Genomic DNA, 72089 nt, shown 5'->3' with positions numbered 1-72089 from the left:
TTGATATGGATGAGATTTCACATGCCAAATGTTGTGTTTACATTGCTTTCCTGACATGCATGTGCTATATTGAGATTTGTGTATTCTATGTGTATTTATAAAGTACCGTATACGTATAAAATATGCACTTGTGTTTGCCATGATTATTTGTCATGTATGTATGCTAGATGCATGTATGACAACTCCTTGGTAAAAGGAATTGTCTAAGTGCATGTATTCCAACATACGTCATGTATGTTGTTCCATGTATGCTAAGTGTTTGTAGAAATGCATGAATGATCTAAGTGTAACTTATTACACTTGTTGCGGGCGTTGAGAAGTGATTCTCAATACTCCTATGGATGCGCATGTTTTCCTTTATGCAGTTACATTCCAAGTTATTTAAATTCAAGCATCTCCTATGCTTACATTTATGTTAAGTTGATATTCTTCAGATGTGTATGTACCATGATTTGAGTTGTTGATCCATTACTGCTTTACATTCCATATGAATATCTGTAGTTGTGTAAGGTGTTTGGGACTATGCCTTAGTCCAGGAAATCGGTAATTGACCCTTTGAATCGTGGTTGAGATTGCTTTCGCCACGTAAGACGTATTAGACGAACCCGAGTCGTATTAGAGTTGTCGGCAGTGGTTTGGCCACGCGGAGTGTTTGCGCACTCTATGTCGCTCAATTCAACGTGCGCTCGTGCTAGTCGAGTTCGTCAAGTAACCCGATTGTCCGATGTATGTTAACCATGTATGGACGCTACTGCTTGAATCTAGGGTACCAAACTTACCAGTGAAATCCTAATAACCATGGTACCTGATCCGCTAAGACTCATGAGCCGGACATGGTGGTATGGGACACCGTGGTCGAGCTGTCGGCCTACGCTGGGGTGACGAGCCTCCCCGTAGTGACCAGTGAGCAACTAAACTCGTGAGCCGATTATGGTGGTATGGGACACTATATTCGTGCTGTCGGCCTACATTGATTGGTGACGAGCCCTTTGTAGTGACCTCGAGCATACCTGGATACCGCAAGGAGGTGACGAGCCGATCTGTGGTAGTAAGGGCATGAAAGGCGTGCATTGATTGGTGACGAGCCCTTTGCTATGACCTCAACTATATGATCGTATGAGATATCTAGGATTGACGACCCTAGTATGGATCACTGTTTGGATGGTGATATGAGGAAGGTATCTTAGCTTCCCAATCCTGTTGTGTGAAATGGACTAATAACAACTTGGTAATCATATCCATGCACCGCATTTGCATGTGCTTTGTAGATGTGGCGCACTTTGAGGCGATGTCATGCGTAACGTAAGATGAAGACGCTGAGGGTGTACGCGTGAGGGCACGCATCATATTGCATTCATACTTGCATTAACAAGAGTACTTAGGATTTAATTACTTATCCTGCTTTATCATTCGTTTGATTGAACTCGATAACATGTTAACCAAAGGCCTTATTGTTCCACCGAGTTGATCACTCACTCCCACGTTTCGGGCGGTGTTACACACCCACCGGCTGTCTTAGGCCCCGATGTTGCTGATGTGGATGCGACGTCGAGGCAGAGCGGGAGCTGGATGACGACGTCCTATATGCAGTTTTCCGACGGGTTCTAGCGAGCCTCGATCTGATGTGCGAGATCTTTTGGGAACTGAAATGATGTAACTTGATACTTAAATTTTGATAAATAACATTTTCACATGATCTGGATTGTATATGTAATTCAGGGATTTACACTTGTACACATTTTACTATAAGTCTTCCGCTTGCTTTATTCACTTATCCCTGAATCATATCTGTGTTTTGGCTTAATCTATTCCATGTTTTATGCACTAATACAGTCAACATACATCCATCATTAAATATGTTGCATAAGTGATGTTTTGGAACTTGGGAGCTGAGTTATGCTCGACCCCCGAATTTCAGGGCGTTACAAGTTGGTATCAAAGCATGATCTGGATTAAACCGGACCTGGGTTATGGTCACATACCGCATGTTGTCGCCACTTTAGTGTATTTGGGTGCGGGTCTATCATCGCTTTGTGTTTGTGCTCCATAGCTTCTATTGGCGAAAGTTTCTTGAAAACCTTTGCCGAGATCGAGTCTGTACGCTTACCTAATCACACACAGCGACCCGAAACCTTTCCTAGACCCTCTATTAATGAGTGTAGACGGTCTATCTTCCCTTTTTCCATCTTTAAACCTTCTAGAAATCACTATTTGAATCAGATTTCTATCAGAATGACCGGATAGGCTTCAAACTACGCAAGGGGCCATTTGGGGCATTTCCAGTGGGGCCCAGGGGGGGAACCACTCATTTTGGACCAAGGGGGAACAGGAGGGCCTCGCCAAATCGGCGAGGCATTGCCGATATGTCCAGAGACCGGCGATGCCATCGCCGGTTCGGCGAGGGATCGCCGGTCAGCGGGCTTGGCGGGCCGGGCCGACGCGGGCCAATCGTCCATGGGGCTTGTGTGGCCCACCCCTCCACGGTTTTCATTTTAAAACCCTTTCTTTTACCTATTTCCTTCACAAAACCCACCTCCAAGCTTTCCTTTTCTTCCAAAACCTCTCCAAACTCTCTCAAATCTCTCCCAAATCTTCATCTTCCTCCCATTTTCGTGCAAACCCATCACCCCATTCTCAAATCTTCCATTCCATTGCTGATTTCTTCTTTTTCCCTTCTCATTTGAGCCCTTTCATCCCCTATTTGGCTAATAGTTGTGTGGAAGCTTCACTATCTTTCTATTTCTCTCTTTCTCTCATTTCTCATGGCCCTCTTTGAGATTGTGACGGCCATCTTTTCCATTTCTTCCCTTCTTTCCTTGATGGGGAAGAAGAGAGCGCCCGTGGATGAAGCCGGGCCGAGCCGCCCAACCCGTGCACGGAGGCCGAGAGGTGCCGCCGCTAGCACGTCCGCCACGCGCGAGTTCCAGACGAAGCGGGACCTCGATCCTCGAGCTCCTGTCAGTAGGACCTTGTTGGCGGAATTGTCGCATGGAGTCTATGAGGGGCGTAGAGTCCTTTTTGAGGCTCATGTTGATCCGCGGCTCTTTGGTGAGTTCTTCTTGTTGGAGCGCCTAGAAGGGGCTGGTTGGGGTCCCTTGTTCGAAGGCGAGTATCGCGCGAATGCTAGCACTGTTCGGGCCTTCTATGCCAACATTCTGGAGCCTTCGCTGGATCCTCTGCAGTTCAAGATTCCCTGTGGTAGCGGTCGAGTTGGAATTGTCAATGTTGCTTTGATATCCCGACTCTTGAAGGTGTCACTTGGGGAAGTGCATGCCAGCGAGAAGAATGTGGATAGTGTGCGCGAGAGGGATCGTCGCACCCGATTCTTGTGTGGTCGTCTGGTCGAATGGCAGCCGAATAGGAGTCTCTTGGCTTCCTTCATGACGGACGACTTCCGTTTGCTTCACCACATCTTTACGTTCAATGTGTATCCAAGGTGGAGCAACCACAGTGAGTGTACGCGCCTGATGGTGGATTTTCTGTATCAGGTGGGGCAGGATGCGAAGTTGTGTGTGCCGACGTACGTCCTGCGTCAGATTATTCTCATCGCTCGTTCGAGTAGAAGGACCGAGTCTCTTCCCTTTGGCCGCCTCATTTGCAAGATCGCACATGAGTTTGGCTATAGGCTTGGAGCTGAGAAGCCGGTCCCTGTTCGTTATATCAATTTGAGGACTCTCAAGCTGATGGAGGTTGGTTCTGGTCGGCTTGCCTCAGAGGGTGAGGCTGAGTCTGAGAGTGGTGATGATGAGAGTTATGCTGAAGGCGGTGCGGAGTCTGAGGAAGAAGCAGAGCAAGGCGAGGAAGAGAGTGAGGCACAGGATTCGAGTGATAGCTCTCCTCCTGTGGTGCCAGAGCAGGGCGCAGAGCAGACTGCCAGAGATGCCCGTCTTATACGGCTTGAAGAAGGGCAAGCTGCTTTACGCTAGGAGATGGTTGATCTTTGAGGCTTGGTTAAGCATAAGCTTAAGAAGATGTCTCAGACTTTAAAGTCTATCCTGTGTTGCTTGCAGGATAAGGGTGCTCCGCCTCCATCTCCTGATTCCGACGAGTAGCATCGTCGTGGCCGTCTTTGCTTTGTTGTGTTTTTCTTTTTGTGTGTAGCCGTTGTTGGCTTGTAGTTGGAGTTGTTGGAGTTGTTGTAGCTGTTAGTGGTTGTTGTTGTTGTAGTTGTTTGAAGTGTTAGGTGTTGTTGTTTCATGCTTTCCTAGTCGTGATTCATGTATTGCTGCACTACTTGTATTGCGATGATTTTGATTAATGGAATGCATGTTGTTTGTCTTTGGAGTTGTGCTGTGCTGTGTTGTTGTGTGGATGGATTGTGAGAATTAGAATCTGACAGGTTGCATCCTTTAATTGAATGTAGGGATGCCTCCTAAGGGTTCGAAGACTTCGTCCCGTCTTTCTCTGATTGAGTCGCTTGCTGGGGTTCCTCCCTTGAGCGATAGCCATTCAGATCCGAAGGCGGGTCCATCTCGGGCTGGTGTTGGGTCGACACCGATGGCTCCTCCAGTCACACCCTCGGTTCCTGAGCCGAGCCATGCACCTTCTTCTGCTTCGCCTGTTGATAGGTTTGAGCAGATGATGTTCTCCTCTCAAAGCAGCAGCAGCAGCAGCGGCAGCAGCAGCAGCAGGAGTTCCTCTCCTCCATGGCCGGCATCTTTACTCAGTCGATGGGGGCGACTCCAACTGTTTCACCTATGCCTCCATCTAGGGCGCCAGTGCCAGCGGCACATTCGAGCGATTCCAGGGCTTGCGACCTCCTACTTTTACGGGTTCTCATAGACCCGAGGAGGCCGAGTATTGGATTGACCGCATCTCTAAGATGCCGAGGCCGTTGCACTCTCTGAGGTCGAGCAGTTGAGCTTGCCACCTTCATGTTTGAGAAGGAGGCCGGTTTGTGGTGGGAAGTGTGCTTCGCACCGTCGAGGAGGACTTCGTGTGGTCGTGGCAGCGTTTGAGGCGCGCTTCCACGAGAAGTATTTCCTGATCAATATCGACATGAGAAGGAGAGTGAGTTCCTTCGCCTCCTTGAGGGTTGTCGGTTACGGAGTATGAGAACCGGTTTATCGAGTTGGGGCGGTATGTTCCTTTGATCCTGGGTGATCAGCCGATGAGGATGCGGCGTTTTTCTGAGGGGCTGCGACCTGAGATCCGATCGAAGATTTGCTGTGCTAGCATTTCTTCATATGCGGAGCTAGTGAGCATGTCCTTGCGAGCAGAGCAGGACGGAGATAGAGCGTCCCGCATGCGAGCACCGATGCCTCCTAGGCCGCGACCGGATTTCCAGGGTGCACCTTTCCTCGGCAAGAGGCCGCGTGTTGATTCTCCTCCTAGGCGTTCAGCGCCGCCCGCTCAGCAGATGAGAGCTGATCTGAGATGTTCTTATTGTGGGAAGGTGGGGCACTTGGACCGTTTCTGCTTTTCCCGTATGCGAGCAGGTGGTTTTACTCCACCGCAGAGGGTTAGCCGTCCGATGCCTCCGGTTATTTCTCCTCCTCCTCTTCGATCAGCGCCAGCTCATCCATCCTTCCGCATCCTGGTTTCAGGCCACCTCAGCCGCCCATGGTTCCTCCGCCGAATCGTCGGCAGCAGCTCGTGTTCATGCGCTTTCCGCTGAATATGTCTGACTTGGTGCCGAGGTCCTTTGAGGTGACAGCGCATATTGAAGGTAATCATAGTTTCCGTGTTAGTGGATACAGGGTCCACTACTTCTCTTATTTCTTATGCGGCAGGTTAGGCGTTTGGGTTTGAGATCCGTTCCTATGCCAGGAGTGACGCTTACTACCGCTACGGGGATGTCCTCCGCCTTGGGCAAGCGTTGTATGGATTGTTTGGTCGATCCGGGAAGTGGATCGATCCGTGTTGATTTGCTAGTCGCACCGCTTTATCACTACGATGTTATTATGGGTATGAATTGCCTCACGAGGATGCGAGCTGAGATTGATTGTGAAGCGAGATCAGTGACGATCCATGGACCTGAGGGCGAGATTGTTACTTTCCCAGTTCAGGTCAGTTACCCTATTCGTATTGATTTTTATTCTTCTCTGTTGGAGAGTTTGGCCGAGTCGGCGTTGGTTAGTACGCCGGTAGTTCAGGAGTTTGAAGATGTGTTTGAGTCGATTCCTGGATTACCTCCTCAGCGTGAGATTGATTTTGCTATCGATCTTATGCCTGGTGCGGCGCCCATTTCTTTACCCACCTATCGGATGCCTCCGAGTGAAATGGAGGAGTTGAGGAAGCAGATAGATGGTTTGCTGGAATTGGGTTTTATTCGGCCCAGTGTGTCTCCTTGGGGAGCACCTGTTTTGTTTGTGAAGAAGAAGGATGGTTCCTTGCGATTGTGTATTGATTATCGCAGTTGAACTTCTGGTAATCGTGAAGAATAAGTACCCTTTGCCCGGGATTTTTGGTCTGCTTGATCGATTGAAGGGGGCACGTACTTTTCGAAATATGATCTGCAATGTGGTATCATTAATTGCGCGTCAAGGATGGGGACGTGCAGAAGACCGCTTTCAGGACCAGTTTCGGTCATTATGAGTTCCTTGTGATGTCGTTCGGTCTGACGAACGCACCGGCCGTGTTCATGGATCTGATGAACAGGGTGTTTCGGCCTTTCCTGTTTCGATTCGTCATTGTCTTCATCGATGACATTTTGATTTATTCGACGAGCCGGGCAGAGCACGAGGAGCACTTAAGAGCGGTTTTGGGTACTCTTAGGGAGCATCAGCTTTTCGCACAGTTCAAGAAGTGTGATTTCTGGAAAGAGGAAGTCAAGTTCCTGGGACATGTGGTGTCCAAGGAAGGTATAGCCGTCGACCTTGCCAAGGTAGCTGCAGTGCAGGACTGGAAGCAGCCTGGGTGAGGAGTTTTCTTGGCCTTGCAAGATATTATCGACGCTTTATTCAGGACTTCTCGAAGATTGCCAGACCGTTGTCGCAGCTGACACGGAAAGATTTGAAGTTTACTTGGAATGAGCAGGCGGAGTTAGCTTTTCAGGAGCTGAAGGACAAGTTGACGTCCGCCCCTGTGCTAGTATTGCCAGAGCAAGGGGTTAAGTATATTATATATACTGACGCCTCTCGCGTTGGTCTGGGTTGTGTCCTTATGCAGAAGGACAGGGTGATTGCTTATGCTTCGCGTCAGTTAAGGAAACACGAAGAGAATTACCCTACGCACGACCTGGAATTGGCAGCTGTCATCTTCACATTAAAGCTTTGGAGACATTACCTCTATGGTGAGGAGTTCGAGCTCTTTTGCGACCACAAGAGCCTTAAGTATATTTTCACGCAGCGTGATTTGAATATGAGGCAGCGCAGATGGATGGAAACATTGAAGGACTTCAAGTTCGATGTTTCTTACCATCCTGGTAAGGCGAACCTTGTGGCAGATGCGTTGAGTCGCAAGAAGGCTTTGGAGTTTGCGGCTCCGCTGATGATAGCAGAGTGGGATATGTTGGAGTTCGTGCACGATTTTGAGCAGAAGCTTACGGTGGTTGAGCCGTATGAGGTTATCGCACACATTCGTGTACAGCCCGTTATCGACAAGAGGATCGTTGCAGCTCAGGCAGATGATGAGCTTTTGGTGAAGATGAGGCAGCGGGTTGGTACAGATGAGAACTCCGACTGGAGTGTTAGTTCTGATGGGGGCCTACGTTTTCGTGGCCGGTTATGTGTTCCTGACATCCCTGACTTGAGACGTGAGGTTCTCGAGTTAGCCCATAGTTCTAAGCTTGCGATGCATCCAGGTAGCACGAAGATGTATCAGGATATGAGGAGATCATATTGGTGGGATAATATGAAGGTCCAGATTGCTGAATTTGTTTCTCGTTGTCTCACGTGCCAGCAGGTCAAGGCAGAGCATCGCCGACCTCCTGGGTTGTTGCAGCCCATGCCCATAGCTGAATGGAAGTGGGATTTCATCTCTATGGATTTTATTTCTGGGTTGCCGAGGACGAGAAAGGGATTTGACTCTATTTGGGTGATCGTCGATCGATTAACGAAGTCGGCGCATTTCTTACCGATCGAGTCACTTACTCGCAGACGAGTTGGCTAGGTTGTATATCAAGGAGATAGTGCGTCCGCATGGAGTTCCCCGGAGATTGTGTCCGATAGAGACACGCGTTTTACATCTATCGTCGGGACTCGTATCCAGGAAGCAATGGGTGTGAAACTGAAGTTCAGCACCGCGTTTCATCAGCAAACAGATGGGCAGACGGAGCGCGTGAATCAAGTCCTGGAGGATATGTTGCGAGCTTGTGTTTTGGATTTTAAAGACAGTTGGGATGATTCTCTTGAGTATGCAGAGTTCGCGTATAATAATAGTTTCCAGGCGAGTATCGGCATGGCTCCCTATGAGGCGTTGTATGGTCGCCCGTGCAGAGCACCACATTGTTGGGCAGAAATTGGTGAGCGTAGTTTGCTTGGCCCAGAGTTGGTGCAGGTGACTTCAGAGAAGGTTGACATCATTCGACGTCAACTTCTGACAGCGCAGAGCAAGCAGAAGAGTTATGCTGATACGAGGCGTCGACTGCTTGAGTTTGAAGTTAGAGACCATGTTTTTCTCAAGGTCTCTCCTATGAAGGGAGTTCTGCGGTTCGGTAAGAAGAAGGAAGCCGACGCCGAGATTTATCGGTCCATTTCAAGTTCTGGATCGAGTGGGAGCGGTAGCATACCGCCTTGCTTTGCCCACACCTCTTGCGGGCGTGCATAACGTATTTCATGTTTCTATGCTGAAGAAGTACGTTCCTGATCCTTCGCATATTATCAGTTGGGAGCAAGTGCAGTTGAGTGAGGATGCCACTTATGTACTGCGACCGATGCGTATTCTGGATAGAAAGGAGCAGGTATTGCGTAGCAAGGTTATCCCTCTTGTGAAGGTGTTATGGACGCATCATGGTGTGGAAGAGGCTACTTGGGAATCTGAAGCTGAGGTCAGGAAGACCTACCCTCTGATCCTCGAGGATTATATGAAGGTATGAATTTCGAGGACGAAATTTTCTTTAAGGGGGGTAGATTGTAACGACCTTGGAATTTTTTGTGCTAATCTTTCCTTAAGTAGTTGTTTTGGGGTAATTAGCGCTTTACTCGATTGCTTGTGAAATTCGCATCAATCACTTTAAATTGTATCTGCATGGCTCTAAACGTGTAGATTAGTGAGCGCTACGTTACTCTAAAATCTGGGATCCATCGCTAAATCCAGTTGTTCTGGGGAATTTTTGGAAGATCTGGATCGGACCTAGACCGCGCGTCGAAAGTCCGATGGCGATGATCTTAGGCTGTTGCGGTCACCGAGTTGGGCTTGATCTTCACCTCGAAAATCAAGTCGATCTGATGTTCTGGGTCGATTTGGTTGAGCTCAGAGTGAAGAGTGTGAGAACGGTTGGAATTTAATAAGCTTTTTATGAAATCTGAGTCGTGTCGCTTGCGCGACGATTTTAAGCATTCTGACCGTTGGATTCTGACCCAATTTTACCCTCTGATCAGGATGGTTGGCCCAGGCATATCCTAGTGCTTGTGGACTCGATCGAGTTTCCGTGACCGCTGAATTGAGTGTGGTCCGCCACGGTGATCCGAAGAGCCGGTCGGTATGAAAACTCGGCTGACCTAGATCCATGGTCAAGTGAGCTTAAGTCCGACCTTTCGTGGTTATAGGCCCACCGAAGTGCTTCGTTGATCGAGAAAGGTGTGCTTTGGTTATAACCTAAGTATACCTTGACCCTGGGGTTATTTCCATCATTTTAAGGCCTATATATAGTCCTTAAACCCTAGCTCTCATTTCCATACGAATTTTCTCTAACCCTAGCTTGGAAAGAGAGTGGAAAAGAGAGAGAAAGTGAGAGAGATAAGTTGGTGAATCATCTTGATTCTTCCTTGTTCTTCTTCATCTTCGAACCTTCACTTTGAATCGTTCTTCTGACGATTCTGAGTTCCTTTGGGGTAAGTTAACCTAACCCTAACCTGTGTTAGAGCTTAGATTAGACTTGGTGTTGTTGTATCTCATTTCTATCCTTATTTTAGGGTATTCTAGCACCGTTGACGAAGACAACTCGTCTAAAACCGCCGGTTCTTTCTTCGCTTAAGGTGCGGACTTTAAGTGTATAGGTTATGGTTTTCAAGGCTTTCAATCCCAGTTAGTGATTTATTCTTGCTATGGATGAGATTTCACATGCCAAATGTTATGCTTACATTGCTTTCCTGATATGCATGTGCTATATTGAGATTTGTGTATTCTAAGTGTATTTATAAAGTACCGTATACGTATAAAATACACACTTGTGTTTGCCATGATTATTTGTCATGTATGTATGCTAGATGCATGTACGATAACTCCTTGGAAAAAGGAATTGTCTAAGTGCATGTATTTCAACATGCGTCATGTATGTTGTTCCATGTATGCTAAGTGTTTGTAGAAATGCATGAATGATCTAAGTGTAACTTATTACACTAAATGCGGGCGTTGAGAAGTGATTCTCAACACTCCTATGGATGCGCATGATTTCCTTTATGCAGTTACATTCCAAGTTATTTAAATTCAAGCATCTCCTATGCTTACATTTATGTTAAGTTGATATTCTTCGGATGTGCATGTACCATGATTTGAGTTGTTGATCCATTACTGTTTTACTTTCCATATGATTATCTGTGTAGTAGTGTAGGATGTTTGGGACTATGCCTTAGTCCAGGAAATCGGTAATTGACCCTTTGGTCGTGGTTGAGATTGCTTTCGCCACGTGAGACGTATTAGACGAACCCGAGCCGTATTAGAGTTGGCGGCAGTGGTTTGGCCACGCGGAGTGTTTGCGCACTCTATGTCGTTCAATTCAACGTGCGCTCGTGCTAGTCGAGTTCATCAAGTAACCCGATTGTCCGATGTATGTTAACCATGTATGGACGCTACTGCTTGAATCTAGGGTACCGAACTTACCAGTGAAATCCTAATAACCATGGTACCTGATCCGCTAAGACTCATGAGCCGGACATGGTGGTATGGGACACCGTGGTCGAGCTGTCGGCCTACGCTGGGGTGACGAGCCTCCCGTAGTGACTAGTGAGCAACTTAACTCATGAGCCGATTATGGTGGTATGGGACACTATATTCGTGCTGTCGGCCTACATTGATTGGTGACGAGCCCTTTGTAGTGACCTCGAGCATACCTGGATACCGCAAGGAGGTGACGAGCCGATCTGTGGTAGTAAGGGCATGAAAGGCGTGCATTGATTGGTGACGAGCCCTTTGCTATGACCTCAACTATATGATCGTATGAGATATCTAGGATTGACGACCCTAGTATGGATCACTGTTTGGATGGTGATATGAGGAAGGTATCTTAGCTTCCCAATCCTGTTGTGTGAAATGGACTAATAACAACTTGGTAATCATATCCATGCACCGCATTTGCATGTGCTTTGTAGATGTGGCGCACTTTGAGGCGATGTCATGCGTAACGTAAGATGAGGACGCTGAGGGTGTACGCGTGAGGGCACGCATCATATTGCATTCATACTTGCATTAACAAGAGTACTTATGATTTAATTACTTATCCTGCTTTATCATTACTGTTTGATTGAACTGATAACATGTTAACTAGTGCCTTATTGTTCCACTGAGTTGATCACTCACTCCCACGTTTCTGGGGCGGTGTTACACACTGTAAGTGCTATAGTTTATATTCCTGTTTGTTGTCAAATTTGTGGTGCCAAAATCACTGTTATGTTATATATAACCTGCTTAAGTGAAGCTCTCTCAAGGATCAACATTCATGACTTCATGAACAAACTAAGCTCACATCAAGCAAAGCTCTCAAGTACAAGACTCAGGATCTTGAATGCAAGAACTGCTCACAAGACTCAAGCTGAAAAGAAAAAGAAAGTACAAGGCAAGACTCAAGCTGAAACTCAAGCCACTTTCATGATTGAGCTACTTCAAGGTTTAGTCTACATCAAGACTTCAAGGCTCATTCTTTATGGTCTCTTGTTTCAATGTCCATACTTCATGATTGAGGTTTGTTTGACCATAGGATGACCTTAGAAGTAGGTCATTTCGGATACATAAATCGAATGTTATTTTACATGTGATTGGTCTGTTCTTCGACCAGTCTTAGGTCTGCTTCGACTAGTCCTAGACTTGCTTCGACCAGTCTAAGAAAATCCTCGACCAGTCGTAAGTTTGTTACAAATTCTGGATAAAATCATAGCCTTCGACTAGTCCAGAAATCTGTTCGTCGTAGGAACGGTGTTTCTGCATCTTCGACCAGCCGTAGAATCTACGACTCGAAGTCCAACGAACTAAGATTTTTGACGAAGGAAACCTACGACCACTCGTAGGTGACCTACGACCAGACGTACCAGTCGTAGACCGGTCTGCGCTTATCCCGCCTAATCTTTCAAATATTTATATGGCTTCGACTAGTCGAAGAGCACTCTGGACAGCCGAAGACCCGATCTTCTCACCTATAAATAGAGCACGAATCTCAAGAAATCATCGATTTAATTATAGTATTCAAGCCAATCTTCGTCGAACTTCCGAGAGATAAGTGCTCCATCTAAGCTAAGTGTGCTTATTTAATATCTTCTTTCCTTAGCTTTATTTTAATTGATTTTGTTTCGTATATTCCAATCTGATTTGAAAAGAGGAATTGTTATTCCCTTTCTTTGGAATCAAAATCAATTAAGGCAAGCCCTATTTGGTTTAATTTAAAATCAATTAGAATCTAGAACCATTGTAATCGAGTAATCGGACATTGAACTTGGACATTCAATCATCTACTTTGATTTGGTTCTACCGCTACAACGAAGAAGATATTCGTATTTTACATATTGTAAATTCCTTTCTATTATTTTGGTTTCTTTCAAGATTTGCCGTAAAAATCTTGTTATATTGGTTATCCGAGGAAAGCCAGGAAAACTCGTAAGTGGGGTTTTTTAATTGTGTAAGCCCACATACAAAGACACAATTGTAAGGGTTTTGGGTGAACCTGGGAAAACCTATCTTTAGTGAACGCTAATATCCCCTGTGTGAGGATATTAGGAGTGGAGTAGCTTTTTGTGTGGCTGTTGGATAACAGTTGGTGAACACACAGGCGAACCACTATAAATCCTTTGAGTTGTGGTTGATTGATTTATTCTTTTAATTTTTTTTTATTCTTTTTGTGGGATGTATGTATGGTGGTGAATGTTGTAATTATTTCAAGCTTTGTGAGAATGTTGTAATAGCTTAGAATTTACTTTCTGCTATTCCTTTATAAGCTTGTTTTTCAATTTCATTTGAAAGTTGTTCCAACAAGGTTGCCCTGCCATTTTTATGGTGTATGGCTGTCCCTAGAACAATACATCTTTAATTACAAGTTATTTCAATTCATTTCATATTTGTTTTTGTATTCCTCTTCGATTTGAGACTTGATACAAAGACCTTTCTAGAAATAAGGTTGTCCTACCATAAACTCTGTTTTTGGTGTAAGGTTGTCCTTAGAATAACGTTTGTATCAACCTCTCAAGATCTAAATTTTGAGGTTGTTTTTCTTTCCTGCATTATTATTTAATTTGGCTATCATTTTCTTTATTATTCCTGTTATAAGTTTTTATTTGGCATTGTCCTATTCACCCCCTCTAGGACATATAGCTTGGCCTTTTCAAGTGGTATCGAGCCTAATAGCTCCTTTTAATTCTTGGATTTAATTCTGAGCTAACGATTTAAGCTATTTAAGATGTCAAATTTTGATAGCCTTTCACTAGGCCTCCACCCTTTGATGGCTCCAACTATGCTTATTGGAAAGCCGTAATGAGGATCTTCCTCAAATCAATGGATGAAAATGTGTGGCAAGCCACGGTACCGAATGGAATCCTCCTATCATGGAAGTTACTGGGGTTGATGGTTCAAAGTCTATGAAAACCTCACCATATTACCAATGGACCACCCTTCATAAAAGTGAGAGTAGTGCAAATGCTAAAGCACTAAATGCAATTACTTGCGCACTATCACCGGATGAGTTCAAAAGAATCATCTCTTGTGATACTGCAAAGCAAGCTTGGGATATATTAGAAATGACACACGAGGGTACTACAATTGTCAAAAAAATCTAAAGTCCAACTCCTCACAACCAGATTTGAAGAACTTCATATGGAGGAAAATGAAATGTTTATGGACTTTTATACTAGATTGAATGACATTGTAAACTCAATGTGGGGTCTTGGCGATAAAATCCCAGAAAGTAAAGTATGTGCAAAAATACTACGCTCACTTCCTGAACGGTTCAATTCTAAAGTAACCGCGATCCAGGAACTTCGTGATACAGATAATATGAGGGTTGAAGAACTAGTTGGTTCACTACAAACCTACGAGTTAAACTTTAAAGCTCCTAAAGGAAAATCTATCGCACTAAAATCTTCTAAATGTAATTCAGAAGAAAATTCTGATTCAGAAGATGATATGGTTCTTTTAGCTAAAAATTTTTACAAGATTTTCAAAAGCAAGAAAATGATTGATTTTCAAAAATCAAATGATAAAAAGAAGTTTAGACCCAAATCTCAAAAATCTTTGAAAGATAGTTAATGTTACAACTGTCAAGAATATGGGCACTTAGCAAATAGATGTCCTAAAAGGGACAAACCTAAGAAGAAGGGTATGTTGGCTACATGGGATGAATCATCCGATTCTGAAGGTTCTTCAAAAGATTCTCAAACCGAGTCGAGCAATGAGGTCAAAGCTCTTATGACTCTAGCCAAATTCACATTTTCGATAATGACTCTACAAGTGAAGAAAATCAATAGTGAATGTGAAAATGAAGATGATCTTCAAGACGCTTACAATGCCCTATATAAGGAAAGTTGTAAAATTGTTACAAACTTAAACTTCAAAAAGAAAAGTTTTCTAAACTCAAAAATTGTTTTGATTCACTTGTCTTAGAAAAATCACAAATTTCACATAGTTTTGAAAAATCAAAATGTGATTTGGAATTCAAAAACTCACTAATTGTTGATTTAAAATCTGAAATTGAGAATCTTAAAACTGAAGTATCTTCTCTTCTGAGTTTAAAGGACACATGGAAATATGCCCAAGGTGATCCAAAGTTAGAAAAATTGTTATCCGGATCAAGAAAATGTGGCGATCGATCCGGGTTGGGCTATGATAAAAATCAACCTCCTAAACAAAAGTATACTCCTCCTATGTTTGTTAAAGGAGAGTCCTCAAACTCAAAAGGGAAAAGTACTTATCAAGATTTTTCTAAAAATTCAAAAACTTTTCAAAAACCTAGAAACAGCCATGTCAACTTTAATCAGAATCGAAATCCACTAGCTGAAAAGATAGTTGATTTACTCAAGGAGCTATTAAAATCTAACTCTATAGGTCATTCCTACAAATATACACAAAAGAAGACCAACTATGTTCCTAAACCCAAAACAGTTATGAAATGGGTTCCTAAAGTCACCTGCTTGGTTGCTCACACCGCTTTCAAAGCAACAAGTCATTCAAAGTGGTACCTAGACATGGATGCTCAAGGCATATGACTGGTGATAAAGGTTTATTCACCGATCTCAAAGACATGACTGATGGTTCAGTCACATTTGGTGATGGTAGCAACTTCAAGATTATAGGCAAAGGTACGGTTCAACTTTTTAATCTTCCAGTGTTTAAAAATGTTTTATATGTTGAAGGCCTAAAGCACAACTTGCTTAGTATATCACAAATATGTGATAATAACCATAATGTTCGGTTTTCTAATCAAAGCTGTGAAATACTAAATAATAAGGGTTCTGTAATATTAACTGGACGTAGAACGTCTGAAAATTGCTATATTATTAGCGAATCCAGCTCATCTAATCAAACATGTTACATGGTCCATACAGACGAGACTGATTTATGGCACAAACGTCTTGGACATGTACATTATCGAAATCTATATCGATTGAGCAAACGAGAACTTGTAAGAGGTTTACCCAAACTTCAGAAATTAGATAAAATATGTGGTGAGTGCCAGATAGGCAAACAAACAAAGAACTCACACAAAAAGGTTAATTCAAATACCACATCAAGACCACTCGAACTTCTCCACATGGACTTGATAGGACCTACCAGAATGGAAAGTCGTGGTGGTAAAAAGTACATCTTGGTAATAGTTGATGACTTTACCAGATTCACTTGGGTAGTCTTCTTAAGGGATAAATCTGAAACCCTTGAAGAAGTAAGAAAAGTTCTCAAAAGGATTCAAACTGAAAAATCCTCTCAAATCAGTAAAATTCGTAGTGATTATGGATCTGAATTTGAAAATAGCAATTTTGAGAAGTTCTGTACCGACCAAGGAATATTACATGAATTCTCTGCTCCCAAAACTCCACAACAAAATGGAATTGTAGAAAGAAAGAATAGGGTGCTTCAAGAAATGGCTAATGTTATGTTAAATAGCATGAAGCTCTCTAAAAATCTTTGGGCTGAAGCAGTCAACACAGCTTGCTATATTATTAACCGAGTCTACACTAGAAAAGATAATAATAAAACGGCTTACGAATTGTGGTTCAATAAAAAGCCTACTGTTAAATACTTTCGAGTTTTTGGCAGCAAGTGCTATATTTTACGTGATCGTGAAAATTTGAGAAAGTTCGATACGAAGAGTGATAAAGGTATTTTTCTAGGATACTCTTTAAACAGTCGAGCTTATAGAGTTTTGAACAAAAGGACTGGTGTGATTTAAGAATCCATTAATGTTGTCATTGATGATCACTTAAACACACCAATCTCTAATTCAGATAATGATGAAGTACTAATCATTGATAAACCTGATACTTCATCGAATCAGATTGATTCTGAGTTAAGGACTGTTAAAGATCATCCAACCACACAAATTCTTGGAAACCCTCTCACCGGTGTTCGCACCCGTAGACAACTTGAGGATATATGTAATTATGTATGTTTTACATCCCAAATTGAACCATCTAACGTAAAAGAAGCTCTGGCTGATGAGAACTGGATTGTTGCGATGCAAGATGAACTCAACCAATTCATAAGAAATGATGTTTGGTATCTCGTACCAAGACCTAAAGATAAACACATCATTGGAACAAAATGGATTTTCAAAAATAAGTCTGACGAATGTGGAAATATAATTAGAAACAAGGCTAGACTGGTGGTACAAGGTTATACTCAAATTGAAGGGATTGATTTCGATGAAACCTTTGCACCAATAGCACGTCTTGAATCTATCGGACTATTTATATCCATTGCATGTTTTAAAAAGATAAAGATCTATCGATGGATGTGAAAAGTGCTTTTCTAAATGGCGATTTACATGAAGAAGTCTATGTTGAACCAATGGGATTTGAAGATTCCAAAAATATTGATCATGTATATCGGCTTAAAAAGGCACTTTATGGATTAAAACAAGCACCTAGGGCATGGTATGAGAAACTAACGAAATTTCTTTTAACTCATAATTTTCAAATGGGATCTGTTGATAAAACTCTGTTTGTTAAAAAACATAATGATCATATCTTAATGGTACAGATTTATGTTGATGATATCATTTATGGATCAACTTGTACTGACTTGACTACTGAGTTTGCAGATTTGATGAAATCACAGTTTGAAATGAGCATGGTTGGGGAATTGACTTATTTCCTTGGATTGCAAGTAAAGCAACAATCAAGGAATATTCATTTCTCAATCTAAGTATGCCTTGAATCTAATCAAGAGATTTGGATTTGAGAATGGAAATTATTTCGATTCTCCTTTGAGTACTACCTTGAAACTCTCAAAAGACTCTAATGGTAAAAATGTTGACTCAAAACTTTATCGAGTATGATTGGTAGTTTGTTATATCTAACTGCTAGTAGACCGATATTTCTCTAAGTGTTGGTATTTGCGCAAGATATCAATCGATCCAAAAGAATCTCACTTGATTGTAGAGTTAATTATTAGATATGTCGCAAATCGTAAATCTCGGTCTCTGGTATCCTCATGAAACCAATGTTCAATTAGTTGGGTACTCGGCTGACTGGGCGGGTAATCTAGATGATAGAAAATCAACCGGTGGTGGTTGTTTTTATTGAAATTGTCTAGTTTCCTGGTTTAGTAAGAAACAAAATTCTATATCACTTTTAACAATTGAAGCTGAATATATTGCAGGTAATGCATGTACACAACTTGTTTGGATGCAACGAATGCTAAGTGATTATGGAATTAAACAGATTCTATGTTATTACATTGTGATAATTCCAGTGCGATAAATATTTAAAACTTATAACAGCATTCTCGTACTAAGCATATTGACATTAGATTTCATTATATAAGGGAATTAGTAGAAGAAAAAGTTATATCTCTAGAATATATTCCTACTGAAGATCAACGTGCTGATATTTTCATAAAACCTCTTGATAAAAGCAGGTTCAAAAAGATGAAATTTGATCTTGGCATGTGCATTTTAAATTGATAATTTATGCCTTCTTGTATAATATTATATATATTTGCTAGATTGTATTTCAATTTTTGTGTATATTGCAAGATATTGAATTTTTTTTGGGTTTGTACGACCAGTCGTGAGTATACACGACCAGTCGTACTACGACCGGTCATAGATACCCACGACCAGTCGTGGAGCACGGATTTCACTTCATATTGGGGATTTTTCACTTTCTTCCTCATTTCTTCTTTCTTCTCCTTGGAGCCGAACTTCGACTCGTCGAACCCATCCTTCAAGTTCTTCAAGGTTAGTGTTCCAAATCCGTTTTTCTTGCATATTTGTGTCAAGATTGCTTCCTTTTCTCTCTTGAAGCTTTCTATCTTGAAAATCATTGAGATTTGGGGTTGAGATTTTGAAAAATCTGTTTTGAGCAAACCCTCTTCTCAATCCTTTGCAACTTCTTTATTCCTTTAAATCCTTGTTGCAAATGGCTTCTAGAGGTAAGAAAACTACTTCACGTGGTCCTTCTTCTTCCTCCAGATCTACCCCTATATCTAAACATCATCTTCTTGTTCCCAATGATGATCCATCATTTGTTAAGGACATTAGATCTCGTAAGGTTATCGTTGAACATCCTGTTGATGTCAATCATATTGCTCCATTTGACATCCTTCCTATGCTTGAAGCTGTAGGTTGGACTAACTTATTGCATTAGGGTGGGCCTGCATACCGGTCCATTGCCCAATCCATGTTTTCATGTATTAGTGCATTTTCACAGGATAATTTAACTTTTCAAATTTCTACTAGAGAAGGGCCATTTGACGTTGATCGTCATTTAATTTCAGCCCTTATGAAAATTCCTGTGAATGATGAGGGTATTCCAATTCATAATTTAACTGATAAACCCTCAATGGCTGAAAAACGCATGCTCACTAGAGACTTGTGTAATATGGATGTTCAATGGACTCAAAAAGGGAATGCGCTCCCTGCAAGGTATTTGTTACCCAAATACGAGTTCCAGAGAATCTTTGTGTCTAATCTGTATCCTCGATCGGGTAATAAATCTGATTTAACTTCATTTATGGTTCGTGTTATCCATGCTATCTCAAATGGTACTCAGATTTGTTTACCTTCCTTAATCTGTCATTTCATTCTTCAGTTTCGACTCCATCCTGGTCATAGTGACATTCCATTTGCATACTTTATGACTATATTGGCTACTCATATGTTAGTCGATATGCCTGTTGATGAAGCACCTATCCATCATCTGATCTTCAACAATACAAATATTAATAAGATGAAGTTGGATCTGCTTCCTGAACAAGGTGGTGGTGGTGGTGGTCCTGAAGAAGCTGGTGTTGATATTAATATGGATGATATTTTTGAGGAACTAGATTCTGACTCAGCTAATGATCCAGATTTTGTACCATCTGATGTTAATGCACGTCTGAGTGCATTAGAAGGTAGAGTTGAGGATATAAATGTTAAGTTGGAAAACATGTCTGTTGCTCATGATTTGCAATTCAAGTATATGCGCAAATATCTTAGGCGCTTGAACAAAGGCATGCACCAACTTGATCCTTCTATTCCTGCTCCTTGAATGCAAGAACTGCTCACAAGACTCAAGCTGAAAAGAAAAAGAAAGTACAAGGCAAGACTCAAGCTGAAACTCAAGCCACTTTCATGATTGAGCTACTTCAAGGTTTAGTCTACATCAAGACTTCAAGGCTCATTCTTCATGGTCTCTTGTTTCAATGTCCATACTTCATGATTGAGGTTTGTTTGACCATAGGATGACCTTAGAAGTAGGTCATTTCGGATACATAAATCGAATGTTATTTTACATGTGATTGGTCTGTTCTTCGACCAGTCTTAGGTCTGCTTCGACTAGTCCTAGACTTGCTTCGACCAGTCTAAGAATTCCTGGATCGATCGTAAGTTTGTTACAAATTCCGGATAAAATCATTAGCCTTCGACTAGTCTCGGAATGCATTCGACCGATCGTAGGAAGTGTTTCGCATCTTGACATCGTAGAATCTACGACTCAAGTCCACGAACATTCAGGACCTACGACTGGGCCGAAGGAAACCTACGACCGATCGTAGGTGACCTACGACGATCGTAGGAGGGCTACGACCATCGTAGAACGGTCTGCGCTTATCCCGCCTAATCTTTCAAATATTTATATGGCTTCGACTAGTCGAAGAGCTCTCTAGACCAGTCGAAGACCTGATCTTCCCACCTATAAATCGAGCACGAATCTCAGAAGAAATCATCGATTTAATGATAGTATTCAAGCCAATCTTCGTCGAACTTCTGAGAGATAATTCTGTGCTCCATCTAAGCTAAGTGTGCTTATTTAATATCTTCTTTCCTTAGCTTTATTTTAATTGATTTTGTTTCTGTTATTCCAATCTGATTTGAAAAGAGGAATTGTTATTCCCTTTCTTTGGAATCAAAATCAATTAAGGCAAGCCCTGTTTGGTTTAATTTAAAATCAATTAGATCTAGAACCATTGTAATCGAGTACTGGACATTGAACTTGGACATTCAATCATCTACTTTGATTTGGTTTTACCGGGCTGCTACAGCGAAGAAGATATTCAGGTATTTTACATATTGTAAATTCCTTTCTATTATTTTGGTTTCTTTCAAGATTTGCCAGAAAAATCTTGTTATATTGGTTATCTGCCAGGAAAACTCAGAAGTGGGGGTTTTTTAATTGTGTAAGCCCACATACAAAGACACAATTGTAAGGGTTTTGGGTGAACCTGGGAAAACCTATCTTTAGTGAACGCTAATATCCCCTGTGTGAGGATATTAGGAGTGGAGTAGCTTTTTGTGTGGCTGTTGGATAACAGTTGGTGAACACACAGGCGAACCACTATAAATCCTTTGAGTTGTGGTTGATTGATTTATTCTTTTAATTTTTTTTTATTTATTCTTTTTGTGGGATGTATGTATGGTGGTGAATGTTGTAATTATTTCAAGCTTTGTGAGAATGTTGTAATAGCTTAGAATTTACTTTCTGCTATTCCTTTATAAGCTTGTTTTTCAATTTCATTTGAAAGTTGTTCCAGCAAGGTTGCCCTGCCATTTTTATGGTGTATGGCTGTCCCTAGAACAATACATCTTTAATTACAAGTTATTTCAATTCAGTTCATATTTGTTTTTGTATTCCTCTTCGATTTGAGACTTGATACAAAGACCTTTCTAGAAATAAGGTTGTCCTACCATAAACTCTGTTTTTGGTGTAAGGTTGTCCTTAGAATAACGTTTGTATCAACCTCTCAAGATCTGAATTTTGAGGTTGTTTTTCTTTCCTGCATTATTATTTAATTTGGCTATCATTTTCTTTATTATTCCGCTGTTATAATTTTTTTTTTGGCATTGTCCTATTCACCCCCCCCCCCCCCCCCCTCTAGGACATATAGCTTGGCCTTTTCACACACCCACCAGACTCTGTCTTAGGCCCTGATGTTGCAGATGTAGATGCGACGTCTGAGGCAGAGCGGGAGCTGGATGACGACGAGGCTGCCTTCTCCTATATGCAGTTTTCAGACGGGTTCTAGTGAGCCTCGGTCTGATTAACTTTGGATATATTTTGGGGACTGAAATGATGTAACTTGATACTTAAATTTTGATAAATAACATTTTCACATGATCTGGATTGTATATGTAATTCAGGGATTTACACTTGTACACATTTTACTATAAGTCTTCCGCTTGCTTTATTCACTTATCCCTGAATCATATCTGTGTTTTGGCTTAATCTATTCCATGTTTTATGCACTAATACAGTCAACATACATCCATCATTAAATATGTTGCATAAGTGATGTTTTGGAACTCGGGAGCTGAGTTATGCTCGACCCCCGAATTTCAGGGCGTTACACTACTTAAACATGAATTCACACATAAGTAGTGTCTAAGTAAAACAGTCAAAGAATGCAAGTTACATGGAGGAAATTATACACATTGTTAAGGTAGTTGAGAATCTCTTCTCATCGCCCATATAAAGTACAATATATTACACACTTGTTCATTCAGACATTTCTACAAACACTTAGACTATATATTCCAACATACATGATGTATGTTGGTGATAGCACATATTAGGACAAATCCTTTCGCCAAGGAGTTTTTACACATACAACTAGCACAAACACACGACAATTAATCATGGCAAACACATGTTCAAATTTCATACGTATACGATACTTTCTGCATATACATGGAATACACTAAACTCAATATAGTTCATATATATCAGAAACGTGATACAAACATCGCATTTGGCATGTGAAATTACACCTACATCAATAATAAACCATTAACCGACATTGAAAGCCTTGAAAACCATAACCTATACGTTTATAGTCCGCACCTTTCGCCGGTAGACTTGTAACGAACTCAGTTTTAAAGCTAAGTCTTTGTTTACGACAGATTGCAACCTATAGCATAAATTAGGTTAGCTATTTCATAACTTACACTATCTGAAACCCTAAAACAGATTAGGGTTTGGTTTTCTTACCTAAGAACGGGATTGGTATCGCCTGTATAGCGATACAGGAGGGGCGGTTAAGCACGTGGAGCGTCAGGGAAAGATCTCAACATCTATCTCTCACTCTCTCTCTCTCTTCCTCACTTTCTTCTTCCCTTTTCTCTCTTCTTTCCCTTAGGGTTTACAAAATTCGTATGGCATATGAGAGGGAGTGTTTAAGGTCCTTATATAGGCCCAAGTTTGATGGGAATGGCCCCAGGCCAAGGTATACTTAGGTTATATCCAAATACGGACTGTTCTGGTCCAACGGAGCACTTCTGGTGGCCCCTTTTCTTCGTACAGTTGGACTTAAGCTCCCTGATCATGGATCTAGGTCAGGCTGAGTTTTCATTCCGATCGGGTTTACAGATCAGCCGTGGCGGACCAGTTTCAGTTCAGCGGTCACGGTCACTCGATCAAGGTCACAAGTATACCCACATGTGTGGGACATTTCTCCTGATCTTAGGGTGTATTTGGGTTAGTTTTTGACAATCTAAATCCTTATATTTATCCCACAAGTGACACGATTCAGAATACTTAAATTCAGATTTTATTTCTAAATATTTTCACGTTTCTCACACTCTTTACTCCGGGCTCAAGTTGTGCATTTGTAGACACAATCAAGACTTGATTTCTAAGGGAGTTTTCAAGTCCAATAATGCGGTCATATCCATATAGTTTTGGGGTAATCGGACTTTCGACGTGCGGTCCAGATCCGATACGGAGTTTCAAGGTGCTCCCGAGAGCAAATGGGTTTAAGGACGGATTCTAGATTTCAGGGCAATGTAGCGTCAATGATACTGCACAGTTTGGGTCTTGCAGATCATATTTAAAGTGATTAGTGTTAATTTCATGAGCACTCTAGTTTAGTACTTGCTAACGTTAACCTAATTTTCTAAAGGTTTTGGTCCTAGGTAATTCTTGCCTGATGTGGTACTCGGGTCTTTATAGTTTGTATAGAGAGTGATCCAAGCTATTAATACTTAACTAAATTATGCCTTAATTACAACAGAATAAGGTCCTAGGGCAGTTCTACATCCAAGGACGTCCATTGCCAAGTTGGGAAAAATCCGGGATGTTATAATCTACCCCCCTTAAAAACCAATTTCGTCCTCGAAATTGCCTGAGAGGAATAAATAACGATTTGATTATTCCATTTGCCTAAGTTTTATTTATTTCAAGTTTAAACGCGTGGTAGGGTGTACATTGTCCATGCTAGTCTAGTACATTTTAGTCTCTACCCCCCTTAAAAACTTATTTCTTTATCTCTTACTTATATCCTGATGGTTTGCTACAATGGATTTCTTTCCCTATTTGGAGTCTTGACGATGATTACCATCTATGTAGAGTAAGATAAGATATTTGTTTTCAATGGTCGACTAATACAGAGAGACAGTTGTAATGGGCTTGATCCCGATACATCGATCATCTACCTGACCAAGGTAGAAGGCTCATGTATCCCTTCTTAGTCCTGGTGGATCCTAGTCTTCTACTCGGTCAAAGCAGTAAGTCCATTCGTATTCGCCCAGGATTGAGATTTGGGTTAAGCTGCGAATGTTTCGCAGTTGTATATTTCAGTAACTCCGTAGTCCGATCACTCTAAAAGCTTAGGGAATGCCCATCACTGAAAGGTTCAAATTTCCTATTTCTAAGGTTGCCCTTTAGGTCTTGGTCTAAGAGAGTCCTCGTTTTAATCTATGTCTGAGGAATAGGTAAATCAATATCATAATAGATCATCCTAAGGAGGTTTCTAATAGTATAGAATTGGCTAAGGTTTCTATTAACATTTGCGGATACACTAACTTTATTTATTATGACTTAACTCGTAACTATTGTTAAGCCCATTCTTTAATACAAAGGTTCCGCTTCTATTTAGTGACCATTTAGTGGCCTATCCTTTCGTCTAACCTGGATCAATTTCCTTTGATCCTGGGCCAGTGGGGCAAGGGCCAACCACGCTTCCGCTTCGCCACTTTGATTAAATGGAAGCATTAACTGACCTAACTAGATTGGGCTCATAATGTTCTACCCCCTTTAAAAATAATTTTTCACTCTCAAGGTTTAAAGATCTATGTCCTGATCCGTATGTCGGAACAAGGTGTAATTTAGGACCTATCCTTGACATGAAATGGGATACGATCTCCTAATACATTGGTCTTCCTTTCATCGATGATGTGTGTTATGACATTGGTACCTATGGTTATAGAAAGGAGCTAAAATGATGGGTATTGTAGTTGATTCCATGGACAGGTGTGAGTTTATGGCTAGATGCCTAATTCTACCCAAGAAGAAACTTTTACTACGGTTTCGACTTACCCTCTTTAATCATGTCCAGTTTAATACGATAAGATAATCTATATATTATTAGTACATAAGGAAGTTGGACAAACAGGTTAATGGGCAGACTATCCTTCTAAGTTCATATGCACAATTATGTATGTCAGAATGGTCTGTGATTTGGGACCTAATCCCTAACTGTCTATAGCCTATTTGAGCAATTTCTTGGGCCTAAAAAAAATAATCTATTGGCTATATACTTTTAACACTTCTCAAAGACGAAGTAATAAACTTTTGGTTGTAAGTGGTAGGGCCAACACGGAAAGAAAGTTGTGTAGTGGGTCTGAGCCGGATACATAGACCTTCTGCCTAGCTAGGATAGAAAATTGTCGTATTAGTTCTTATTCCTAGTTGATCCCAAGCTTCTGCTTGATCAGAGCATTGAGTTCATTGGTAACTACCAGGATTGAGAATTCGACTCAAACTGCGAATACTTCGCTTATATATCATTTCTCTACTCTATGTTCTCGATTAAAATAAGTCCTTGAGAAGGCAATTATAGAGGGTGTGTTGTTTTGATCTAACGTTCAATCCAAGGGATATATAAGTTTCCTCTGAGCGTGAATAGTTTCTAAGTCAAACAAGCTTCCTAAAAGTTACTAAAGAAGCCTATAAGTACCAAGAGGATTTAACGAAAGAATAAGGTCTCACTCCAACCTAATCAAGCCGACCAACTAAGTCTATCATTCAATTATCTTAGCATAATCAGTGTTTTACATTCCTTAGTATAACTAGTTGCCTAGTCGTAATTTAGGAGTAGCGGTAATCCAATAGTTGGAATCCAAAGTCTACACTCATACGCTAGTTGATTTCATACCATCTCTAATATAGGAAATTGTTTTATCGCTTAGGGTCAAACGTTGTCTGATTGGAATTGAGTTGCCCAAACTTGAATGTAATTGCGCTCGTGCATTCACACATGACCATACCAGCTAAGAAGGTCTTAGGGTTTACGTTATTAATTTATTGAATTTCCCACACTGTTAACTCCTTTGAAATCTAAGAGTACCAACCTTAGGTCTAAAACTCTAAGAGCCTGTTTGGCCAGAGGTATTAAGTTGTATTAAATGGATTTCGTTGCTAATCCCACCTCTGGATGTGGAAATAACATGTTTGGAAGGAGGGTGGGATGAAAGGAAAAAAAAGTCAATTTCATAGGCTTTGGAAAATAAGCCTTGTGTTGGAAAGTGTGAGATGGGATTTCCAAATCCCATGATGATAAATTTCCAAGTGTAATTTGAAAGGAAATCCCGGGATTTACTTTTAATTGCATACATTTCGAACATGGTGTTAGAACCCATAGGATACACCCAATCTAGGGACACTACCTTACACATGCATTTATTGTTACTTTTACAATTCCATCCACCCTAATCTCACCTAGGTTAGAAAATTCATGGAATGAGAGAGTGAGGGTTTAAGAGCTCGAATGAGAGAGAATGGAAAGGGTTGGCGGCTGTGGTAGAGGTTTTTAAAGGGGTGGTGCAAGGGTTGCACGGAAATGAGAAAGGGAGTGGTTGAAGGAGGGATCTGAGTGAAAAATCTAAAATTTTTGGAAAAAAGGAAAGCTTGGAGTGATGGTTTGTGAAGGAGAGGAGGTGTAGAAGGGTTTTTATCATACCCCACCTGCGTACGTGGATCCCACAACACCTAGGAAGGATCGGCTCAGGCCGGCCCGCCCGGCCAGGCCAATTTAGCGGCTAGGCCTCGCCAGTCGCTGGACTATCAGGCGAGGGCTCGCCCTTTGGACGAGGTCCTCCTGCCCCCTGGGTCCCAAAAAGGTGTGGGTCCCACCCTAGGTCCCCCTAGAGATATGCTATTAGGCCCCCGACTCCGTTTTGAGTCGTTTTAGGTCATTTCGAGCACTTTCTGATGCATCCTCATCTTTTCTCGATTGTTGAAGGCTGGGATTGGGTAAATCATGGTCTAAACTCGTCGATTGACGGTCTAGGGATGATCCGAGGTCGACTCAAGCGATTACGGATGTGTACAGACCCAATCTCGACGATTGTTTTCGGTGAACTTTGCTAATTGGCGAAATCGAAAAAACCTAAGCTTGTTTCTACATTTCTCTAGCACCCATCTAGGTCTAAATGTGTCAGCATATGTCATGTGTCCATAACCCAGGTCCGGTTTAATCCAAATCATGCTCTGATACCATCTTGTAACGCCCTGAAAATCGGGGGTCGAGCAGAAGCTCAGCTCCTGAGTTCCAACGCATCACTTATGCAACATAGATAAGGATGATTGAATGTTGTTTATATTAGTGCATTAACCATGAGTGGGATTATACCAAAACAACATATCATACTCCAGATATAGTTAAATTTCACAAGCGAAAGACTGTAATAGCGATATAAAATATATAAACTGTTGTAAGTCTCCAGAGTGTGAACATGTTACCAGGTTAAATATATACATGTATACTCCAAATATAGACAAAATGAATATACATGGTGCTCCAAAAGTTCAAAATAATAAGTGTAATGATATCTAATCAGCATCCCTATAACCTTGTCGATCAGAACATGGTCTACATAGACCCGCTTGATAGCTACATATAGGAGAAACCCTCCTCATCATCATAAAAGTCTGGCACTGCCTCATATGCATCACCATCATCTGAAACTAAAATAGGGTCTGGTGGGTGTTTAAAACATCATCGCGTGTGGGAGTGAGTGATCAACTCAGTGGAACAATAAAGCAAAGGTTAACATGTTATCAATTCAGTCAAGCAGTAATGATAATGCAATACAAGCAAACATCCCTAAGTACTGTGATTAATGCAAGAATGATATGAATAATGATGCATGCCCTCACCTATGCTCCCTCAGCAACTTCGTCTTACGATCGCGCATGCAACACTGCCACAATGCTTGACCTATTATGTCAAACGCACATGTAATGCGGTGCATGAGCATGATTACCAAGTTCTTATTAGTCCTTTTCATATAGCAGGATTGGGAAGCTAAGGTACCTCCCTTATATCAATTCCCAAACAATGATCCATTCTAGGGTCGTCAATCCTAATAAATCTCATACGATGATATGGTTCTAGGTCGCTGCAAAGGGCTCATCACCTTATCAGTGCAGGCCTAGTGTACTCTTGTTGCTACGTAAGGGCTCGTCGCCTCTACGCAGTCTTAGTGTACGCTCGAGGTCACTACAAAGGGCTCGTCACCTTATCAGTGTAGGCCGACAGCTCGAATACAGGGTCCCATACCACCGTATTCAGCTCATGAGTCTGGGTTGCTCACTGGTCACTACGGGGAGGCTCGTCACCCCAGCGTAAGCCGACAGCTCAACCACGATGTCCCATACCACCATGCCCGGCTCATGAGTCTTAGCGGATCGAGGTACTAAGGTTAAAGGAGTTTTCACTGGTGAGTTTGGTACCTTAGATTCAAGCAGTAGCGTCCATACATGGTGAACACAGATCGGGTCAATCGAGTTACTTGACAAGCTCGATTAGTACGAGCGCACGTTGAGTTGATCGACATGAAGTGCGTAAGCACTCTGTGTGGCCTAATCACTGTCGACATCCCAAGTATGGCTCGGATTCATCGATCACGTCCTATATGGCGAAACAACCTCAGCCACCTATTCAGTACCTATTACCGATTGCCTGGACTATTCCGTAGTCCCAAATACATTCAATTATAATAGCTACTCATACAAGCAAATCAGAACAATAATGGATCAACAATTTCCAATCATACAAGCAGGTGAGAATTTAATGGATTCCTACTTAAGCATAAATTCACACATAAGCAGTGTCTAAGTAAAACAGTCAAAGAATGCTAGTTACATGGAGGAAATCATTCACATCGTTAAGGTAGTTGAGAATCTCTTCCCAACGCCCATATAAAGTACATTATATTACACACTTGTTCATTTAGACATTTCTACAAACACTTAGATTACATATTTCAACATACGTGATGTATGTTGGTGATAACACATATTAGGACAAATCCTTTCACCAAGGAGTTGTTACACATACAACTAGCACAAACACACAACAATTAATCATGGCAAACACATGTTCAAATTTCATACGTATACGATACTTTCTACATATACATGGAATACACTAAACTCAATATAGTTCATATATATCAGAAACGCGATACGAACATTGCATTTGGCATGTGAAATTGCACCCACATCAATAATAAACCATTAACTGATATTGAAAGCCTTGAAAACCATAACCTATACGTTTGTAGTTCGCACCTTTCACCGGTAGACTCGTAACGAACTCAGTTTTAAAGCTAAGTCTTTGTCTACGGCAGATTGCAACCTATAGCATAAATTAGGTTAGCTATTTCATAACTTACACTGTCTGAAATCCTAAAACAGATTAGGGTTTGGTTTTCTTATCTAAGAACGGGATTGGTATCGCCCGTATAGTGATATAGGAGGGGCGGTTAAGCACTTGGAGCGTTAGGGAAAGATCCCAACATCTATCTCTCACTCTCTCTCTCTCTTCCTCACTTTCTTCTTCCCTTTTCTCTCTTCTTTCCCTTAGGGTTTGCAAAATTCAAATGACATATGAGAGGGAGTGTTTAAGGTCCTTATATAGGCCCAGGTTTGATGGGAATGGCCCCAGGGCCAAGCTATAATTAGGTTATATCCAAATACAGACTATTCCGGTCCAACGGAGCACTTCTAGTGGCCCCTTTTCTTCGTACGGTCAGACTTAAGCTCCCTGATCATGGATCTAGGTCAGGCTAAGTTTTCGTTCCGATCGGGTTTACAGATCAGCCGTAGCAGACCAGTTTTAGTTCAACGGTCACGGTCACTCGATCAAGGTCACAAGTACACCTACATGTGTGGGACATTTCTCCTGATCCGAGGGTGTATTTGGGTCAGATTCTGATGGTCTGAATCCTTATATTTGGCCCACAAGTGACATGACTCAGATTACTTAAATTCAAATTTTATTTCTAAATATTTTCACGTTTCTCACACTCTTTGCTCCAGGCTCAAGTTGTGCATTTCTAGACACAATCAAGACTTGATTTCTAAGGAGGTTGTCAAGTCCAGTAATGCGGTCATATCCGTATAGTTTCGGAGTAATCGAACTTTCAACGTGAGATCCAGGTCCGATAAGGAGTTTCAAGGTGCTCCCGAGAGCAACTGGGTTTAAGGACGGATTCTAGATTTTAGGGTAATGTAGCGTCAATGATACTGCACAGTTTGGGTCTTGTAGATCATATTTAAAGTGATTAGTGCTAATTTCACAAGTACTCTAGTTTAGCACTTGCTAACGTTAACCTAATTTTCTAAAGGTTTTGGTCCTGGGTAATTCCTGCCTGAGGGTGGTACTCGGGTCTTTGTAGTTTGTATAGAGAGTGATCCAAGCTATTAATACTTAGCTAAATTATGCCCTAATTACAATAGAATAAGGTCCTAGGGCAGTTCTACGTCCAAGGACGTCTATTGCCCAGTTGGGAAAAATCCGGGATGTTACAGATTCGCTTGAGCCAACACCGATAAACAATATGTTCCCTGATGAACAATTGTTTAAACTCTCCCAATTACCTTGGTTTGCTGATGTTAGGGAAATGTAGTCAAACCCCTCTTAGACAGCTCGATAAAAATAATATAAAGTCAATATTCGACCCTGGAATAATAGTCGTGAATGTCATGCTATTCTGAGTTCCTGCTCGATGTCGCTCGTCTTAAACCGAGTGACTTGTCAGAACTACAAGGTCACTAAAACCAAGCAGACCGAATAAGGGATCAAGCCCAAGATGAACTCCATACTGGTGTCGGTCCAAATCAAGTCATCCTTAGCAGATCACCAAAGCTTAATATGTTCGAGCTTGGCTCGGATAACTCTCAGCCGACCTGATAAGTAAGTTTAACCCGAACAGCTATCTGTCGACCAGATAAGCATGGCTCGGATGAACACCGACCGGCTAGGTAAGCACGACCCGGATGATAATTGGTTAACCAATGAAGCTGAATCTACTCCGGTAACACACAATGGGAATAATTGCCCTACCCATGATTATGGGGTAACCGATGACATCACCACTCCGCACGTCTCACCTAATGGTTAAGATCGCACCAAAGATGACCACACTGTCCTATCTTCACTATAAATGTAGGAGTCACTTACATGGAAAGATATGCAAAATCTCTCACCCAAAACCCGTTTACACTACTAGATCCAGATTCCTAGACTGACTTTGATATCGGAGGGTCCCCTGCTCTAGCCAGGGTCTCCATTGTTACTCTCCTGTGTAGGTGCTCGAAGCTCGGCGAGGGTGAACCAGATTTTTGCACCGTTTGTAGGAACGTTTTGAAAGTCGTTCCCACTTCACTAAAAAGAGCAATGGCGAAAGGAAGAAAGAAAGCACTCCCTCTGACCACTGCTGCCACCCCCGAGCTAGCAAGATAGCATAATTCGTCCTCCCAACTTCAGGCTAAGTTAGCCCCCACAGGACCGACACATCGGTCTCCAAACCGGGGAGGACGATACCTCTTATTGCAAAACTAAGTCGAGACGCTGGCCAGCTAGTTAGATAAATGAGTTGAATGCTAGAGAGACAACTCCCCTTTCCCAACTAAGATGCAATATCCCTAGCTGCTACTGAAGACTCCATGCCCATTGGCGCCGGGAGAGTAGCATCCCAAGCCATGTTTGCTCGGGCACCATCGCACATCTCAGGAAGTTAGTACTAGCCCCTTCAGACTTACGTCACGAGCTGGAGAAGCCAAAGTGTGGGAAAACACCCGAAGCAGATCCAGCCCTCGAAGTTGTTGCTGAGAACAAGGACCCTCGGGAAGCTCAACTTGACGAGCTCCAAGGTCAGATCAGCACCATGAGCCGAGCTTATCAAGCACGAGCTCCAACAACGATAAAAGCAATGATGGAGGAGATGGAACCCCCATTTGCTAACGGGATCATGAGCTCAACACTTCCATCGAGATTCCGGATGCTACCCATCACCTTGTATTCGGGCTCTGGGGATCCAATCGAGCACATGGAATCTTATTGATCCTGGATGGAGCTCCAGTCAGCATCTTTATCGATTGTGTCGTGCCTTTTCCTTGACCCTCACAAGAGTTGCGCGAAGTTGGTATAGCAACTAAAACCAAGGTAATTAGTTCATTCGCTGACCTCAAGAAAGCCTTCCTAACACAATTCATCGTCGGAAAAGAACGGTGGAAACCGTCTATCCATTTGCTCACCATCAAGCAGAGGGAAGGGGAAGCTTTGAAAGACTACATTATGTGATTCACTGAGAAATCCGTGCAAGTCGACGACTACTCAGACAAAATTTCACTCACCACAATGATATTCGGCCTTAGAGAAGGAAGGTTCCTCTTCTTGATTGGAAAAAATCCTTCGGCTAACTTGGGACAGCTCATGAACTGAGCCCAGAAGTACTCGAATGCTGAGGATCTCTTTAGTTCTTGAAAGTCTATGAAGAGCATCGAGAGTTCTTCGAGGGATAAGAAGCACAAAGAAGAAGCACCACCCCAGATGACCTCTAGCAAAAATAGGACAGATCAAGATACTACCCATAGTCTACGACCGAGCGGGCGCCCCGAAAGTCGGTTTAGCTCATATACCCCTCTCAACACCTCCCCATAGCAAGTCCTTCTAGAGGTCAGAGACAAACAACTGCTGAAATGGTTGAGTTGCATGAAGACCAACGTAGATCAGTGAGACAAGTGGAAGTATTGTCACTTCCACCACGATCATGACCACGACACTAGCGATTGTTTCGACCTCAAGGAGGAAATTGAAACTCTCATCCGTAGAGGGCACCTGTGGGAGTACATCAAGGACGGACGGTCAGGCACAGAGTATGAACTCTCGAACAAAATTGCTGATGCCAGCATTAAGGTCCGAACCATCTGCAGTAGACCTGTAGGGATAGAGACTCTAATTGTGCCCGAAAGGCTCATGCTCGGAGTACTGATCCATACCACTATATTCACCTTGAAAACAAGCCATGCAAGGAACAACGAATGAATCCATGCATCTTAACATTCTCTAAGGATGATGCCCATGGTGTCCAACATCCCCACGATGACGCTCTGGTCATGGCCATGACCATAGCCAATTAGAAGGTATACCGCATTCTGGTAGATACAGGCAGCTCAACCGACATATTTTTTTCTAAAGCCTTTGAGAAGATGGGAGTCGACAGATTGTGCCTCCGACCCATTCAAACCCCTCTAAATGGCTTTGCAGGGGACAAGGTCATTTCTGAGGGCACCATCCTCCTCCCTGTGACAGTCAGAGTAGGGCAAAATTAGGTCACCTTAATGGTGGATTTCCTGGTAGTGAACTGCCAATTAACTTACAACGTCATCCTCGGATGACCCTCGCTCAACTCCATGAGAGCTATGGTATCTATATACCACTTAATGATGAAGTTCTCCACCTAGGGTGGGGTCAGCTACCTCCAAGGAGATTAATGCGAGGCTCGACATTGCTATTCGATCACAGTAAAGAAAGGAATGCCCAAGAAAGCACTAACGATCAACTCACTCGATCCCAGAGAGGATTCCTCGGAGTGAAGCTCACCGATGGAAGATCTCCTGACCATTCCACTCGATGAGGCCGACCCTACCAAAATAGTCTAGGTTGGGTCATCTTTGACCCTTAACCATCATACATAGATGATGAGCTTCCTCCAACAAAACAAGGACATGTTCGCCTGGTCCAATCAAGATATGTCGAGCATTGATCCTAAAGTGATGGCCCATAAGTTAGATATGGATCCAGACTGCAAGTCGGTCAAGCAGAAACGAAGGATGTTCAAGCCAGAACGATATGCAACGATTGTCAAAGAGGTCAGCAAACTTCAGAATGTGTGGTTTATCGAGGAAGTTTATTATTTCGAGTGGATTACCAATGTAGTGTTGGTCAAAAAATCCAATGGGAAATGGCCAGTCTGCATTGACTATTTAGATCTGAACAAAGCTTGCCCCAAGGATAGGTTTCCCCTTCCTAGGATCGACCAACTAGTTGACAGCACAACCGGGCATGAACTCCTGATGTTCATGGATGCATACTCAGGTTACAATCAAATAATAATGCACTCCTTGGACAAATAGAAGACGACCTTTATCACAAATAAATGTCTCTACAGTTACAAGGTCATGCTCTTCAGGCAGAAAAAAGTAGGGGCAACGTATCAGTAGCTAATGAACAAGATGTTCACTCAACAGATCGGTCGAACAATGGAGGTATATGTAATGCCCTGAAAAATGGGGGTTGAGCAGGTGCCCAACTCTCGAGTTCCAATGCATCACTTATGCAACATATATAATGATGATTTGATGTTGTCCATGTTAGTGCATAAAACATGAATGAGATTAAGCTAAATCAATAGATCATAATCCAAGGACAGTTAAATTTACACAAGCGGAAGACTGTAACAGAGTATAAAATATATAAATCATTGTAGGTCCACAAAGTATGAACGCACTTCCAGGTAAATAGTTACAAGTACTGTTTCAAGATAGAAATGATGGTCCACTACAAGTATAAGCCCTGAAGCCCCGTCAATCAGAACGGTCTATATGAACCCGCCTGAATACTGCATATATGAGAATGCCTCCTCGTCATCCTCAGAGTCTGGCTTCGCCTCGCAGGCTACGCCATCATCTGAACCTACAACAGAGTCTGGTTGGTGTGTACAACACCATCCCGTAACGTGGGAGTGAGTGATCAACTCAGTGGAACAATAAAGTAAAGGTACAGTATACGTCGACGACATGCTGGTAAAAAGTGTTAGGGCGGCCAATCACCTAACTGACCTTGGTGAGACCTTCTCCATCCTAAGGAAATACTAGATGAAGCTAAATTCAACCAAGTTCATGTTTAGCGTCAGCTCGGGTAAATTCCTTAGCTTTCAGGTCAGCTAAAGAGGAATCGAAGCGAATCTAGACAAGATTAAGGCCTTGCTGGACATGGGGTCTCCTCAGACATTGAAAGAGATCCAATGCCTCACCGGGAGAGTAGCCACCCTCAGCCGATTCGTCTCTAGAGCAACAGATAAGTGCTTCCCCTTTTTCCAACAACTGAAGGGTAAAAAGAAGGTAGAATGGTCCCCAGATTGTGAATAAGCATTCCAATAGTTAAAACAATACCTGGGGTCGCCCCCACTACTGTCAAAGCCAGAAGAAGGGGAACCATTGTTGCTCTATTTGGCAGTATCCGCCTCAGCAGTAAGCTCGACCCTTATCTGAGAATCTGAAGGGAAGCAGTGCCCTATATACTATGTTAGCAAAGCACTGGTCCATGCTGAAACTCACTATCCGAGCTTGGAAAAGCTCTCTTTAGCCCTAAAAGTTTCTTCCCGGTGACTTCATCCCTACTTCCAAGCTCACACAATAGTAGTACTTACCAAGCAGCCACTTCGTCAAGTACTTAAGAGGCCTGAGGTGTCAGGATAACTGACCAAATGGGTGATCAAACTCAGCGAGTTCAACATTAAATACCAACCCAGGACTGCCATCAAGGGCTAGGCAGTGGTCGATTTCATCGTGGAGCTCTTCGCTTAGAATAAAGAAGCTGGAGCGACCAGCTCAGGAGAATCCCCTAACCCCATAGAGACATCCAATCAGGACGTCAGGATTCTCCAATCCATCTACTCGGTCGAGGACCCTAAAACAGAATAGTGGACCAAGACAATTAGACCTTGTATGTGGATGAGCCATCCAATTCAAAGCACAGCGAAGCAAGAATTTTCCTCCTAGCCACTGACTTGACAACCATCCAGTATGTTATAAGGCTCAGCTTCCGCACCTCAAACAATGTAGCTAAGTATGAAGCATTGCTGGTTAGGCTCAAGCTAGCGGCCGCCATGGGAGTCCGAACACTTGATGTTCGATGCGATTCATAGCTCATCGTTAACCAGATATCAACAGAATACCAGGCAAAGGAAGCATGGATGGTTTCTTATCTGAACAAGCTCGAAAACTGATCAGTAAGTTTCAAAAGTGCAGTATCACCCATATCCCAAGGGCCAACAATTTATGGGCGAACGCCCTCGCAAAGCTAGCTTCCGCGACGGATGGGGACATTCTGAAGATCTTCCAGATAGAGTTTCTTGACAATCTGAGCATCGATCATATCAACCATTAAATCATTCAGCCCGTGCACATGACCCCAAGTTGGATGGACCCGATTGTTGAGTACATCCAGGAAGGAAAGCTGCCCGAGAACAAATTAGAAGTGGGATGGTTGAGGCTTACATCGGCTCGATATGTGATCATCGAAGGCACTCTGTACAAGAAGGGATTCTCCTTGCCATACCTAAGGTGTCTTTGGCCAAATGAGGTAGACTATGTCTTGCGAGAAACTCAAAGGTATCTATGGTGACCATTCTGGTGGCTGAGCCCTGGCTCATAAGGTCATCCGACAAGGGTACTTTTGGCCGACACTCCAAGAGGATTCCAAATGTTTCACCCGAAGATGCGATAAGTGTCAAAGGTTTACGGTCGTCCCTAGGCAGCCTATAGAAGAGCTGACCCCCATGAGTGGACCATGGTCGTTCGCTTAGTGGGGGATCGACATCATTAAACTGTTACCTCAAGGCAAAGGGCAAACTAGATATGCAATTATAGCGGTTAACTACTTCACGAAGTGGACGAAAGCTGAGCCTATTGCCAGGATCACCAAGCAAAAGGTGATTGACTTCATGTGGAAGAATATTCTTTGTCAGTTCGGTATCCCCCATACCATTATGTCAGACAACAAGAGACAATTTTACAACAATAGGTTCAGAGGTATGTGCTAAAGGCTCGGTATTCGGAAAGCCTGTTCGTCACCTCGGCACCCTCAGTCGAACAAGCAGGTCGAGGCAGTAAATAAGATAATAAAGAACCACCTTAAGACCAAACTTGAGAAAGTGAAAGGTGCCTGGGCCGAGGAACTCCCATTTGTGCTATGGACATACAGGACGACGACTCGGTCTACGACAGGAGAAACTCCGTTCTCCCTCTCTTATGGAGCTGAGGCAGTCGTCAGAGTCGAGATAGGGTTCCCTATAGCATGGGTACAGTCCCACCAGGAGGACCAAAACATCAAGGAGATGGTGATGTCTCGACCTCCTCGAAGAAACAAGGGACACTACTAAGCTCAGGATTGCAGATCAACAATAGCAAGTTGCTCAATTCTACAACTCTAGGGTGAAGACAAGACGATTTCGATAGGGAGACCTCATCCTCTGCAGGATGTTCTAAAATACTGTGGAGCCCAGAGCGAGGACACTAGGACTGACTTGGGAAGGACCTTACTGAGTAGTTAGCTCGGCTAATCCTGGATCCTATCAACTTGAGGACTTAGAGAGTCGTCCTCTACCATATCCATGAAACACCGAGCATTTGAAAATCTACTATGTGTAGAAAAGATTGTAAGGAATAACTATAAAGGTCAGCACCTACTTATAAAGATTCTACTCTTTAATAAGATGTATTCCTCGACATAGAATCTTCCAACCCTATGCACCATGTTCCCGTTTACTCTACAAAGGGCCTCCTATATTGGAGAGAAACCCCTCTAATGAGATGACCCTTAAAGAAGTGGTCGGCTCATTAAATCTAAAACTACACAATCTACTAAGGACTGACACTTAAAAAAGAGGTTAGCTAGTCAACTATGTCAATAACAATGTTAAAAGTGAAACAGTGCAAACAACCATTCTACGATAATAATCGAACAGATGTCATAACATAACTACCAAACGAATGTAATAAAATAAAATAAAAGCATTCTTCAAAATGTGATGTCAAATTGTCTCAAAGTTTTTGCATAATAATAAAAAAATAAAAATAATAACAAAGGCATCTCAGTCAGCCTGAAGAGGAGGTTGGTTGGGTGAAGCGGCTTGCTCGGAAGGTCTATCCATGGCTTCCTCGCTAGCAAGAGCATCTAGATTAAGATCTGAATGAAGGTGTTTGACGTCCTTAAGGCAAGCGTCATAGCCACAGTTGTAGAAGGTCTCGGCCTCGGCAGATCTTTCCGCTGAGGACTTGAATTCTTCAACGACAGTAGCCCTAATGGACACAACCGAAGCTTCCAACTCGACTCATTGGGTAGCCAGAGCCCTCTTGACCTTGGCAGTAACATCAACCTTCACCTGCTTCAGATCCGCTATAAACCTGGTGGCATCATCAACGATGGAGGAAAGGTGGGTCTTCACCCTCACCAGCTCAGTTCTAGCCATGTCCAGGTGGGACTTAGTCCCACTAAGCTCAGCCATCACCAAGCTTTCCTTCTCCCGGGCTTTTGCCATCTGGGTCTTTAGAGCACCCTGCTCCTTGCCAGCGAACATCAGTAAAGCTTCAACCTTGGCCTTCTCCTTCTGAAGAGCTTCGATCTCTGCTTCCCTCTCTTGGAGAGTCACTTAAGTCATCTCCCTCTCCCAGGTCATTTGTACGACTTTCTCCCAAGTGGATAGAAACATAGGGACCGCCTCGATAAGAGGTCAAGGATAAATAAGCTTGTAAACAAGGGAAACAACCCAGATAAGAACAGCTCGGATGATGTAAGGAACTTACTCTATAGCAGACTGATGCAAAACATTTAAGAAGGACTTAGGGCTAAAGGTCAGGAGCTTCGCGATCTCCATCTCCAGAACATGCTTCATTGCCCATTCAACCATGAAGGACATGTGGTAGTATTGAGGGTCAAATATTGCATATTATCCCCCAATTATATCTTGGTTTTATGAACATGATAATGCTTAATGTTCTATTTTACTCATGTTTGTGTTGTAAGGTGAATTTAAGAGCTTGAGTTGAAAATGGTGCTAAAAGCATAGATTTGATGCTTAAGAATCATCAAGGCAAGGGATGGATATTAGGAGACCAAGATTAAAGAATTCACATGCCAAAGATCCAAGAAAACCAAGTGAGGAATGAAGATAATCAAAGACTTGAAGTGAAGAAAAGAAATCCTAAAATCATCCTGAAAAAGCATATTTTGAAACTCTGGGTCATTTTGTGAAATTTTGTAATGTGAAGTCTATTTTGAGAAACTACATAGAGTGAAGTCTATTTTAGTAAACTATGTAAATTTGAGGTGGTTGCTAAGTTTTCCAACTAGGTGAGAAAGTTAGAGTTCCACAACTATAAATAGGACTCCCTAGGATGTTCCTAGGCATCATCTAGGGTTTGGAGGAGCAAAACATAAAGGTAGAGAGTCGTCGCTAAGCGTTTTTCTTCTCTTTCTCCTTAGTTTTTCATATTTTCTTTTAGTGTTTTAGATCCAATCATGTCTATGGTTGGCTAAACCTCTTAGTTAGGGCTAAGAGGTGAATCTGGTAGCATGATGAGATATTTCTATTACTTTGATTCATGTTTATGTTGAACTCCATGGATTCTAATTTGATATTTAAGGAATGCTTTCAGTTTTTAATGGTTTATTGCGACTCAAATTACAGTAGATCTTCAATAGCTTTACGTATCTTCTTTTCCTGATTTGAGATTATGAAATTAGTAAGTCCTATTGTTCACCATCATCCCTTGGGTATGGTAAGGTGATGGAATTCTTCCTAATCTTCACAATTCTCCTACTTTGAGATTATGGGATTGGTAAATCCTGTTGTCTGCCATTGTCTCATGGGCATGGTTTGGTGATGGAATCCCTACCAATTATCATAGTCCTCATTCATTGAGAATTAGGTCAATGGAAGTTCAAATTTGGTTTTATTAATATATTTTCCAATTGGATAGGATAGGACTCCAATTCTAATTGTGTTACTTGAATCAAGTAAGAGGGCTCCCTGATCACTACAAGTGGATCCTTAGCACCCTATTTTTCACCTTTAAATTCTTAGTTTTAATTACTCTATTCACACTTACTCTCTCAAATACTTCAGAATTAGTTTCACATCTTCTTCTAGTTCTACTTCTAGTTAATTTCAGAAATGTACAAGTTTCAGTCCCTGTGGATTTGACCTCGGTTTTATCGAGATTCTTACTACATCGCGACCCTACACTTAGGATTGTGAACAAGTTTTTGGCGCCGTTGTCGAAGATTAATGGTTGCATTTTCTGGATTTGATTAGTTTTGAAATTAGGTTAAGATTAGGATTTTTCTACTTTCTATTTTTATGTTAGGGTTTTTTTCATAATTATTTTAGAAACTAACTTAGCTTTCTATTTCTAGGTTTAGAAACTTTCCTTTTTTATTTTTAGAAACTAATTTACTTTCTAATTCTATGATAGAAACTTTCCTAATTTGTTTTTAGAAACTAATTTTTTATTTTTTAGAAACTTTCCTTATCCATTTTTAGAAACTAATTTCCTTTCCTTTTTTTTTAATTTTTAGAAATAACTTACTTTTTATTTTTAGAAACTTTCCTTTTTCTTTTTTAAGAAACTAGGTTGCTTTCTAAGTTCTTTTTTAGAAACTAATTCACTTTCTTTTTTCTTCTACAGGATCCCAAAATAGAAACTTATAATTTGGTAACTTCTTTCTAATTCTCTTTCTTTCTATTTCCAGATTTAGAAACTTTTCTAATTTGTTTTTAGAAACTAGTTTTTCTTTCTATTTCCATATTTAGAATCTTTCTTAAATTTTTTTAGAAACTAACTTCTCTTTCTATTTCTAAATTTAGAAACTTTCATAATTTATTTTTAGAAACTAACTTTTCTTTCTATTTCTAGATTTAGAAACTTTCCTAATTTATTTTTAGAAACTATTTTTTATTTTTTAGAAACTAATTTGTTTTTATGACTAACTTTTTGTTTTGTTTTTAGGTTAGGGTTTTTTCTGATTTAGTTTTAGAAACTAATATTGTTTTTTATTTTGTAGGATCCTAACATAGAACTCTCTAAACTGGTAAACTCCTTCTAACTTCTCCTCTACTTACTTTCCATATTGTTGTAGGATTTTTCTATTTTTCTATTTTAGGATTAGGTTCAGGATTAGGGTTTCACCATGAACATGCAAGAGTGGGCACGTCAGTATGCTGAACTAGTTTTAGAGAATGCGAGAAATTTTGAAGGGATGTCAGATGATTATGTTAAGAAATAACCTATCTCTTAAAAATTTTCTGAAACCATCATTGAGAACCAACCAGAATACAATGCTCCACCGGTTAAGAAGTCCTTACGCGATTATAGGCAGGAAAATAATTACACCCCACAGATTAAGAAAACAGTATGTGATTGTTGGGGTTATCATAATTATGGAAGTGAGAACTATTATCACCCATCAAATAAGAAGAAAACAATGAGAGATTATATTATGGGTGATAATATGTACTAACAACCATCAGACTCTCCCACCTATGACGTGTATGACTATGATCAGTCGAAACATCAGATTCTTCTTATTATAGTGATTGAGAACCAACCAGAATACAATGCTCCACCGGTTAAGAAGTCCTTACACAATCATTGGCAGGAAAATAATTACACCCCACAGATTAAGAAAATAGTATTTGATTGTTGGGGGTTATCATAATTATGGAAGTGAGAACTATTATCACCCATCAAATAAGAAGAAAACAATGAGAGATTATATTATGGGTGATAATATGTACTAACAACCATCAGACTCTCCCACCTATGACCCGTATGACTATGATCAGTCGAAACATCAACATTGAAAGATGAACCAACAATTGATTATAGTGATTAGTCTCTTGGATCCCCTACCTTTGAAATCCAACTAGAAACGATCTAAGAGGATTCACGTTTAAATTTCACGGACTGTCAAGAATAGTTCAACCAACTTGTCGTAGGCATGATGAAATCATTAGAAGCGATTGAATTGCGCCTCGATAAGGTTGAAGAGGCTAGGTTATCACAACTCAACCCAATCTAGAAATAAGATGTGAGGAAAGTGATCCTAAATCGCTTGTGGAGAGTACTGAAATTGAGAATGAAGAGTTGGATTGTGTTAACGAGCATACGACTTAATTTTCCAAAGAGTCGATCTCGATGACTGTCTAAAGGAATGATCAAGAGACATGGGTGTCTTTCAAATATAATGATACTAACACACTCCAGTCATATGACACACTTGACTTCAATGAGGAGGAAGAGGCTAGTTTATTCGAGCCTCAACTCAGCCTAGGAAAACAATGTGAGGAAAGTGATCTCATCCCACTTGTGAACTATACTGAATTGGAAGATGATAAGTATTGGGATGAGAAGCATGAGTTTACAGCTTAAGATTCACTGGAATCGATTTCAATTATGGTTTAGGAAAGTGATCACAAGATATAGGACCTTGTCGACCATAATGATCTACTCCATCCATCTGACAGTTTGATTTACATGTGGAGGAAGAGTCCCTTCCAAGTGAACCACATGACACTTTTAAGGCATGTGTAGACCACTCCCCTGATTTAGATTATAATATGATTAGGGAGATGGACAGGTTGTCCAAGATGACTCCGGAATTTGAAACCACTCAGTTAAGGCCACCTTCTGAGCCGTCAATACTTGACGATATAATACCTCTACTGAGTAGTAACGATGAATAGCGTCTTCACATTAATGCACCTACTGATCCACAATCTGTCTATGTAGGGCAGGGCGAGATGTATCCAGTGACAATTGACTCTCACTAAGGTGAAGAGCAAGAGATCATGTTTTCCTCTATTCTAATAGAAGACGAAGGAATCATTAGGCATATCATCATAGACCTCAATGTGAAAAATGAGCCTCTCTCAACTGACTATCTCAACTCTCTAAAAGATCGTTTGATATATTTTGCAAATTCAAATGATCACATGATAAAAGAAATAATGGATGCCTTGCAAAATAATACCTTGGTGGTTGTTACTAATCGAGAGAACCCTTATTCTAAAGCCCCTCTTTCTACAGATCTTGAATGTTTACCATTAAGGGAGGAGGAGCTAAAAGTTGAACCGAAGCCTGAAACTTCAGAATATGTTGAGACTACATCACCTACTGAGAATTTCTCTAAATTTTAATTACTTGTAGTCTCTGATTCACCATGTTGCACTAACTTTGAAACTTTGTGTCTAAGGTGAATCATATGTACATTGGACACCTTGGGAGATTAAAAGAAAACTTTATGCTAAGGTCCACAAATTTCTCTTGAAAATCATGTCCAAGGCATCCAAGCCTATTGCAAAAAGGGCTTTTGGATGATCTTGTTACGAAATCTACTGAGAAATTTATCAAGATACAGGCCGAAGGAGGAACCTTGTGACATGACTAAGTAGTTTTCCCATGTTTTCCTAGTTAGGTTTATTGCTTTCAAAGAATATAGGATTATGATAGTTTGCTTTTCACCGTTTATGATAGTTTGCTTTTTGCTATTTAGGAAAGTTTAGTTTCTGATGGTTTAATTCTTGTACTAACCCATCTTCACATTGAGATATTAAAAAAAAACCTCAGAATTCCTTCTTCAGGTACTACCTTTCCACCACTTCCCTTTTCTTTTCATTGCCTCATTTGCATTGAATGCTTATCTCTTTTACATTAAAGACAATGTAAATTTTAGGTTAGGGGGTGTGGATTAGGCAAGCTAATCAGTTGTTTTCATAGTCTTTGGGCGAAGTTGTAAAAAATTGTAAATTTTTTTTGAAATTTCTACAAATTTAAGTGATCTCGAAGTTAATCTATGAATTAGAATTACAAGATACTTAATGTTGATGCCTTATGTCTCTTGGATTTTAGTCACTTGGGAGATCTCAAAATTAAGTTAAGTCATTAATCCTCGATTAGAAGTTTTAAACATTGATTGAGTCATGATTTCACATGTCACATCCAGCTTACACATTAAAGTGTCAGTTTGATATTGAATTGTTAACTTGATGATTATTAAGCATGGAAGGAACTAACCTAGGGAATTTGTCCATCATGTTCAATGGGAAGAATTGAAAAGAAAGAAAAAGAAAATGCCTAGCTAAAAAAAAAACTATTGTTGTCAAAAAGGGCTACCTATTAAAGATCTTTAAAAAGGTTGACATAGCGTGAAAGCCATCGATGGAAAAATCAAAAGCTGGAGGAATAAAAGAGGGAACTAAAATATGAACTGTAAGGCAAGTTTCGGTTTAGGTTTTGATTGTCCTGAATGCTCTTTTAATTATCAATGTTATCATGAAGGTGATGAATTGAACCTTTGATTGTGATAAGTCTAAACTTCATTATATGTAAGACCCCATCCATTCTGTACCATTTTCTATGCCTATGTGCATGATGATCGATGCCCTTGGCAAGACCTAGATTGACTATGCATAGTGCACACCCAACTAACTGGAACTCAAAGGCCTCAAAACCTATTTCAATCGACCACCCCATCACCATGATCATGAAGGTACCACTCATGCATCTGTACAACGCTCTGTTAGTGAGATAAGCCACGAAGAATTGTTGGTGTGTCATGTGCGCATGATGCCATATATACCAGTCCACTCATGTGCATAACACATGCCATGCACATATGCAGCATGCCACACATGGGTGAGAGAATCTCTACCCATGTGTGTGATGTCACCCTCTCATACCTTCCCTCTCATGTACACCCCAAAGTTAACTCTTCTCCATACCATATCCTATGCATGACCTCATCACACCATAACACCCCATGTCCCTTTAATACACCATTAAGTCCTAATCACGCATAAATTTCCATAATCCTATCCTAAGCTAACCATAATCACATTAACCTAACCTAACCACATTTTTATCCATTTCTCTATAAATACTCCTTCATCCCTTAACATTTTCACCATTTTCCTACAATAAGAGAGAGAGAGAGAAATGTGATCTTCGTGGGCCACCATCAACTCCATCAATCCCATCCCTTCCATCCATCTCATCCATCTAAATCATCAAGGTGAGTACACTCCCTCGCATTTCTCCTCTTATTTCCTTGATTTCATTCCCATGTAGTGTAGGTGTAAGGACCCACAAAAGAATGGACTCAGCCCAAGTGAAGATGATGAGCCATCCAATGGTGTAGATGGCTTAAGAACATAAATAACAACACAATTTGGAAGTTGTGTGGGACCATTGATCATGGCCCCACCACGATGTTGGTCAGCCATCCAATCTGCTCATAAGATCACAAAGACCTGGATGGGAGATCACACAGATGTCAGCTTGATTAGAATGTGGTGGGCTCCACTGTGGGCCCATTGTAATTTTGTATGCCATCCAAACCATCCATAGTTGGGACGCTACTAAGGTGTAAACCTACATACACCACACCCCACTGATATATGCAGTGTATATAAAAAAATAAATAAATAAACAGAGAAGAGAGAGGATGCTATTGCTACCAGCGTCTAGAGGGCGCTGCAGCAAGTAGCGTCTTAGCTGCTTTCAAAAAATGGGCTGGGGCTGTGGGACCACAACGCCCCCCTCCCATTATGCATGTATTTGATCCACACAGTCTATCCAATTTCCCAGCTCATTTTATGCCTTAAGCTGAAAAATGAAGTCAATCTAAATCTCTGGTAAGCCACACCATAAAAAAGATTGTTTTAATAGTGATAGTTATTATCAAAACTGTTAGGGCCCGCTGTGATGTTTCTATACGCCTAAACATATTGAATATTGGGCTCATTGGACCTGTCACGAGCCAGGGAACCTAGCAGATGGAGTGGATCATCCTGACGTGGGCCCCACCTATGAAAAACCTTAGAAATAATAATAATAATAATAATAAGCAAAGAGGGTTAGACGCCACTTGCTGTCAGCTTCCAGAGCTTGTTGCAGTGAGCAGCGTCCTGTTGCTTGGTTCATGTAACGTCTTGAAAAAACCTGTACAAAGACCCGAGTACCACCTCAGGCAGAAATCACCCAGGACCAAAACCTTTTAGAAATTAGGTTAATGCTAGCAAGTGCTAAACTAGAGTGCTTATGAAATTAACACTAATCGCTTTAAATATGATCTGCAAGACCAAAAACGTGCAGGATCATTGACGCTACATTACCCTGAAATCTACAATCCATCTCAAAACCCAGTTGCTCTCGGGAGCACACCAAAACTCCATATCAGACCTGGACCGCACGTCGAAGTCCGATTACCCGAAACTATACAGTTATGACGGCATTACTGGACTTGACAACCTCCTTGGAAATCAAGTCTTAATTGTGTCTAGAACTGCACAACTTAAGCCCAGAGCGAAGAGTGTGAGAAACATGAAAATATTTAGAAATAAAAATCTGAATTTAAGTAATCTGAGTCGTGTCGCTTGCGGGCCAAATATAAGGATTCAGACCGTCAGAATCTGACCCAAATACACCCTCGGATCAGGAGAAATGTCCCACCCATGTCGATGTACTTGTGGCCCTAATCGAGTGACCGTGACCGTTGAACTGAAACTGGTCTGCCACGGCTGATCTGTAAATTCGATCGGAACGAAAATTTAGCTTGACCTAAATCCATGGTCAGGGAGCTTAAGTCCGACCGCACGTGGAAAAGGGGCCACCAGAAGTGCTCCGTTGGACCGGAACGATCAGTATTTGGATATAACCCAAGTATACCTTGGCCCTGGGGCCATTCCCATCAAACCTGGGCCTATATAAGGACCTTAAACCCTCTCCCTCTCACCCCATACGAATTTGATAAAACCTTAGGAGAGAGAGAAGAGAAAAGAGAAGGGAAAAGAGAGAAAGTGAGAGTGAGAGTTGGAGACTCTTCCTGTGATTTGATCTCGCTACTCCACGCACTCAACCGCCACTCCTGTATTGCTATACAGGCGATTCTGATTCCGTTCTTAGGTAAGAAAACCTAATCCTAATCTATTTTAGGGTTTTAGATAGTGTAAGTTATAAAATAGCTAACCTAATTTATGTTATAGGTTGCCAATCTGCCATAGACAAAGACTTAGCTTTAAAACTGAGTTCGTTACGAGTCTACCAGCGAAAGGTGCGGACTATAAATGTATAGGTTATGGTTTTCAAGGCTTTCAATGTTAGATAATGGTTTATTACTGATGTGGGTGCAATTTCACATGCCAAATGCGATGTTTGTATTGCGTTTCTGATATATATGAACTATATTGAGTTTAGTGTATTCCATGTATATGTAAAAAGTATCGTATACGTATGGAATTTGAACGTGTGTTTACCATGATTAATTGTCGTATGTTTATGCTAGTTGTATGTGTAACAACTCCTTGGTGAAAGGATTTGCCCTAAGACGTGCTATCACCAACATAAGTCATGTATGTTGGAATGTGTAGTCTAAGTGTTTGTAGAAATGTCTGAATGATCAAGTTTATAATAAATTATACGATATATGGGCGTTGAGAAGAGATTTTCAACTATCTTAACGATGTGTGTATGATTTCCTCCATGTAACTTACATTCTTTGTCTGTTCTACTTAGGGACTGCATATGTTCGAATTCATGTTTAAGTTGAAATCCATCAAATGCTCACATGCTTGTATGATTGGAATTGTTGATCCATTACTGTTCTGATTAGCTTGTATGATTATCTGTTATAATTGAATGTATTTGGGACTAGAGAATAGTCCAGGCAATCGGTAATAGGCTTTGAATAGGTGGCTGAGGTTGTTTCATCACATAGGACTTGATCGATGAATTTGAACCATACTTGGGATGTTGGCAGTGGTTAGGCCACACGGAGTGCTTACGCACTTCATGTTGATCAACTCAACGTGCGCTCGTACTAATCGAGCTTGTCAAGTAACCCGATTGACTCGATGTATGTTCACCATGTATGGACGCTACTGCTTGAATCTAAGGTACCAAACTCACCAGTGAAAACCCTTTTAAACCTTGGTACCTCGATCCGCTAAGACTCATGAGTTAGGCATGGTGGTATGGGACACCGTGGTCGAGCTGTCAGCCTACGCTAGGGTGACGAGCCTCCCTGTAGTGACCAGTGAGCAACCCAGACTCATGAGTTGAATACGGTGGTATGTGACACTGTATTCGAGCTGTCGGCCTACACTGATAAGGTGACAAGCCCTTTGTAGTGACCTCGAGCATACACTAAGACTGTGTAGAGGTGATGAGCCCTTACGTAGCAACAACAGTACATTAGGCCTGCACTAATAAGGTGACGAGCCCTTTGTAGCGACCTAAAACTATAACATTGTATGAGATTTACTAGGATTGACGACCCTAGAATGGATCATTGTTTGAGAATTGATATAAGGGAGGTACGTTAGCTTCCCAATCCTGCTATATGAAAGGGACTAATAATAACTCAGTAATCACGCTCATTCCATCGCATTGCATGTGCCCCGGGTTGAAGAGCATAGAGGGAAGAAAGCATGCCACGACCGTAAGATGGTGTCGCATGAGGGAGTGTAGGCAAGGGCATGCATCATGCTTACATTTCTTCCTTGCATTAATAAGAGTATTTAGGAATGTCTGATATGTCTTCTTTATCATTACTGCTTGATTGAATTGATAATATGTTAACATTTGCTCTATTGTTCCACTGAGTTTATCACTCACTCCCACGTTCTGGGACTATGTTCTGAACACTCACCAGACTTTATCTTAGTTGCAAATGACGATGCGACTCAGGTGGTGGAGCCCGATTACTATGACGATCAGGATGAGTTCTCATATATGCAATTCTCTGGTGGTTTCGCTTACGCCATCCGGATCGACGGGGCTATAAGGTTTATTATTGTAGTTGAACTATTTTGAACTATTACATGTATATGGTGACTCAGTGATGTACTCATACTCTGGAGACCGATTGTGATCCTTTTGGCTCATAAACGTTTATATACATTTTTCAGTCTTTCGCTTGCGTTATATGAATTGATCTGGAGTATGAATTACTGTTTTGGTATAATCCCACTCATGATTAATGCACTAACACAGACAACATTTAATCATCATTATCTATGTTGCATAAGTGATACGTTGGAACTCGTGGGTTGAGTTTATACTCGACCCCCGATTTTCAAGGCGTTACAGTTGAACACAGAGACGGTGGGTCCCACCACAGGCCCCACCATGATGTATGTCGAGCATCAACACCATGCATTTGATGGGTCCCCTCTAGATAATGGGTTACCCCAGAAGTCAGCCATACACGAAACTCAGGTGGCCAACACCATCTAAAATCATGTGGGGATATGTCTAACACATATAAAAGCACTTGCTGGGGTTCACCTAAAATTTGGATGCATCTGAAACTTGAAATGACCCCTCAACCATGTGGGACACATATAATGGATGGGCTAGATTTATGAACCACATCTCTGTGGGCCCAACAAATAATTATGAATGTTTAATGGAGGGTAACCCTCTTAACTTGTATGTGGTATGGCCCACTTTGATGTAGATGTCATGCCACTTCATCCACCATGGCCATGCCATGATGTATATTTAAGATCCTCACCGTTTATCTATTTTATCAACCCTTTCGATGGTATGTTACCAAAAAATCAGGCCCATCCAATGATTAGACAGTCATACATTCTGAAATAATGCAAATTGAACTCTCATCACCAAAATTTTGTTATGGACCATACTGATGATGTATTAGATATTCAACCCATTCAGCCTATGTACCGAGTCCCTTTAGGCCATTGTCCCAAAGATCAGTCAATCTGACCCGAAATAGACCACACAATACAAGGTTGTGAGAATGAATGCCTAACCATTGAATCCAACCTAAGACCATCATGGGTATCTATTTAATCAATGCGGACCATCCACTTCCTCACATCATTTTAGGATCTGCACTAAAATTAAAGTAGACCTAAGTCTTAAGTGGGTCACACACAACTCAACCTCATGGGAAATCCCCATGAGCTTGACCTCATAGAACCTTTTTCCATATATATATATATAATAGTGTTAATTAAATTTTGGGCCTCTCAATGACTATATGATCATGCGAGGCTTAGGTGACCGCCAAAAATAAAATAAAATAAATATTGGGACTTGTAATGTATGTGCAATCCCTAAATATATGATCACGTGATGTTGGGTGGCCTATACACCATGTGAGCTATGAAATATCTTCCGCCCTAAACCTTGTGAAATTGGGAAGCATGTGCAGTTCACCACCATAGGACCATGTTATATAAGATCGGCCTTAAATCATGCATGACCAAGTTGTGGCCTTTAGTCAAGTAATTATACGGTGTATGGACAACCTAAAAATTGAAGCAAAATGTGATGTATGTGTAGCCCATACTGTATGGCCATGTGATATTTGGTTGACCACTAGCCTATGTGTACTTGTGATATGTATGCTATCTTGAATCATGTGAAATTGTGTTGTGTATGTGGTCGGACCAAAATCGTGTGGGATTGGGTTACTACCCTAGATTAGATGATTATATAATAAGTGGACCGCCCTTAACCACTTTGCACTTTGGTTGGAGTGCGGCCCCAAGTAATAAGATCATGTGACTTGTGTTTAAATCCTTAAACATCTTCAATTATAACAAATATGTAGACTCTAGTGGTGTGAGGGTGTGATATACCTGTTTGGCCCATTAATCATGTGGGTATTTGATGTAAGTATGGCCACCTAATCATGTGCAAAGGTGGTGTATATGTAGCCATCTAATAGTACAATTGTGAAATATGCAAAAGGCCATCTAACCGTATAAAATCAAGTGGCATTGGTGGCCATTCAACAATGTGGGTTTGTGCTTATCGACATAGACACCGCCACTTGAATCATATAGGACCAAGTTGTACATTAGACCGAGTGTGATGTAGGGTTATGTTACACAAGTTAATGCTATCAAGGTCCTAGATCCTATGTGATGTGATCTCTAAACTGTAAATGGTATGATGAAATGTGGCCCTTGGCCCTTAATCATGTGACACCGAATATGAGTCATTAACTATGTGACGTGTGAAGTGGTTGTAGTAGAAGACTTAGTGTAATGTAGTGTAGCCATGAATGGTGGGTACGATTGCCATTGTTCAACTATGTTTGGATATTTTGAAATATGCATGGATACTAGATCATGATATGAATCATATACATACTAAACTATGTGAAATTGTGGTACTTGCCGCCTGACCATGTGAAAGTTTAATAAAGCAACTACCCCATTATGTGAGTTATGATGTAATGAAAGTACGTAACCATCTAACCTTAAGTCCTTTATTATGACAAGTAAAGTGACATTTGTGTGGCCTCTTAACCATATGAACTTCTGATAATGGAGTGGCCATAAGACCATGTGGGCATATGAGAATTGTGTGGTTACTCAGACTTGTGAACTATGCTGATGGTGTAACCTCTTAGGTATGTGAACTTAGGACGTGTGTCAAATTGATTGTTGGACCCATCTTATTAATAGTATTGGGCTTGATTTGTGGACTCCACTAATATGTTCCCAATGGCGTTAACATGGTGGGCCTATTAGCCTTAAAACCTACCTTGAGTGGATGCCTTGTGGGCCCATTAGCGGTAAACCTATTGGGCCCATAGGTTACTTCCTCTTACTAAGAACGTAAGACTCTATGAAAAGTGCATATTGGGCCTACATTTGTGCCTCTTGGTAAGTACATGAGACTCATGATGTGTATATGCCGAGTTGCATTTGGGCCTTGTGAATGAGTTATGATTGAGTCCTCGAATGAACTATTTATGGTAATCAAATGGACCGCTCAATAAGCCAGAAGATTAGGATGTAACAACCCACTAACCGACGCATTCAAGTGTGGCAATGAACTGGGCCTTAGTCCACTTGAGATGATAGTTAGACATGTTGAGGCATTGGATTGAAATTTAATTACGCATGTGGTGATGGCATATGTGTGATGATTGTGTAATGTGATACTTGTGGTGATGATGATGCGTGTATGGTTAGATGCAACAATTATATTATATGGTAATGCTAATTTATGTTTATATGCTTGGATGGTGTTCAATTGGACGTAAGGAATAAGTGGACCACCATATGTATTACCTCGAGTCATAGATAGTGCATCTAGTGCCATATAATGGCATGACACTTATACACCCACTTCCCACGGAATTGATGAGGTGAACTACTTAACTTGTAACACCCCGAATTTCGAGGGTCGAGCAAAGCTCAACTCCTAAGATCCAATGCATCACTTATGCAACATAAATAATGATGTTTAAATATTGTCCATGTTAGTACATTAAACATGAGGGGGATTATACTAAAACATCATATCATACTCCAGAGATAATTTAATTTAGCAAGTGGAAGACTGAAACACACACACACACACACACATATAAGTACGTGAGGGTGTCGCAACCTCCAAAGTATGAGTATGTTACCAGGCTGAATATAAACATGTATTGTTTCAAAATTTACAAAATATCAAAATGTACATGTCCGACTAATCCATATAATCCCTGTGATCCCATCGATCAGCGCATGGTCTACATAGACCTACCTGATAACTATACATAGGAGAACTCCTCCTCCTCGTCAAAGAAGTCCATCTCAGATGTATAGACTCTGTCATCACCTCCATCTACAACAGAGTCTAGTTGGTGTTTTAAAATATCGTTCCAGAGTGGGAGTGAGTGATCAACTCAGTAGTACTATAAGGCAAAGGTTAACATGTTATCAATTCAGTCAAGCAACAATGATAAAGCAGTACGACAATCATATCCTAAGTACTCTTGTTAATGTAGGGAGGGTATGCTGTAATGATGTATGCACTCACATGAAGCTCTCTCACAAGCGACTTCGTCAACCATTCGCGCATGACAAACTCCCTAAACGTGCCCTTCATCGCCAAAGCACATGCAATGCGGTGCATGGTCGTGTTAGCCAAGCACTTAATTAGGTTTATTCATATAGCAGATTTGGGAAGCTAAGGCACCTCCCTTTATATCACTAACCCTAAATGGAGATCCATCTAGGGTCATCAATCCTAATTAATTACATACGATAGGCAAGCTTAGGGAATCACCCCTAATGAAAGAAGTGGATAGGCAAATTCAAGAGTTTATACTTGAGGTCACTATGGGAAAGCTCGTTACCTTAGCGTAGGTTGACAGCTTAAATAAAGTGTCCCATACCACCGTATTCGGCTCATGAGTTTTGGGTTGCTCATTGGTCACTACGGGGAGGCTCATCACCCCAGCGTACGCCAACAGCTCGACCACGGTATCCCATACCACCATGCCTTGCTCATGAGTCTTAGCGGATCGTGGTACCATGGTTGAATTGGATCTTTTCATTGGTAGGTGGTACCTTAGATTCAAGAAGGGATGTCCATACATGGTAAATACACAATAGGCCAATCAGTTTTGTTAGATAAGTTTAGTTGGTATGAGCACATGTTGAATTAATCAACTTGGAGCGCATAAGCACTTCACGTGGCCTAACCACCGTAAAAAATCATCGTACGATCCAGATTCACCAAACGTATCGAATGTTGTGAGACTAATTCCGCCACTCAAACAGTAATTGTTACCGATTGCATGGGCCATGTTATGGCCCCAATCTCACTCAAGTGCAACAGGCAGACACATGTGATAATCATATGAGCATTTAACGAACAATCTAAATACAACACTCATTTGAGCATTTTGTGAACACATTGAACATGTTACCAAATATTTGCATTTCATCCATAAATTTCGTAATTGAAATTATAATTACATGAAAGAAGCTATACATATAGATAAGGTAATTGAGAATCCTATCTTGATACCCATATTAAACACAATCCATCAACAATTTCTCATTCAGACATTTTATTAAGCACTTAAACTACACATTATTAAATACATAGACTAGATTAGTTATGACATGAATTATAGCAATTCATTACACAACATCGGCTATAAAGCATATAACAAACATGGATCTTAGGTTAGAAATCACGACAAGCACAAATCAGAATTTCGTACTCATTTAAACATTTCAACAAACACATGGAATGCATCTTATATTCAACATAGTTCACACATGTATAATTTATTGAAAACATCGTAACTAAGATCATATGGCAGCAATCAAGTCAGACATAAATCATTACCGACATTAAAAGCTTTGAAAACTATAACCTAAATGTTTATAGTCCGCACCTTTCGTCGGAGTACTCGTTTCAAACTCGTTTCGAATCCTATGTTTTCAAACACAGAACAACGGGTACCTAAATCACGAAATAGGTTAGCTATTTCATCGATTACTTAATCCAGATTTCTAAATCAAGATTAGGGTTAGGATTTCTTACCTAAATTGTAGTTGAAATGAATCAGTTAGCTAGATGTAAAGGCGATTCAGTGCATGGAGTAGCAGGAAAGAATTACTACAACAAACTCCAAGGATTTCCCCTCACTCCCTACTCTTTTCTCTCCCTTTCTCTCTTCTCTCTCTTAGGGTTAGAGAAAATTCGTATGAGATAGGTATGGGATGGTTTAAAGGCTTTATAAAGGCCCGGAACTAGTGCAAATGGCCCCAAGGCCATGGTATACCTGATTTACATCTAAAGGGCAACTGTTTCTTAGGAATGGGGTTCATTTAGAGCTCCACTACTCACTTACAGTGTAGGGGAAGTTCCTTGACACTGGATCTATGCCAGGATGTGGTTTCAACACCATTGGATAGGCCGATCGATAATGAAGGACCTGTATCAGATCAACGGTCGTTGTCACTCGATCAGGGCCACAAGTATACCGATATATGCAAGGAAATTTTTCTGATCCATAAGTGAAGTTCGGTAAAAACTGACGATCTAAAATCTTCAATTTGGCGCACAAGCGAACGACCCAATTTGCTTAAGTTTCATTATGTTTTCTAAAGATATTCGCGTTTCTCACACACTTTGCTCAAGGCTCAAGTTGTGCGTTTTGGGACATTATTTGCGCTCGGTTTCTGCAATGGTTGTCACGCCTAATAAGATGGTCATAATCGTATAGTTTCACGGTTATCAGACTTTTAACGTGCGGTCCAGGTTCGATACGGAGTTTCAATGTGCTCCCGAGAGCAACCGACTTTTGGGATTTCTCTTAGGTTTTTAAGTAATGTTAAGTCAGCGATTTTGATGGTTTTGGGTCTTGCCGTTTGTATAAATGTGGTTCAAACTAATCCATCGATTAATTCAGTTTAGTACTTAATTAATTATCATCTAATTTCTACAGAATACAGTCCTTAGGGATTTCTGGATGAGGTGGTACTCGGGTCTTTGTATGGATTTTTCTGAGACGTTACAATCTACCCCCCTTAAAGAAAAATTTCATCCCCAAAATTAGTACCTTTTTGTACTCCTCGAGGATCTGAGGGTAGTTCTTACGGACTTCAGCTTCCGTTTCCCAAGTAGCCTCTTCCTCAGTATGGTGTGTCCATAGCACTTTCACAAGTGGGTTAACCTTGCTGCATAACACCTATTCCTTCCTATCAAGAATTCATGTTGGTTGCAGTACATAGGTAGCATCGCCACTTAGCTACACCTGCTCCCACTTGATAATGTGAGTAGAATCAGGAACATATTTCTTCAGCATTGATACGTGAAATACGTTGTGCATGCCTGTGAGTGGTGTGGACAAGGCAAGACGGTATGCTACCACACCCACTCAGTCTAAAATCTAGAATTGACCAATAAACCGCGGTGTAAGCTTCCCTTTCTTGCCAAACCAGAGGACTCCCTTCATGGGGGAAACTTTAAGAAATACATGGTCCCCAAGTTCAAATTCCAACTGCCACCGTCTTGTATCGGCGTAACTCTTCTGTCTGTTCTAGGGTGCAATAAGTCGATGCCTAATAATATTAATCTTCTCTGAGGTCGTCTGTACTAAATCTGGGCCAATCAAACTCTTCTTGTCAACTTCTGCCCAACAATGTGGTGCTCGACATGGGTGCTCATACAAGACTTCATAAAGAGCCATGCCAATGCTCGCTTAAAAGTTGTTGTTATAAGCGAACTCAGCATAGGGAAGACAGTCATCCCAACTGTCCTTAAAATTGAGCACACACGCTCATAACATATCTTCTAATATCTGCCCATCTGTCTTGGGTGGAACGCGGTATTGAACTTCAGTTTCACTCCTATTACTTCCTAGATTTGAGTCCAGAAAATAGACGTAAATTGCATGTCTTAATCCGACACAATCTCCATAGGCACTCTATGCAGCCGTACGATCTCCTTGATGTACAGCTTGGCTAAATCATCTGCGAAGTTAGAAATTCTGATTGGGTGGAAATGGGCTGATTTCATCAGTCGGTCCATAATCACCCAAATGGAGTCATGTCCCTTTCTCGTCTTCAGTAACCCGAAAATAAAATCCATAGATACGAAATCCCATTTCCATTCAGCTATGGGCATGGGTTGAAGTAATCCAGGAGGTCGACAATGCTCGGCCTTGACCTGCTGGCACGTGAGGCAACGAGACACGAAGTCTGCTATCTGCGCCTTCATGTTGTCCCACCAGTACGAACACTTCAAATCATAATACATCTTTGTACTATCAGGATACATTGCCATTTTTGAATTGTGAGCGGCTTGTAGGACTTCCTTTCTCAAATCATAGAGATTCAGGACGCATAGGCAGCCACGGTATCTCAAACCTCCATCTAAGCCAATCCTCCATTCAGATTCTTCACAGTCACTTGCTTGCTCTCTCATTTTCACCAACAGCTCATCTTCTTTCTGTGCCATAATGATTCGGTTATCAATAAGCGGTTGTACATGGAGGTGTGCGATGCTCTCGAATGGCTCCTCCACTGTAAGCTTTTGTTTGAAGTCTCGCACAAACTCTACCATATTCCATTCTTTTATCATCAGCGGAGCTGCAAATTCTATTGTCTTCTTGCGACTCAGCACATCGGCTATGAGGTTGGCCTTGCCAGTGTAATGACCCAGAAAATTTTGTGCTAAGACCCGAGTACTACCTCTACTTAGTAGCTTTTTGGGGTAATTAGTGTTAAACTCGATTGCTTATGAAATTTGCATCAATCACTTTAAATTTGATCTGCATGACTCAAAACCTGTAGAATCATTAACGCTATGTTACTCTGAAATCTGGGATTCATCGCTAAATCCAGTTGCTCTTGGAAATTTTTGGAAGTTCTGGATCGGACCTGGACCATGCGTCGAAAGTCCGATAATGATGATCTTAGGCTGTATTGGTCACCATGTTGGACTTGACCATCACCTCAAAAATCAAGTCCAGATGATGTTCTGGGTCGATTTGATTGAGTCCGGAGTGAAGAGTTTGAGAACAGTGAGAAATTAAATAAGATTTTATAAAATCTGAGTCATGTCGCTTGCGCAACAATTTTAAGCAATCTGACCGTTGGATTCTGACCCAATTTCACCCTCGTATCAGGAAAGATGGCCCAGCATGTCCTTGTGCTTGTGGTCCTGATCGAGTTTCAGTGACCGTTGAATTGAGTGTGGTCCTCCACGGCTAATCTGAAGATCCGATCGGTACAAAAACTCAGCTTGACCTAGATCCATGGTCAGTGAGCTTAAGTCTGACCTCTTTTGGAAATAAGCCCACTGAAAGTGCTCCGTTGGATCGAGAGAAGCCTGTTTTGGTTATAACCTAAGTATACCTTGGCCCTGGGGTTATTTTCATGAATGTTAGGCCTATATATAGACCTTAAAACCCTACCTCTCTTTTCCATACGAATTTCCTAACCCTAGCTAAGAAAGAGAGGGGAAAAGAGAGAGAAAGTGAGAGAGAAGTTGGTGAATCATCTTAGATTCTTTCCTGTTCTTCTTCATCCTTAAACCATCACCTTAGAATCGTTATTCCGGCGATTTTAAGTTCATTCTTGGGTAAGTTAACCTAACCCTAATCTCTGTTAGAGCTTAGAATAGTCTTTGTGTTGTTGTAGCTCATTTCTATTCTTGCTTTAGGTTATCTAGTCGCCGTTGACGAAGACATATCGTCTGAATCAGTTTGGTGTTCTATTTCTGGTTTAAGGTGCGGACTTTAATTGTATAGGTTATGATTTTCAAGGCTTTCAATGCCAGCTAATAGTTTATTCTTGTTATGGATGAGATTTCACATGCCAAATGTTATGTTTATATTGTATTCCTGATATATATGCCTTGTGTAGAGATTTGTGTATTCTATGTATATGTAGGAAGTACCGCATATGTATAAAATATGAACCTGTGTTTGCCATGATTAATTGTCGTATACTTATGCTGATTGTATGCGTGTCAACTCCTTGGTAAAAGGAATTGTCCAAATGTGTGTATTTCAACATACGTCATGTATGTTGCACTATGTATTCTAAGTGTTTGTAGAAATGCCTAAATGGCTTAAAGTGTGATATATTAACCTAATTGCGAGCGTTGAGAAGCGATTCTCAACACTTCTATTGATGTGTATGATTTCCTACATGCAAGTCATATTCCTTGTTGTTTAACTTCCAGTATTACTTGTGTGTAAATCCATGTTAAGTTGATGTTCTTCAAATACTCATATGCTACATGGTTGAAATTGTTGTTCCATTACTGTTCTAAATTCAATATGAATATCTGTTGGAGTGGAATGTGTTTGGGACTATGAGTGGTCCAGGAAATCAGTAATCGGCCTTGAGATTGTGGTTGAGGCTGCTTTCACCACAAAGGACGTGTTTTGACGAACCCGAGTCGTATTAGAGTTGTCGGCAGTGGTTTGGCCACACGGAGTGTTTGCACACTCTATGTCATTCAACCCAACGTGCGCTCATGCTAGTCGAGTTTGTCAAGTAACCCGATTATTCGATGTATGCTCACCATGTATGGACGCTATTGTTTGAATCTAGGGTACCAAACTTACCGATTAAATCCTATTAACCATTGTACCTTGATCCGCTAAGACTCATGAGCCGGACATGGTGGTATGGGATACCGTGGTCGAGCTGTCGGCCTACGCTGGGGTGATGAGCCTCCCCGTAGTGACCAGTGAGCAACTAAACTCGTGAGCCGATTATGGTGGTATGGGACACTATATTCGTGCTGTCGGCCTACGTTGATTGGTGACGAGCCCCTTGTAGTGACCTCGAGCATGCCTGGATACCGCATTGAGGTGACGAGCCTTATTGTAGTAACGAAGGTATGATAGGCGTGCATTGATTGGTGATGAGCCCTTTGTAACGACTTAAAACCATATGATCGTATGAGATGATCTAGGACTGACGACCCTAGAATGGATCACTGTTTGGATGGTGATATGAGGAAGTTACCTTAGCTTCCCAATCCTGCTGTATGAAAAGGACTAATAACGACTTGGTAATCATGTTCATGCACCGCATTTGCATGTGCCTGAAAGAGGTGGCGCACTTTGAGGTGATGTCATGCGTAACGTAAGATGAAGACGCTGAGGGTGTACGCGTGAGGGCACGCATCATTCTACATTCATCCTTACATTAACAAGAGTACTTAGGACATGTTTGATTGTTCTGCTTTATCATTACTGCTTGATTGAATTGATAACATGTTAACCTTTGCTTTATTGTTCCACTGAGTTGATCACTCACTTCCACATTCTGAGGCTGTGTTAAACACCCACCAGACTCTGTCTTAGTTGCAGATGTTGATGAGACCTCTGAGGCAGAGCAGGAGATCGAGGATGATGAGACTACATTTTCTTTCATGCAGTCTTCAGGCGGGTTCTAGTGAGCCTTGTTCTGATGCGTGGGATTCTAGGATTTCTTTTGGGATTAAATAATGTAATTTGATACTTGTAATTTTGATAGTAACACTTGTAAGTATGACCTGGTATGTATATGTATTTCAGGAATTTGCTCATGTATACATATATTTCTTTAAGTCTTCCGCTTGCGTTCTTCACTTATCCCTGAATTATATTTACAATTTGGCTTAATCTATTCCATGTTTTATGCACTCATACAAACAACATACATCCATCATTCAATATGTTGCATAAGTGATGTTTTGAAACTCGGGAGCTGAGTTATGCTCGACTCCTGAATTTTAGGGCGTTACAGCCAGGATAGTAGGAGACCTCAAACTTAAAGTCTTTCAAGGTTTCCATCCAACGTCATTGCCTCATGTTCAGGTCCCCCTACGTAAAAAATGTACTTAAGGCTCTTGTGGTCGCAAAAGAGCTTGAACTCCTCTCCATAGAGGTAATGTCTCCAGAGCTTTAATGCGAAAATGACCGCCACTAATTCTAGGTCGTGCATGGGGTAGTTTTCCTCGTGTTTCCTCAACTGTCATGATGCATAGGTAATCACTCTGTCCTTTTGCATAAGAACACAACCTAAACCAACACGAGATGCGTCGGTGTATATAGTATATCTGACCCCTTGTTCTGACAATACTAGCATGGGTGCGGACGTCAGCTTGTCCTTCAATTCCTAAAAGGCTGCTTCTGCTCTCTCGTTCCAGGTAAACTTAAGATCTTTTCGAGTGAGTTGAGACAACGGTCAGGCTATCTTAGAAAAGTCCTTAATAAATTGATGATAGTAGCTTGCAAGGCCGAGGAAACTCCTCACTTCAGTAACCGAATCGGGATGCTCCCAGTCTTGTATTGCGATTACCTTAGCGAGGTCCACAGCAATACCTTCCTTGGACACCACGTGTCCCCAAAACTTGACTTCTTCCTTCCAGAAGTTGCACTTCTGGTATTGAGCAAACAACTAATTCTTCCTGAGAGTATCGAAGACTGCTCGCAGGTGCTCTTCGTGATCCTTTCGGCTCTTGGAGTATATCAATATGTCATCTATAAATACGATGACGAACTGGTATAAATATGATCGAAACACCTAGTTCATGAGGTCCATGAACATGGCCGGTGCATTTGTAAGTCCAATCGACATCACGAGAAACTCATAATGCCCAAAACTGGTTCTAAATGTTGTTTTCTGTACGTCTTCATCCCTGACATGCAACTGATGATACCTTGACTACAGGGTAACCTCAGAGAAATATTGTGCCCCTTTCAACTGGTCAAATAGGTCATCTATCCTAGGTAGAGGATACTTGTTCTTGACAGTGACATGATTCAGCCTGCGATAATCAATACACGACCGCAGTGATCCGTCCTTCTTCTTTACAAACAATACAGGTGCTCCACAAGGAGATCCGCTAGGCCGTATAAAACTTGATTCCAACAGATCATCTATCTATCTCCTTGATTCCTCCATTTCACACAAAGGCATCTGGTATATTGGTAAGGAAATGGGCGTCGCACCAGGCACAAGATCGATAGTAAAGTCGATCTCGCGCCGAGGAGGTAGTCTAGGTATCGTTCTGAACACGTATGTGAAATCTTGGACTACAAGGGTGTCCCCAAGTGTTGGACCATTAACATTTTCCAACAACGAAGTGTAACAACTAATGTGGTAGGGCCAACTGACCTGAACTAGGAAAGTGAAGGTCGTGCCTTCAGGTCCACGGGCTGTCACCAATCTGATATCACAGTCGATCTCTGCCTTCATTTCGATGAGTCAATCCATTCCGAAGATGACGTCATAATGATGTAGCGGGGTGACAATCAGGTCAATGCGCACTGTTCTGCTTCCTAAGTCTATCGGGCAATCTTTATAAAACTTAGTAGCATCAAAGAAAGTCCCTGTCGCGGTAAGGACTCTCATCCCAACCATAGGAGTAGTGCTCAACCCTAATCACTTAACTGTAGAGCACGATATTATCGAAATAGTGGACCCGGTGTCCACCAATAGAAATACAGGTGTACCTTGAATGTGGGCAGTGACTTCAAAGGCTAAGTGCACTTTAGTTGTTGTCTTAGATGCTCCATCTGCTAGTGCATGTATACGTGCCTGTTGAGGAAGATTTGGTTACGCTGCCATAGGTTGTTGAGGCGGCCTATTTCGAGATACGGGAGGTTGGTTGTACGGCTGTACTAGCGATGCCGATCGTAGAGGTGAAGTCAAAATAACTTGTGGCAACTGGCGGTTGATCTTCTGAGGTGGCATAAAGTCGTTGTCCCTCATCTTGATAAAGCGAAAGGGCTCGTTATGGCCCATCTTCCTACAGTAGGTGCACAGAAGGTCCGATCGCCTCTGTTGGGTCGGTGGAGCCATAAGCCTGAGAGGCGAATCTACACGTGGCCTCTTGCCTAGAAATGGTTGGTTTGGTAATTCAGGTTGAGGCCTTGGGCCTCTGGGCATACGTGTCCGGGATAGTCTCTGGCCCTCCTGCTCGGCTCGTAAAGACATGCTCACTAGCTCAGCATAGTTGGGAATGCTAGCGCAACACATCTTCTTACGGAGGTCGGGCCACAGACCCTCAGAAAATTATCTCATTCTCATCAGCTCGTCAGCTAGGATCAATGGAGCATATCTGGCCAGCTCCGTAAAGCAGTTCTCATGCTCGGGTACTGTATCTCCCCTTGTCGAAGGCAGAGAAATTCACCCTCCTTTGCATTACGGTAAGTGAGGGGGAAAATACTTTCCATGGAAACGGGTTTCAAACACGTTCACGTCCACACATATCCTTGGGGAATGGTTCGTAGGATGCTATCCCACTAAAGACCAGCTTCCTTCTTAAACATATAAGTAACCAGCTTAACTTGTTCTGCCTTAGTACAGTGCAATGGCTTCAGCATCTTGGATATACGATCCAACCAATACTCTACCTCGTCGGGTCAGTGTGTACCCATAAATGTAGGAGGGCGAAAATGCTGAAAGTGTTCGAACAAGCCACTTGTGTTCGTAGTTTCAGTAGGATGCACAGGTGGCATAAGCGGGACCATGTTCATGTTTTGGGCAATGACCCCCACAATAGTGGTCCAAACTTGCTGCTGTTGCTATATTAGGATCATCATCTGGTCCAACCTATCAGGGGGAGGAGCCGCCTGAGGCATGTGTAGCGTCAATGTAGATGCACGGTTCTATTTCGGAGCCGGTGGTACACAAGGTGTTGGCTCATTAGTGGGGCCAGTGGCCGGTTGTGAATCCGACATAGTCTAAATATCCGGGCCCAAGCTGGGGTCCATATGGCTATCGCTCAGGGGAGGTGCCCTGTCAATCAATCCACCAAGTGCGAGACGTGCAATGTTTTGAGTGTTTTTAGGAGGCATTCCCTATATACAACATTGGGTTCAACATATGTGAGATTTTAGAACAACATTACTCAATTTTCCAAACACTCCACACATTTCATAACAAAGGGAGTTTGATGCATTTCATTTAGCCAAAATTATCATAATACATGAGATGCAGTATTACATGAATCATGAAAGAGAATGCATGTAAGCTAACCTAACAGAAGCTTTAAATACTAAGCGCACCAACATCTAATTGAGCCTACCAAGGCTATCACAAAGATAAACAAGAAACAAGGAAAACCATAAGACAACTACAACACAGGACTAGTTCGCTGACTCTGGTGAAGGTGGAGGCACACCCTTATCCTGCATACAGCACAGGAGGGCCTTCAAGGTGCGAGACATTTTCTTGAATTTCTGTTTCAGATAGGCCTGATTCTCCTCAATCCTGGCCATGCGGGCCTCAAAGGCGGCCCGATCATGGCGGTCGTCATGAGTAGTAGTAAGAGGCTCCTTATTTGAGTCTTAGGCCTCTTCTTCTTCTTGCTCTTCCTCCTTACTGCCTTCCTCATCCTCAGTGCCTTCTCCCTCTCCACTTCCTTCCTCCTCAATTTCTTCCTCATCTTCACTTTTATCTTCTATTTCATCCCCATACTCATCGAGTCAGGCTTAATGTTGGCTAGGGCCGATACCCATATTGTTGAGTGTAGTCTTACTAATGAAGTGGATGGGTGCAAGATTTTTCATATTTAGTCTGAAGCTGAAGTTACGCGTAAACTTACAGATAAGTTGGCCGAATGGGAGTGAGGCATCACCCCGAGTAGAGCATGTGGTCCTGATTATCTGTGATAGGGTGAAAGTAGGCAGACATAGCTTGTCTCCTTGTCCAGCTCTGTACAGGAAGTCCACCATCAGATGAGTGCATTTCATACGGTTGCTCCACCTAAGATACATGTTGTACATGCATATGTGGTGGAATAGGCGAAAGTTTACCATCATCCTAGTCGATGGGAGGTTATTGCCTCGCCTCCAATAAGACAGCGGCCATAAAGAAACTGCGTGCCACGGTCTCTCTCTCGCACACTAGTGACACGAGATGCACTAGCATGTACCACCCCACTCTCAATTCCCATAATACAGGCCATCACATTTACATCGACTATGGCTTCCTGCCTCCCCAAGGGAATAGTAAACTAAAGCAGCTCCAATAGTGGATTTTGTATGTGGGCATAGGAGGCTTGGATAGTGCCTTCACTTGCATGAGACTTGCCTTCAAATATGGGACCCCACCCAGACTCTAACAGGAGGTCCATCACTGGATACAACCCAAATAGCCTTTCATCAACATGTGCTTCAAATACGACTTTGCGGTTACGAAACTTACCATGTCCGGTGCCCGCCGGTAGTGATCTTTCGAGCAGGATTTGGGGATCGAGGTCCTGTTTTGTTCTTCGCTCTCGCTCGGTGCTCGTAGTAGCCATGACGCTTGCTTACTTCCTCGAGCAGGTTGGGCACCTCGGCCTGGCCTCATTCAAGGCCGCTCTTCTCTTTCCCATAAGGGAAAGAAGCGTTGAGATGGAAAACATAGCGGTGACAAGTTCAAAAAGAGCCATAGAGTTGGAAAAGCTTGAGAATGAGGTGGATTCATGGGTTTAGAAGGTTATGAGACATAAAAGATGGGTTTTGTGCTCATATGGGTGTGAAATGGGAAGATGGAGAGTTGTAAGAAATGGGTTTGAGAGAATGGTGGAGGATGGGTGTGTAATGTAAAAGAAGAAGAAGCTTGAGTATATGGAATGGGGATTTGAGGGAGAAAATAGAGTTTTTGTTTAGAGGGTTAGAAAACTTGAAATGGGAGGAAAATGGATCAAAAGGGAGTGAAATGGAGTGGTCCCACACATGGACGGGTCCCACATGAGTGGATGGAGGGTGGCGGGCCACCGGAACCGCGGGCCTGCTGCGGCCCGCTGTGAAGGCGGGCGGTGCGCTGCAGTCCGGGGGGTGTCGTCGTGCCCCCCTAGGCTATCGGCGGTGCCTCCACCCTGGGGCAGTGACCACCCCCTCTCGGGGTGCCAGAAACATGCGGTGAACCCCCTAAGTCCCACCGAAAATTGTTTCATGGGGCCCTACGCCCGCGTGACGTGTTTTCTGGGTTTAACTTGTGCGTATTCGCGCCTTCTGATTTGTTTCAAATTCAAGTTTCACTGAATTTTTGTTCTAAATTGTCAATTGATGGCCTAAAAAGGCGCTGAGATCATTTCACATGACCTCAGACGCGTATAGGCTACATTACAATGGTCAATTTCACCCATCGACAAAACCTTGGGATCCTACGATCATTTCTACATTTTATCACCCCCTCTTAAGTCAAAGCACGTCAGTGTGCATTGTATTACCATAACTCAGGTCTAGTTTAATCTAAATCATGCTCTGATACCAACTTATAACACCCCAAATTTCGGAGGTCGAGCGAAGCTCAATTCTCAAGATCCAATGCATCACTTATGCAACATAGATAATGATGTTTAAATGTTGTTGATGTTAGTGCATTAAACACGAGGGGGATTATACTAAAATAGCATATCTACATTTTATCACCCCCTTTTAAGTGAAAGACTAAAACACAAACACATACACACACACACACATATAAGTACGTGAGGGTGTTGCAACCTCCAGAGTATGAGTATGATACCAGGCTAAATATAAACATGTATTGTTTCAAAATTTATAAAATATCAGAATGTACATGTCCGACTAATCCATATAATCTCTATGATCCCGTCGATCAGTGCATGGTCTACATAGACCCGCCTGATAGCTATACATAAGAGAACTCCTCCTCCTCGTCAAAGAAGTCCATCTCAGATGTATAAACTCCATCATCACCTGCATCTAGAATAAAGTCTGGTTGGTGTTTTAAAAACACTGTTCCAGAGTGGGAGTGAGTGATTAACTTTGTGGTACTATAAGGTAAAGGTTAACATGTTATCAATTCAATCAAGCAGTAACGATAAAGCAGTACGATAATCATATCCTAAGTACTCTTATTAATGTAGGGATGGTATGCTGTAATAATGCATGCACTCGCACGAAGCACCCTCACAAACGACTCTGTCAACCATTCGTGCATGACAAACTCCCTAAATGTGCCCTTCATCACCAAAGCACATGCAATACGGTGCATGGTCGTGTTAGCCAAGTACTTAATTAGGCTTATTCATATAACAAATTTGGAGAGCTAAGGCACCTCCCTTTATATCACTAACCCTAAATAGAGATCCATCTAGGGTCGTCAATCCTAGCTAATCACATACGATATGCAACCTGTAGGGCATCACCCCTAATGAAAGCAGTGGATAGGCAAATTCAAGAGTTTATACTCAAGGTCATAATAGGGAGGCTCGTTACCTTAGCATAGGCCGACAGCTTGAATACAGTGTCTCATACCACCGTATTCAGCTCACGAGTTTTGGGTTGCTCACTGGTCACTACGGGGAGGCTCATCACCCTAGCGTAGGTCGACAGCTCAACCACGGTGTCCCATACCACCATGCTCGGCTCATGAGTCTTAGCAGATCATCGTACCATGGTTGAATTGGGTCTTTTCATTGGTAGGTGGTACCTTAGATTCAAGCAGGGATGTCCATACATGGTAAACACACAATAAGACAATGGGTTTTGTTAGATAAGTTCAGTTGGTACGAGCGCACGCTGAATTAATTGACATGGAGTGCATAAGCACTTCACTTGGCCTAACCACTGTTGATAATCGTCGTACGATCCGGATTCACTGAACATATCGAATGTGGTGAGACTAATTCTGCCACTCAAATGGAAATTGTTACCAATTACCTGGGCCAGGTTATGGCCCCAATCTCACTCAAGTGCAATAGGCAGACACATGTGATAATCATATGAGCATTTAATGAACAATCCAAATAAAACACTCATTTGAGCATTTTTGAACACATTGAACATGTTACCAAATATTTGCATTTCATCCATAAATTTTGTAATCAAAATTATAATTACATGAAGAAAGCTATAAATATAGATAAGGTAATTAAGAATCCTATCTTGATACCCTTATTAAACACAATCGATCAACAATTTCTCATTCAGACATTTTATCAAACGCTGAAACTACACATTACTAAATACATAGACTAGATTGGTTATGACATGAACTATGACAATTCATTACACAACATCGGTTATAAAGCATATAACAAACATGGATCTTAGATTAGAAATCATGACAAGCACAAATCAGAATTTCGTACACATTCAAACATTTCAACAAACACATGAAATGCTCTTATATTCAACATAGTTCACACATGTATAATTTATCAAAAACGTGGTAACTAAGATCATATGACAGCAATCAAGTCAAACATAAATCATTGCTGACATTGAATGCCTTGAAAACCATAACCTAAACGTTTATAGTACGCACCTTTCGTCAGAGTACTCGTTTCGAACTCGGTTCAAATCCTATGTTCCCAAACACAGAACAACGGGTACCTAAATCATGAAATTTGATAGCTATTTCATCGATTACTCAATCTGCCTTTTTAAATTAAGATTAGGGTTAGGATTTCTTACCCAAATTATAGTTGAAATGAATCAGTTAGCTAGATGTAAAGGCAATTCAGTGCGTGGTGTAGCAGGAAAGAATCACTCCAGCAAACTCCAAGGATTTCCCCTCACTCCCTACTCTTTTCTCTTCCTTTCTCTCTTCTCTCTCTTAGGGTTAGAGAAAATTCGTATGGGATAGGTATAGGGTGGTTTAAGGGCTTTATATAGGCTCAGAACTGGTGCAAATGGCCCTAGGGCCATGGTATACCTGATTTACATCCAAAGGGTGACTGTTTCTAACGAATGGGGTTCATTTGGAGGTCCCCTACTCACTTACAGCACAGGGTAAGTTCCCTGACGATGGATCTATGCCAAGATGTAGTTTCAACGTGATTGGATAGGCCGATCGATTGTGAAGGACCTGTAGCAGATTAATGGTCGTTGTCACTCGATCAGGGCCACAAGTATACAGATACGTGTAGGGAAATTTTCTTGATCCATGGGTAAAGTGCGGTTAAAAACTGACAATCTAAAATCTTCAATTTGGTGCACCCCAATTTACTTAAGTTTCATTATATTTTTTAAAGATATTTGCGTTTCTCACACACTTTGCTTAAGGCTCAAGTTGTGAATTTCTAGACATTATTTGGGATTGATTTTCACAACAGATGTCAAGCCCAATAAGACGGTCATAATCATATAGTTTTGCAGTTATCGAACTTTCAACGTGCGGTCCAGGTTCGATACGGAGTTTCAATGTGCTCCCGAGAGCAATCGGCTTTTGGCATTTCTCCTAGGTTTTTAAGTAATGTTGAGTTAGTGATTTTGATGGTTTTGAGTCTTGCTGTTTGTATAAATAGTGGTTCAAACTAATCCACCAATTAATTCAGTTTAGTACTTAATTAATTTTTGTCTAATTTCTACAGAATACGGTCCTTAGGGATTTCTGGTTGAGGTGGTACTCGGGTCTTTGTATGGATTTTACTGAGATGTTACATAACATTTAACCATAAATGAGTCTGTTGGTGATACGAACTAGCTTTCGAATAGCTATGGATCTTTACATGTGGAATTGAGACATGTTATGGAATGTGTTCATCACTTACATGTGTTTGATATACAACTTGTTCTAGTGCCATTATATGAGGTTTCATCCATGAATTGGTGTCGAGTGATGGATTGATCCTAGTTGTGCTATTGTGTGGTTGGTGCGCACTTGTGACGTGGAAGTGTGGACACTCGCATAGCTCCATGATCATGAGGGAGAGTGCACATTATACCATTGTTTTGCCATGATTGGTATCGTTATCATTTTTTATTGGTCTGATGATAGTTGTGCATATTGCATCTACATGCATGCATACATGTACATGCATCATGGATGAGGAGTGCATGGTGTGCATAGTTTGATCATGCAGAGATCATTTGCATGTGGTAGAGGATGTTGGTGTGGGGTGCACATGATGGAGTATGTGGTAGAGGATGTTGGTGCGGGGTGCACATGATGGAGTATGTGGTAGAGGATGTTGGTGCGGGGTGCACATGATGGAGTATGTGGTAGAGGATGTTGGTGCGGGGTGCACATGATGGAGTAGGTGCGGGGTGCACATGATGGAGTATGTGCGGATGTTATCTGGTCCAAGAGACCACGGGCTTAGTCTCTAGGTTGAAGTCCCTAAGTGAATATATCAGGCACGGTCCTTGGGTTAAAGTCCCTAAAGCTCACTTGATGCTACATTGTAATTTATATTTATGTTGATGCTGATATTATATGTATATCCTTTCGACGATGAGCGTGGATTGTAGATCGTATGTGGTTGGCAGAGGAGCCTGATTGGTATTAGGGTTGCCTCGTATGCATATGTGGATTACATGCATAGCATTGTTTGAGTGTTGCACTCATACTACATAACATGCTTATGGATTATCATTGCATTTTACATAGCCTCCTCATGAGATGGATTAAACACCATAGGAACACTGTGGTTATACTGATGAGACCACCACAGCGGCATCGTGGTTGGTATTTGTGGACACCAAAAATTTGGGTTTCTTATACTGGGTCCCAGACCCCTGGGTGAAATTCTTTGAACCTCGAGTGGTACCCTCAAGCCTCATCGTCAAGACCGGGAGGATGCCATGGGTCACCTAGTGTCGAAGACCATAGTAGGCCTGACTCCCATCGACGCGGTCGGGTGAGAAGAGGTTTGTCCACGCCTAGCTGAAGAGTTAGAGCGAATGTGGTTGGGTTTAACCAGCCCCTAAAATGGGTCCGCTACCGGCGTGCCGGTGGGTATTGGCATGGCTATAGGCGCTCCACTGACAGGGCGGGTATACGAGGCCTTTATTCAACGAGTTTCGGACTTTCTCTAGATGTCAGACCTCAGTGATTCCCAATGATGATAATTGTATTGTGACGTGGACTTTTAGAGGAGGATTTGCATGCCTGCATACACCCGGCATACTTTTGCATATCATCTCTTGCATTGCATCATGCCCTCTTGGCTTTATATAGCATTACTTGGTCACTATGCTTCAACTTGTGTACTCTGATATTTGATTGTTACTGTATGCTTGTACACTATGCACACATGAGTGTATCACTAGGCTTTTTTCCTAAGCTTCATATTTCCCATTTTTTTCAGAGCAGGAGTAACTTGGAGGACATAGCTTTCTCGATGCATTGTATCTATTTTGTGATTTGGCAATATTAACATTGTGTACCTTTTGGAAAAGTATTGTACTTGTAACCGTCAGGATTTATAATGGAGACTATTGCTTAATATTGTGATTATGGATCATCATGCTCAGGTATTATTATAAAAAAAATCAGTCATAAATCTTTCTTATGGTGAGCCAAAATCGGGACTTGGTGTATAGAAGTTGAGTACCGAATTCGGGGCATTACAGAAGTTATCCGTCCTCGGATTTGGGGCGTGACATTATACACCCATGGAACTCAGTGTTTGGAATTATTCTAATTGGAGGATTAATGCTTTCAACTTGATTATGAAACTTAACGAGTGCTAGAGTTTAGGAGAAGGTAATGCACAACATTGATGTATTTTAGAATTCTATTAGGTAGCCCGACAGGAATATCTCTACTCCACTCGAAAGTGAGGGGGCAGACTCAGTAGCTCCACCGATGCCACTAGTGGCAGAGGCTTGGGGCTCAGCCGTAGGCACCTCAACACCCCAGACCTACGAGTTAACCTTGCCGATCAGGTAGTGAACCTCCGCAGGTGTAAATCTAGGAATATCCTCTGCCACCTTTTTAATCATCCCCCTAGACTCTGACAGGAAGGGAGCAGCAAGTTCAGGAACCTCTACCGTTTGCATCCCAGGTGGGAATGAAGGGGAGTTTAGAGGCTCCTCAACAACACAGCTAGGAGCAATGTCGGACCTCGACTCGACAGTAGAAGAAACCGCGCGAGTAGCAGGAGTCACCTTCTGTAATGACCCTGGAAAATTTTGTGTTTATCTTTCCCTAAGTAGTTGTTTTTGGGGTAATTAGCGCTATACTCGATTGCTTGTGAAATTCGTATCAATCACTTTAAATTCGATCTGCATGACTCTAAACTTGTAGATTAGTTAGCGCTATGTTACTCTAAAATCTGGGATCCATCACTAAATCCAGTTGTTCTAGGGAATTTTTGGAAGTTCTGGATCAGACCTGGACCACGCGTCGAAAGTCCGATTGCAATGATCTTAGGTTGTTGCGGTCACTATGTTGGGCTTGACCATCACCTCGAAAATCAAGTCCATGTGATGTTTTGGGTCGATTTGATTGAGTTCGGAGTGAAGAGTGTGAGAATGGTTGGAAATTTATTAAGCTTTTATGAAATCTGAGTCGTGTCGCTTGCGCGATGATTTTAAGCATTCTGACCGTTAGATTTTGACCCAATTTCACCCTCTGATTAGGGAAGGTGGCCCACGCATGTCCTTATGCTTGTGGACCTGATCGAGATTCTGTGACCGTTGAATTGAGTGTGGTCCGCCACGGCTGATCTGAAGAGCTGGTCGGTACGAAAACTCAGCTTGACTTAGATCCATGGTCAGTGAGCTTAAGTCCGACCTTTCGTGGTATTTGGCCCACCAGAAGTGCTTCGTTGGATCGAGAGAGGCTTACTTTGGTTATAACCTAAGTATACCTTATCCCTGAGGTTATTCTCATCAATTTGAGGCCTATTTAAAGTCCTTAAACCCTAGCTCTCTTTTCCATACGAATTTTCTCTAACCCTAGCTTGGAGAGAGAGTGGAAAAGAGAGAGAGTGAGAGAGAAGTTGGTGAATCATCTTGGATTCTCTCCGGTTCTTCTACATCTTTGAACCTTCACTTTGAATCGTTATTCTGACGGTTCTGAGTTTATCCTTGGGTAAGTTAACCTA

The sequence above is a fragment of the Magnolia sinica genome, chromosome 8 (genome assembly GCF_029962835.1).
Source record: "Magnolia sinica isolate HGM2019 chromosome 8, MsV1, whole genome shotgun sequence".
Taxonomy (NCBI): Eukaryota; Viridiplantae; Streptophyta; class Magnoliopsida; order Magnoliales; family Magnoliaceae; genus Magnolia; species Magnolia sinica.
Note: the sequence above shows the minus strand (reverse complement) of the source record.